The sequence below is a fragment of the Nipponia nippon genome, unplaced genomic scaffold (assembly GCF_047370975.1).
Source record: "Nipponia nippon isolate SJK-2023a ecotype South Korea unplaced genomic scaffold, ASM4737097v1 scaffold_11, whole genome shotgun sequence".
In the NCBI taxonomy this organism is placed as follows: Eukaryota; Metazoa; Chordata; class Aves; order Pelecaniformes; family Threskiornithidae; genus Nipponia; species Nipponia nippon.
The window spans coordinates 13,008,431-13,080,519 of record NW_028262302.1 but is presented as its reverse complement, the minus strand read 5'-3'; the positions used below and the strand labels follow the sequence as shown (position 1 = coordinate 13,080,519).

General features: G+C 39.7%; 1 protein-coding gene and 1 long non-coding RNA gene across 4 annotated transcripts in view; one reads left to right on the top strand and one right to left on the bottom strand.

Annotated features, from left to right (window-relative positions):
* The window catches only part of LOC148056828 (uncharacterized), a 5,023-nt gene extending 16 nt beyond the window's left edge, over window positions 1-5,007 (bottom strand). The window contains exons 1-2 of the long non-coding RNA XR_015702284.1: window positions 4,877-5,007; window positions 1-4,491 (exon numbers count right to left, since the gene is read on the bottom strand). The exon at window positions 1-4,491 is cut by the window's left edge and continues 16 nt beyond it. This is a non-coding gene — a long non-coding RNA (uncharacterized LOC148056828). The remainder of the gene's footprint in view (window positions 4,492-4,876) is intronic.
* Window positions 5,008-34,673: 29,666 nt separating this feature from the next.
* On the top strand, window positions 34,674-70,901 carry NRDE2 (NRDE-2, necessary for RNA interference, domain containing). Of its 3 annotated transcripts, none has more exons than XM_087747497.1 (14): window positions 34,677-34,863; window positions 42,353-42,461; window positions 44,479-44,706; window positions 46,820-46,969; window positions 48,455-48,917; window positions 49,116-49,518; window positions 53,195-53,328; window positions 55,380-55,500; window positions 57,510-57,691; window positions 58,383-58,769; window positions 59,831-60,759; window positions 64,184-64,322; window positions 69,358-69,429; window positions 70,096-70,901. In XM_087747497.1, the coding sequence occupies exons 1-14, from the start codon at window positions 34,785-34,787 to the stop codon at window positions 70,219-70,221; spliced, it is 3,522 nt and encodes a 1,173-aa protein (XP_087603623.1). In that variant the 5' UTR covers window positions 34,677-34,784; the 3' UTR covers window positions 70,222-70,901. The 3 variants fall into 3 exon arrangements, 2 of the variants coding, with proteins under 2 accessions (XP_087603623.1, XP_087603624.1); XM_087747498.1 differs by having other exon boundaries at window positions 34,679-34,863; window positions 44,482-44,706; XR_015702283.1 differs by lacking the exon at window positions 70,096-70,901 and having other exon boundaries at window positions 34,674-34,863; window positions 64,189-64,322; window positions 69,358-69,371.
* Window positions 70,902-72,089: the final 1,188 nt, after the last annotated feature.

The window sequence follows — 72,089 nt, the reverse complement described above, 5'->3', positions numbered from 1 at the left end:
TTTAATGCACAGCTGGGAGGCTGATATTATGGTGATAAGCATAGATAACCAGTATATAATAAGTTAGAAGTATAAGAAGCCAAAATCAAGCATATATGTGTGTGCAACATCTGTGCAACTGGAACAAATTCATAATTAGTTTTCATGGCTATAATATTGCCAGTTATATGTGTGAGCTACCCAAACTGAGTCTGAATTTGTTGTACTGCTTTTCAAGTCAATTGGAATTCTGTTGGTATATCAGAAAATAGTTTTTTACCTTCTCTATAAAATTCTGTTCATATAGGCAATGTTTTTTGGGGAGACTGTTTTCCACAAAATTAATGTTTCTAAATGCCATTGGCAGCTGTGAAAATCTAAGCCAGTATCCTTACAAAAATACTCTATGAGCTTCACTAAGATTGCAAATAAGTGGGTGGAACTCCATTGAAATAAAAAGCTAGAACAGAATTGAATTTGACCACATTTATACAAGATGTGAAAATAAAAATTGCTTTAATCTTAACATTTACATTTCCAGACCTGGTAGCTCTTTTAAATGGGAACATACATGTTCTTGTAGATTACTGTTTCTTTTTTAAAAGAGAGAGAGGGGAAAAAACCAACCCAAACTCCCCAATCTTATACGTGCTCATGATTTCTTTAAATTTGCCTCATTCCCACTGGTGCGTATCAAAATCACATACAATTATGGATTTTCACTGAGCATTAAGTGTTAGAAGGCCATCTATGTAATTGAATAATAGTAGTTGCTACCTACGTTGAGTGTCCATTGTCTTGCAAAGTTTTAGATGGTGATATAAAACTGATTTAGCCATTGGTTGGAACTAAATTGTTTACACATTGCAATTAAATTAGTGAGTCTTCTTCTACATAGCTATGTAAATTGGCATCCTTGAGGCCCAATAATTTGAAAAGTTTCGTGTTTTTAAACTCAGGGCAGTTTGAGTTAGGAACCTTAAAGATCCTATCTTAAGAAGACTTGCACAGGTGGGAATTACAGACCTGCTCCCATACATAAACTCAGTCATTCATCTTGCAGATTAAACATTATAAAATAATTCTTTTAAATCAAAGTACTTTTCCCTACTTTTTTTACACTTGAAATGTAAAATAAATGAAAGAAGAAAAAAATTTTTCACACAGTCTTAAAAACCCAACCTTTCCTCATGTCCTATGAAGAGTTCTTTAGAAACACTGGAGTATGTGAAACGAGGATTTTCCTTCTCAGTTTTTGTAATTGCCAGTTTCATAGGAAGGTAAACATTGGATGATTCATTATATAAACAGAAGTTACTTCTTCCATTTTTCTATTATTTATGTTTTGTTATCGTTAGTGTTTTTACGGATAAAAGCCAAATTGTATCCACTGTATTTCAAGAATCAAATGCAGAAGAGGACAGAATCTTTATGTATGTGTTTGCTAAGTATTTCATATTTTTACATAATGTTGCCAAGCATACCTAGGTCATGCTTCTTCACTGTTGGATACATGCATATGAACTATATTCCTGACGATTAATACGTCTGTCAAAGAAAAGTAATTTATTTTTACGGCAAATATATTTTAAAATATTCTGTATAGAAAGATATGCATGCAAACAGTCATTCTAATGATAGGAAGAGTTCTGTTTCTAGTTTCAGTAGATGGATTCCTCAAAATTTTAAATGATACAATGTAACAAACAATAAAACAATTCTTAGTCAGATTCACCTTATTAGTAATGGCTTGAGTTTGCATTTCATTTCTTAAGAATATGCTGGAAAAGTGAGTGGGCCAAAAACCGGTTTACTTTATAGGTTCAAGTTTCTGTCTTAGAACTAATAGATAAAAGCTGAACAGCTGTTGCTGTTAGCTACAGATTTTGAACCAATATATAGCTTATAATGGTATAATAAACAATGGTAAACAAATATGCTTCAGCATTTAAGTCCTGAAGAAAGGTTGGAAATCAGTTCGTTCAACTCCAGTACCATTGTTTCTCATTTTGGTTTGTCCTATTTAACATAGAAAAAAAAAATCTTCAAAGATTCTTAGGATTGCTTTTTTACATAACAGAAATTATTAAATGAGCCATTTGCATTGTTTTTTACACCTCTCTTTTTTCCATGAATAATTAATTTTCATCTGAATATTCCTGTGGGGCAAACTGGGACATTAATTTTGCAATAAAAGTCCTAGCTAAATTTGATGAATATGAGAATATATGACATAGGCAAACAGGTATGTTAAAATCCACAGATACATCCTCTAATGGCCAAGTCTCCCTTACTTAACCCCAAACTGTAATTTTGTAGTAGGTCTACGTTAAAAAAATTTTCTTCGGGTCAGGTAGGGCTGTCGTAAGTCTTCATGCGACAGCTAGAGGTAAAAAATTCAACAACTCCACATACGCAGTTCAAGGGTGATCATAATTTTAAATCAGAATCATAGTTTCTGGTACAGATTTTCAGCAACTGTAAACATGCCCTGAAGTCAATAAATCCATGTTCATTTGCATCAGTTAGGGATTTATTCTTCCCTTCCTTTCTCTCACACACCCAAAACGAGGAGTTTCTATCAGTTTGTCAGATTCCTTGGGATAAGAAGCTACAAGATCAAAACCACCTGAGTTTAATGGGTGTCAAATACTGCTGTCCAAAAGACATCCAGTATTCTAATCCGCCATACTATGGAGCTGGCCTGAGGTGAGAAGTATTATACATACATCCCAAATTAGAGATGCTGGAAGCCGGAATCATTGCCAGGCCATATTCTTCTTCATTTGTCTTAAGTACATGAAGAAGGCTATGGAATCATTACGCTTCTTCAGACAGCTATTTTATGTTGTTTGTGCCTGCACCAATAAGAAACCCACCTGATAATGAAACAACTTCTCAAACTGCCTGATCACCATTTTTCGGGGGAAAAAAAACCCTAAGTTTTTCAACAACCTTGAAAATGCATTTCTAGTATCAGTTCCAAGAAACCATAAAAATTAATTCCAATCTCCGCAACCTATTGCTGGAGAGCCAACAGACTGCCTCTCCCCTGGGAACCTGGCATGGCAGTACCTAGGAAATCCTCTACTGAGGGCTTGTCTTTTTTAGAAGTCTTTTAGTGAAAAGAATTTTTAAAACAACAGGAACATCTGATGCCTCCAGAATGTAGGTTCTTAAGGTTTCTCTTCGATCCAGTTCTTTGTCTAGAACTTCAGGTTCCTATCTTTGGGGGCACTAGGATGCGTGAAGTCCAGCCTCTAAAAATGTCTGACCCTGAGAGCATGCATGTGCCTCCTAAAGCACCTCACATCATTGTTGAAATTCCAGAAATGGTACTGAGAAAACCTGTCTCTCTTTGTAAACCTGGAAAATGGAGCTGTCCCATGGGGCCTGCTATTCTTCCCAACATTTTTGTGAGGGTACAGTTCACATCAGCTACCTAATTAAATCTCTGCTCTGCCTGCCTTATTCTGAGGCTGTCAGCTTCTGTGAAATAAGAATCTGCCTAAAATCTGGTCTGTCCCAGGCATCTAGCACTTTGTGCACACCTTTCCTGGCAAGCAGCATTGACCTTCCCCACAGTATGGCTATTTGTTATTATTTTTGTGGTAGCAGAAGTATGCTAGATGCTAATGAAGTACTTATATTTAGTAAGTGCACTGTTATGTGCTGGCTGTGAAGCTGTCAGCAGCGTTGTTAAAGAGCACAAGCCTAACACAAAGGTGCGCTGCACTGAGAATGGGATTTTTATGCTATGTAGAAGGGAAGTACATTTAATGAGTTTATTTTGGTTAGCCTTCAGTTTAGTTTTGGGTCTGCCAATACTGACATCATTTTTCCAAGCAGGGAGCACCATCTAAGACTTCTCTGCATCACTATCCTTGGGGTGGGCCTGTGTGTGGGCTGATGCAGTGCTCAGCACTCCAGATCATTTCACTTTGGCATCCATTCTGCTTCTGCTGTCTCTATCTCCATATTCTATTTTAAGTGCTTAAGAGCACCAATCTCCTTAACTAAAATATAACTGAAAAAAGATATTCAGCATCAAATAAGCAAAAAGCAAAAGACTCAAAATAGACTATTTTGTTATTATTATGGGGTTAAATCACTTAAACATAGATATCTTCCTACTCCTCCTCCCACTTCTTTCTTTAGTTTATCTCATCTTGTTCTCTCCTCAGGGACATACTGCTGGCCCACAAGCTTCTGCAAAAAACATGAACTCTGTTCCATGATGGGTCCATGGGTGCCAAGTAGTCATCTAGCTTAATTCTTGCAAAAAATGTTATCGTTACAATTTCAGCTCTCCCAAGATCCTCACATCAATCCCTCAGGCTCCAGCGGGGCCAAGGAGCGTCCTTCAGAGAGCGAACCTCTTTAGGTACCCGTGCCAGGCCCTCGTGCAGGTCGTTCCAGCTGCATGTTCGATAAGGTAGGGGACCTCGCACCGCTGTCCCAGGCCAGCAACCGCAGCGTTGCGTTGCCGTGAAGACGCAGCTACATCTGAACCTGCACTTCAAAGCAAAGTGTATTTATTACTTGGTCTGCTGGTATGGGGAAGGGGGTGGATTTTTAACCAGGCACCCCAAAGGAAGGATATAGAGAAATTATTGTCGATATGCTTCAGTTTGCTACAGGAGACCTAAGTAATTCGGTAAGACACCAGGCTTCCCTTATCACCTGCCCCTTGCTGGAGGACTTCCGTTTCTCCCTGGCGTGTGCGCTCGGCAGCCAGCGCTACGGGCACTGCTCGTCGCTCCCAAAGGTGCTATGGCTGACATTCACAGTTAACTGAAAGCCACTGCAGGGCTTTCAGCTGCGTCTCTAGCAAATGCCATTTGCCGGCTTGGCACAGGCAGCTCTGCAGCTCCTCTGGAGTCACTTTAAAACTTGCCTGAGCTGACGCCTTGGCTCGGCTCGGCTCTGGTGGCTCTCCAGGCTCCCGGTCTCCGCGCAGGGACTGCCGATGGCGATTAACATTATAGCCAACAGCAGGGGCCCGGGCGGCACAGCACAAAACGCCGTGCTTCCCCAGAGCCCCCTGCAGCCTCCCGAGTGAAGCGTTGGTTCCCCCTTCCCGCAGCGGGCCGGGGCGGCGGCCGTTGGCTGCCCGGGGGAGGCGGCCGCCGCGCAGCGGGCCCGCCGGCAGCGCCCCGCCGGGTCCCACAACCCCAGCGGGGGAAAGGCAGCGGCTGAGACGTCGGGATCAACGCCGGGGCAGCCGAGCCTGCCTCCCTCAGTGGGCGGGCGGGCGACCAGCAGCGGCGAGCTACTCGCCTGCGCCTTCACTGGCGACAGGGCCTATATCCTCTCGCGGAAGGTTACGACTCCCTGGCACGGAGGCGCCTGACGGAAGCGGTGCTGAGGCATCTGAGGCAGCAGTTTGTCAAGGAACGTCTGATTGGCTAAAGCGACTCTGCAATGGTTAGCTGGTAAGAGTCAAGCCCTCTGATTGGTTGCGGTGTACCTGCAATGCGTCAAGTGAAGATGCTGGAGTGCGTGTGCTGGCGGACTGCTGTGGGGCCGCCGGCGGCGGCGGGTGGCGGGCATGGCAGCAGCGGCTGCGGCCAGCCGGAGCCCGGCCCGGCCCTGGCCGCGGAGGCTTGCGCGGTCCGTAGCGCTCTCGGCCCTTCCTGGCAGAATCAGCAGCCCTAGCGGTAGATTTCCCGCCTCTTCATGCTGCTGTAGCTTGCAGCAATAGCAATTGCTTGGCTCGTGAGCCAGAACTGGCAGGAAGCAGCTTTTCCTCAGTCAGTTATCTCTTTAGAGCTGGGTTTCTGTATCAAAAAAGCAGCAGAAACGTAAAGCCACTTTTCTCATTCCTTCTCCATAACACAGGGTGCCAGAGGTACAAAATGTGTCAGTACAGATTTGCTTATTCTGCCCTTCCGCTGTCGGTGTGAGAAGCATTTCTGGGACTGCTGCTCGAAGTGACAGTTTGAGTGACAGTTGGAGGAGGATATGCACGATAAAGCGATGAGTGATCTCTTAAATATCTTGCTGAAACGCTGCAAAATCTTTCAACACAGAGATGCTTGTGCAAAATTAGACCCGAACCGCGAAGCTGCGCAGAGGCACGCGAGGTTGGCCTGCCGCCATCGGGGACTTCTGGACACGGTTGGGTGTCTCGGGCCCCTTGGGCCTGGCCAAAACCCGCTGTGGCCCTCTTGCATGAGGAGCTGCAGACGTGCCGTAACCATTCATGTGGGGTTTTTAGATGTCTCTAATTGAAATAAGCATAGATAAACCAGAAGCAAACAAATAACAAAGCCTTCTCTGCGCCAGTAAGAGGCTTACAGGACCGCTTTAAAAACAATGGGAGTTTCAAACCAGCAAAAACTTCCTGACACATCTGCAAAGCTAGGTACAGTAACCGTCTAAATGTAGAAGTAGGTTACAGACACTCATAATACCTAAATTCTTCAGTATTTCTGTTACTGGAGTGTTTTCGTTGCTCTTTTTCAAAATCCCATTCTTGAAGAGTGAGTCAGCAAGAAGCCTGTGAATGTGTCAGGGAGCAGTATTTTAAATAAGGTTTCACTGCTAAGCAATTATTAAAGAGCATGTTTACATATGAAAAAATTGCAAATTTGCATATGAACATAACGGCCCAATTTCTTGACTCTAGTGAAAGTTTGCTTCCTAACTACAGTTTTCAGGATAACATTCCTGATGTGCTCTTGGAAGGATTTTGAGTTAAATTCTATGGTAATTTGTTTCCTTTATTCCGTTTGCTCACTAGGAAGTAGAACATTTTTTATTTTAAAATTATCATGATTTCCTTTTCACAGCCTTACTGAGTACAAACTGCTTTCCTGCTGGCATGAACACTTCTTACTGTCTTTTTTCCAAAGAATTCTTTCAAAATATTAAAAACAATCTAGCCACTTTTCCTTGTAGTCCTAGCCAAGCGGAACAAGTGCAATGAAACCTTTATGGGAAAATTATATGCCTGTGTAATTATAATTATAACATTTATGAGTGAGGGTTTGCTAAAGTGAAACATAAAAGCGAGGTTGCAAGCTCATTCCATTTCTTCCTTGGTCATTTAAAGTATGATAGCGTTTTCGAAAATTTCACGTTTGAAAATCTTAGGTCTAAAACAGCTTGAGGTCTTAACAAACGGAAAGAAAATGGGTATAAAGCACTGGTAAAGGCATCACACAGTATTCTCCAGAACAGCCTTAAACATTGTATATTAGTCATAAAGCCAATTTGTTGTATTAATTTACTATAATGATTGTACAAATAATAGAACTACATTAATTTCAGAGAACCTGAAAAAATCTTTTAGAAGTGACATCATCATTCAATGGGAAATAAATATACCAATTTCAGGGTTAACAAGTAAATCATCGTTGCCCCAAATAGTCTCCTGTAAAGCAGACTGTTTAAAAGATAAACTCAAGAGCTTTAGTATGTTCAGGACAAAAATTACATTCTAAGAATTAGCTTACTTTGAGCACAAGTTGCTAGAATGAATCAATGGGAATAAATACCAATTACATGTTTATTAGAAAGAGTTACATTGATCAAGTTCAGGTAATTCCAAATCAATCAAGTCTGAGTGATAATGCTACATTTTATTTTTTTGTGGGTGCTCTATGTAGGCCATGTCCAAAGCCATCAGTGAGTATGGGAAAGGTAATACAGAGTAGTAAGCAGAGTTCGTTATGGTTCTAAATATATCACATTCAAAACATTTTGACTAAAAATATGCACCATCCATTTAAAGCAACCATTTTAAAAGCAATGTATTTACAGCAATGTCATTACACTAACGTCTGTTAAATATATGCAGGTCTGCCATCTTATGGAGCCTGAATGGTACTACCAAATAACAGAATATGGAACTGCACGTTCATATTAGGAGAATAGTTTGAATTTTTCCTTTTCAGGTAATGTGTTCTTTCTTCTAAGATTTGCACCATTTTGACTCATTGTTTCTATTTGATATGTATATTTATTGCATTTATGTATGCATGCAAGTGTACACATGTAAACACACAGTCAGCTAAAAGCATTACAGTTGCAAGTGCGAGCATGGAAAAGCTGGGAAGCATTAAAGTTGAAGTCGGTTGTTTACATTATATGACAGCCTTGAACAACATCATTGTGCTATTTTTTTCTTTGTGACTGCTGTCTGATTCAGCGTTCAGGTTAGAGGGTGCCGTTTAGTGAATAGCTGTTCAGAATTTTGCTTTAGCCTCTTTGTTTGGAGTGTGACTATGCTGTATTTGCTGCAAGCTAGTCAAGCCCTATTCTAAAGGCAAAATTATTAATTTATATATGGGCTTTTCTGTAGCTGTTATTATTAGACTATTATTGTGAACAATTTTGAATGAAGTTTGTACAGGCCAAAGCAGACAATCATCATGGAAATTTGCAGCCCAAGTGATTAAAGTTTGGCAGAGCTATTAAAGTTGCTAAAATGATGCTCTTTTGTTTGTTTGTTTGTTTTTATTTTCTATTTTAATAAAAGCTTATGTCAGATAAACTTGATAAGTGACTTTTGGGTCAGCCAAGAACAAATGCACAAGAACACAAGAGTGTTATAATTAGTACATCAAGTAGTATTATACATTATTTTCTCTTTAACTGGTGCAAACTTATTTTTAGTTGAAAAGGATTCCTCAGGAAGACCTCATTACTTTGCTTTTGAAAAGTCTGAGGTGAGTTAGGAAAGTGGTTGATCTAAGTGGTTGTGATATCATCAGATATTGTAGTGGAGCAAATTTGCCAGCATTCAGTGAAATTTTGCAGAGTTTTACCAGTTGCTGGAAAATCTGGTAGTGCCTGGAATCTAAACACTTAGGAGGATGTCTGATTTCACTGAGTGGTACCTGTACTAGAAAATACTCTACATTATATTTTCTCCATTTCGTGTCATTTGCAAATATTCACATCTACCCTGATACACTTGCTGGGAAGAAACACCGAGCACAAACTGCCATTTAGATTACTGTCAACTGAATTTGATGATGTGAAATACTACTTAGCGCCACAATAAAAGTCTTAGCATAATTGGTTTTGTGTAACAACAAATGGAGTCTTCACCGTTTCAGTTATTTCCCACTTAGAAGAAGGGTTTTCTCCCTGATTTGACCTTGCTTGATTGTAATATCATGTTTTCATATGTGTTAGAGTCCAGTGCTCTCTGACCAGGTTCTTTCAGATACTCCACGTGAGGGTTTAATGTTTAATATCAAATTTAATTATTTGATATATTCAGTGTTTCATGGGATTTTGATTTAGAGGAGTGATACAGCAATGTACTGAAATCATAACACAAGGATAAAATAGCAATTGCAATATACAGGTGAATCACAATAAAAACATAATTCTTATTATGGGTCTCTATGCTCACCATCACGATGCTGGGCGTCCCCAGTCACGAGGAAGGAGTACGTGGGTTGAAGCCAGCTCAAGCCCATTGCTCTCTCCAAATTGCATCTTGTTGGTTGCTCAGTTTCTATACTCTGTTTTTGGCTGAGCCATGTATACACTCCTCCCCTGCCATGTTGGTCTGGCTAGCTCAGGAAGACATTATTCTCTACTAGTTATCTCCGGGAAGGCTGTTTATACAGCATGAGACCCACTGGTACAGCCATATATCTGAAACAAAGGTTACCCTCCAGTCCCCTTTATGTTGAGATAAGTTCAGCTTTAGGATAATTGGCGATCATTCTTTACAGTCTCCCTTGAGATAATTATTTTTTGCTCATCTCTTCTGAGCCTTGATCCATTGTAGGGGGGTGTAGGTTGGTTGCATTCCACCCCTTGGCTCAGCCCAGCATTCAGCAATTATTGGTGTTGCACAGTGAGCTTAATACATTCGTCATATAAATTACCAGCCCTCCTGCCTGTGCATGTTGAGGGTGAGAGCATATGGGGACTCGATTATTTACAGGTTTAGTATGTGATTTAACTTGAGTTAATATCATGTACTGTTTGATTTCTCAGGTAAGAGGTCAATATCCAGGTTACTACAAATAACAATACAACAATTATTAACAATACAAGCATAGGATATAACATTAGTTTCAGTACATTGGTAGCTTCTGGTGACAAATCTTTAAAGATATCATACCAATGATGTTCAATAAGGCTGGTTTCCACGTTCGCTAATTGAATCAGTTCCAGTATACCATTTTTACTTGTCTTTCATCTAAACTTTTTTCAATTTCAGACAGATGTTGGGTAACCTTGGCATTTTGTTTGAGAAAGTTGTCTTGTGGATCAAAGGTCACTCCACATGTTACTGATACCTTAAATGGTGTGAAATAAGACATCTTTTGTTCAGTCAACAAGAAGTTAACCTGTAAATCTGATTGGTTATTTGGTCAAAAATATATGTCATATTACAGCAGCAAATGTTGCCAGGTCCAAAATTTACATCGTCTTTGAAGTGGATAGTACTGAAGGTGGATACATGCACTCATCCCAAACCATTGCCATGCACTCGTATCTCATTACTGTAGACATGCTGCCAGAGGAGTGTTTCATCCTGCGTAATTCTGGAGCTCTAGGCATGGTAGGGCAGGTCCATCTCAGCTTGATAGCCAATAGGTGTAGTGTTTACTAATTTCATAAATGTCATGTGTATTACAATGCAAACAATCTCCTGCTACTATAGGTATCCACATCTTTTTATTAAAGACTTTAGGAATGACAGCAAATTGGCATAAGGGTGTGATTTTTGTATGAGTGGCACTCATCCCTCCAATTCCTAGCAACTGGAATACTAACTCCTCTGTAGCTGCGTTATCATAAGGGTCCTCAATAGTTTTAAGCCATCCTCCTTTGAATTTGTGTTTCACGAAGTCAGGGAACATTGGTTCTAAGGTTTGTCTTTGACTGCTTTCAGTGGCTACCCAAATCTGATCAACCTGATATATACTAGTTAATCGAAACAGAATACAAGATAAAGCAGAGCTGGCTTCTTGTGGTGTGGTTTTGGTGGTTAGTAATGGGGACCCCAGCGATACATTAGTTTGTCGCTAAAGGTGCCAAGTACCTTGCCAGTCTCGTATGGAAGTTTGTAAACCTGTTGGTAGCCAGCTTGCAGTCATCCTGCTACACCAGCTTTCATTTCTGATAATTTATTGGCTAGAGTTTCAGTATCAAATTAATTCAATATGTGCCTGATCCTGTACCAATTCCACCCAGCAAAGTTTGCATGGTACCTCTTTTAATTCTGTGTCCTATTGGTGTATGATTTTGTAGCCACGCATCATAGAGAGGGGCACTATATTCAGCACAAGTTTTGTTCCATGCACTAGTGCCTATGGGTTAAAGTTCAAATGTATGTTCATTGTCTTTAATTTTGGAGCCGTAATCATGGGCTCTTATCCATCATGCAATTGCATTAAGTAAAGGAGTACCTTTGTTAAGAGGTTGTTTTCGTTGCTTTATAAGATACGCAATCAGGAACAAGTGGTATCTTAATTTTGTCCATTCACATCGACTTTCTATTGATTATTAGCAGTGTTTATGGAAAAATTGCTGTATGTTATTACATTGTTCTTATTGTTTACAATTTGGGCATAATTCTTAGGAGCCATTAAGGTATGATTAGTCTGTAGTACCTACTTCATTTTATTGTTAAAATCATTTGCAGTTTCCCACCCAGTATTACATATAGTTAAAGTCAGGTTAATTTTAGATCTTAGGATTACTGTAACATTATCACCTACTATCAATCCTTGACCTTGTGCTAATGCAGACAGTATTCTTCCTGTAACTAGTTTCAAAGTTGGGTTGCAACTGATGTTCAACACCTGAGCTGTTCCAAAGGCAGTGTGAAAAGGCAGAACCTGTTAGATACAGGTCTCAGGCATACGTTCTCATTGTCAGTATTCCCATGGTGATAAGGTAACCCCGTATTTTCCTGCAAAAGAAGGCATCTAGGTCTCGGACATAATCCAAGCTCCAGTTATTGTTAACTTACTCCCTGTAGTGTCTACAGAATCCCATACTCCTTTTCCTTTGTGAAACCTTATTTTAAAAATGTGATCCATTATCAGATTGTATTTCTCTGGGCAAGGGAAAAGTAGAAAACGACCGTTTTAAACCAGCAATGATTGCTGGACCAGTCACAGCTTGAGTGGGATGCACATTCCCTACACCACTGTTTCTAATCCTGGGAGAATGTATTTCCAGCCTTCAGGTGTTCACTTTAAAGGGCCAATGTAATCTACTTGACGAGTTTCTCAGAGTAATTTACCTTCCCTGTGATTGGCAAACCTTTGCCCTTTTGACAGGTACTGTACCGTTGTTTGAAAAAAATGGCACGCATCTACAATATGTATTGCCAGAGCTTTTGTCACAGGCCATTCTCTGCTTGCAGCTCTTTGAAATAAATCATAATTCACAGCGTGTGCTAGCCATTCCTGTAACCACTTACTGGCCTTTCTGCCTCAAGTTTTGCAATACATTTATTTTAGCCAAACGATCTGATTCCACTTTGCCTCAGGGTTTTTAGTTTTTGGTGGGCAGATACATGTCCTATGGATATGCACTTAGATTGGTCTGTATCATAAATCTTTTTCCAGTGTGTTTTTCCCCATATGTCTCTACCATTTACTTGCTGTTTGTTTTTCACTCAGTTCCCTAGCCACTGTGAACGAAACTTCTTTTGTCTTGCCTTCCCATGGCAGTGCGTCAGTTATTGGCAAGGAGGGCAGATGGGAGTATTCAATAGGCATCCCAATTCGCTCTGCACTCTCTGATCATTTGTTTTCTTTGTTCATCCCATCACTTGTCACCTGGTGAAGCATATACAAAGCCCACTGCTGCACAGCAGTTTCCTGGGCTGCCATTAAGGGTAACAGCTCACCGGTTAAAATTGGTTTTAAAACAGGAATGGGCGCACATAACTTGATTTCCCTTTCTTGAATTAATGGCTTAGTAGTTAGCAGCCCTTCATATGCAGCTAACAGCAGTTTCTCAAATGGAGTGTAGTTGGGAGCCTTGCCACAATTTAGAGCAAAACGTAATAGGTCAGCTTTTTTACCGTGCATATCTTATTGCCACAATCCCCATTGATATCCCTCATAACCTGTGCCTATATGAAGTGTACTTGGGTGTGCGGGGTTAATGGGTCCCATAGATTGGTTAGTAAAATTTCATTTAATTTTTCATGATGATTTTCTTCCCAATTCCATATTACGTTTTTCTTCAGCAAATTGTAGAGATCCCCCTAAAATATTGAATCGAGGAACACGTGACCTCCAGAGCCCAAAAGTTCCTAATAAAGCTTGTAACTCTTTTTTATCAGAAGGTGCTTGAATGCTTTGTATCTCTGCTAATACAGATTCTGGAACAGTTTTCTGTCCCCCTATCCATCATGTACCTAAAAATGTAGCTTCTTGACTTGGTTCTTGCCATTTCAAGTCAGGAACACTAATATTTAGTTCTTGTAAATGCTGGATGATGAAATGCATTCATACTTTGGTGAACCATTTTCTCATCATGTCTTCCAATTAGAGTATCATCTGTATCTTGCAAAATTGTTACTTCAGGTGGGAGGATGATTGATTCTAGCTCTTTAACTAACATGGCATAGGCAATGGGGGGGCCATGTTTAAAACCTTGGGGTAGGCAATAAAACTCTTATTGTCTTCCACCCCAAGTAAATGCAAACTGTGGTTTGTCTTGCTCTTGTATCAGGATCATAAAGACCATACCTTTTGCAGCTAACACTCCCACCCACAGAAGAGCACGTTCATATCTACTATGCTGGGAACAGGGGTTGTTAAAGGGCCAGTTGCTTTATTTAAAGCCCTACAGTCAATAGTCATGTGCCATATCCTGTCTGGTTTCTTAAAAGGCCATACTGGGCTGTTACGTGGTGGGTGTACCCCATTGCTCTGATTGTTTGACTAATTCTGTCACAGGTTTTATGGCAGGAGTTTATGGCTCTGAGCCTTCTTCCATTGTGGGGGTGTGTTGATCGGTCACAAGATGTGATTAACTTCCTAGGTGTAAATTTTAACTTGTTTGTTATCTTTCCTAGCATTGATTCCATGTCAGCAAAGCAGACTGATACAGAGCAGGCGCTCCCAGGCTTAATCCATTGGATAGGGGCAAGCCTTTGGTGCAACTGGTAGCATCAAACTTCTGTCCCCAGCCAGATGTGCAGGAAGATACGTGCTTCCACACCTGCCCTCTTATGCCACTTCTCTACCTGTGTCCATGCATCACATATTGAAGCCCCAAATTTTAATTTGCCTCCCTCATCTCCACAAAAAGAAGCCAGTTCCGTTCCCTCATGCACCTCCACTCCATCCATGTCACATTTCCTACCTTGTCTTGCTCCCAGCATCTTGGAAAAGGTGGCTCTGGCTAGGCTCCTGCAGCAGGGGCAATGACGGTGGAGAGGCAAAAGCTGCTGGCCTGTACAGCCTCAAGTCACTGCCCATCAGATGGTTGCTGTTAGCTGCTGATCATACAGAACTGCGAGTGTAGAGGAGCGTACTGCTGGGTTACACATGCTGTTTCAGGAGTAACTGCTCTATGCCAGAGCACACTGAGACAGGGAGACTTTGCAGTGTGAATGGTTAGTGGCTGCTTGGAACGACTTTTGCCGTGGTGACTGCTCCACTGCTCAGATGAGTATGTATCTGCCACTTGTGTCATTCCTTGCAATTTAAAGAGTGTTAAAAAAGCAAAAATAATGTTGCTAATTAACAGGATTATTGATCTTGTCTGAATCTGAGAGTACTTCTGTGCTTAAACCCTCACTGTGCCCCTGCTTAAATGGATCAGAAGCTGGTCCCAAATAGGAGTGAAAGCAGAATGTGGATCAAGTTTTTGTGCAAAGCTGCATTTTTAAAAAACCTCTGACTGCAGAGATTAAAACATAGTTGAGTTGGTATGTTGAGAAAAAATCTATAAACTGGTGTCATTTTTTATGCACCTCATCCTTAAAATGGTTGTTAGTGATAAAGCAAAATGGCAAAAAAGGAACTGGAATTGGCATCCATCCTGCTTTCTTCAGCTCCCAAACAGCAGGGATGTCACAGGAAGCTCAGAGGTTGATACACAGAAAATACTATTCTTGATCAGACTCGAGATTCACTGGGTCAGTATCTTTCTACAGCTATGGCAAGATCAGGTCCTTGAACGAAGTACTCGCTGCTGATAACAGAAGACAGTCTGTCCCCATAAAAGATTGTATTCTAAATTGTAACAGTAGGAGATTTTCTTAAATTTGAAGTGTGACATGTAATAAGGCTTCCAGAATTATTGTGAACAACCACAGCTCCGGGTAGTTTGTTATTTGTGTACATTTTTAGAATTTACTCGGTTCTTGACCTCAGTGGGTTTCTGTAGCAGTATGTTTCACCATGTAATTACTCATTGATTTAGCAAACAGTAATCAAGTACATCATTACTACTTCTGCAAAAATGATACAAGATTTTATGTAAAAAAAGGAGGCAACAAAGGAGGCAACATTTCAGCTCTCATGTTTTGTCTGAGAAATCAACACACAGTAAACTGCCTTCAGCTGACTGTATCTTTTAGCTTAAGAAATCATATTGGGATTCTGATGTTAATTTGCGGTGTCAACATGTCTTAAGCTGGATGCTTAGTGTTTTACTCAAACATAATGTTTTCTGGGTTTTCTAATAATTCAAAACAGCTTTTTCTAGTTATTTTCAGGTTTTCTAATTCTGTGTATTTTTTCTTACCTAAATGCATACATAAATGAGTATCATTTAGTCCAGAATTTGTTTTACTCGTGTTTAACAATAAAAGCGTGCACAGATGGCTGCAAAACAGAACCTTCAAACACAGCCAGATTTGTACATTTGTGCTGATTTCTTGCTTAAGGGAACTCAGTTCAAAACGCTGTACTGCCAAATCCATCCCTGCAGTAATTCTCTTGGCTTCAGTGGATGGCCACATGGGATTGCCTGTGATATCTGGCTAAGCTAAGAGATTCCGTGCAATTCCAAAGGGATTTGTTTGACAATACAAAAAAATGAAGTCTGAAGAGCATGCTACTGTGTTGGGCGTTGGACAGTTGAACCATTTTGTTCAAAGTAGCGGCCATGAGAGCCACTTTCCATTCAGAAACCACAAGAAACAATTAAAATTTACTTTGATTTAGATAATGGGCAGTAGAAAATGTTGTACTTGCACTGGGTCACATGCAGGTGCAGACAACAGGAGGGTCAAACAGTCCAGCTGGTTTTCTGAGGATTTAGAAATAATTTCAGAACTGAGGAAGTGATGTGGAAGCTGCTGTAATTCTGTCTGTGTGGCATCAGAAATGTTGGAAGGAAGATTTTTAGAATACAGCTGCCTACCGAGAGTCTGGGAACTACAGGTAAATAAATTGCTCCTACTCATCTGAATTTCTTTGTGCTCCATAAATCAGGATGTTATGCCCATTCTTCCTAAATAAAGGGGATCATATCAAATTCATCAATTTCTTTTCCTTATGGAAACAACCTTAAAGATGGGGAAAGCTGTCTGACTCTTCAGGCCAAAAAGAATTGGCATTCCTATAATATCACACAAGATTGCAACATAGGAATAGGCCAACAGCCTGCTTGGCTTTGTCGGTATTTCTTATATGGGGCAGACAAAACACACAAAAATGAAAGTCCTGAAGCTAACTGATTTAATGAAATTGTGCACCTTATCTGAATATTTGCAAAGAATTCAAGTAATTAGGTTTGAATTTTTGATGATTCATTAAAGGCAAAGTGATAGCTATTACATTAGAGTAAAAATACTTGTGTTCACTTGGAAGTTGGCTTGCTTTTCTATGGCAAACTATATTTTTTTAAAATAATCCAAAATGGTAAACACGTTTATGGTGCAATATAAATAATACAGAATAATCAGCTGCAAAGCTACTATCTAGTGCTAAAATGTACTTCCACACCGAGAGGTGATTGTTTTGTAGGAAACTACTGTGCTTGTAAGCTTTGTGTTAGCACTATAACAGACAACCAAGAAATAGCTGCCTTATAACTTCAGCTGGATCCTCTGTGTCATCCAGCTCCGTCGGGCTGGAGCTGAGCCAAAGACGGAACGCTTCTCAACATCCTACTCCTAATTGTAATGTTTCCTGTTTTCTTTTGCAAGTAATACTTTATAGTGTAAATGCCTCACTGGCGGTGTCACCTATGACATTTTGGCCTTTTCATTCTGCTCCCATACTTTCCTCCAGAAACTGGCCCGGCTTCTTGCTGCTGACGTTTCAGTGCTATCTCCTCAGTTCCCCATAGGAGAGTTTGCTGGGTCAGATATCCAAACTGGATCTGTGCGCGTGTATCGTATTCACCTGACCTAAAGGGCCTCCCATAATCCCGCGTGCGGGGGATCATTTCAGCTGTCTCCGCATGAGGTCAGCGGCGGTTGGCCTGAAGCCCAGCGGGGTTTGAGCTGTTTCGGAGGGGAAGCGGCGAGGTGTGACTGCAGCACGCTGTCTGTCACTCCTGGTTCTGGGAACACGGGGAGGAGAAGCCTCAGCCGTTTCTTCAGAGGCAACTTTGGTTCGGCAGAATTTATGATCTCCGGCTCTGCGTGAAGGTGCATGTCTTGTCTCCAGGCCAGGCACAGGCTTGCAAGAGACATTTGTACAGTGGTGGGCCTCAGCTAATAACCATGCTGGATGCAAGGTGGTTTTACATTTGTGGCACGGATAATCTGCAATGTAGATAATCTAATCATAGATAATTGAGAATTGGCTCAATGGGTGTTACAAGCCTGCTCTCAGTTTTGATCTGACATAGGCTGTTATTTTACTGCTGTTCAAGCAGCAGTATCAGCTTGAGGTATTCCCACTTCCCTTTTTTGTTCCCTCTTCTGTCTGTGGCATGCCACCCATTCAGTTGTGCTAGCACAACTTTTCGAGATCAGTAATTATTTTCTTTTAAAATCCAATCAGATCCTTGACTTCGTGCTGACAACCTTTTAATGAGCCTTATTTAAGAAGCCCTACAAGCACTTGTGTTGGCACAGCTGAGGGGCAGAGGGGGTATTAGAAGGCTTTAAGCTACTATTGCCATTTTATCGTGAAATAGTAGCCACAGGGCAGCTATACTCCTCTAATTCCACTAATTTTCATAGCTGTACCACTGTAAATTAGGAGTAATCTCAAGTGAAACCATGCTTCCAATATCACCAAACATGTTTGCTCTGAGAAGGTGAAATATTAAAAAGTGAAAAGTGTTGGCAGGTAGCTGGAGATTTGAGGGAAGACTTTTTCTTCCCTGCAAATAAAATAATTTAGGAATGGCATTAATAAATAGAATTATTTCATTTTAGCACATGAAAACGGTATTCTCTTTGTTTTAGTACTGAACCACCACTTGGAAAACTGCAGGGTTGCAAAATTACAAACCACACACAGAACTCTGTGAAAAACTAGCTGGCTTCACCGAGCCGCGCACCACTGTGCACTTCACGGCTTGTTGGGAATGAAAAACAATAGAGCCTCGGGTTTCCCAGTCATCTTTGTCAGCGCCTTCAATGAGGAAAAGGCTACGAATAAAGTTGCCGCAGGGGGCTCTCTGCCCCACAGGCATGGTGTCACAGGGCCAAAAACTGCGGAGAAATAAATCCTTGCTTGTCCTTGCTGCTGCCTCCTCCTGCTCCACCCCGCTTGTGGGGAAGGAAAATGGTATGGGGTGGGGGGAGACAGATGATCACCAGGCTTCAGAAGTCACTTCTAGGAGTGGCATACGATAGGTCTAACCATGGTTTTCCTTGAGAGGGTGAGAATCCTTGTGTGCAGAAAACTTCATTGAAAAGGAAAAGCAATCCAAACACAGGGAATAAATACAGAGCAGGCACCTTGCCAAAGAGCAAAAAAATCCCCTTGACAAGCAAAAGAACTGATGGCTGTCGAGCTGTTTCCTCGACAGGGAAGAAAGATGTCAGAATCTGCCACTGGAGAAATCTTCCACCCAATCTGGCTATCAAAACACAGCTGGCAACCCCAGGGAAAGAGATCCCTGAACAACAGAGAAAATACTGTATTTCTCTTGACTTGAGAAGAACAAATTCTGCTACCAGGAAACTCTCTGTTTGGCTACAGCTATTAATTTACAAATGGCATTCAGCAGCTCTCATTTTCTAACTCTAGTCTTTCTTATTGCTTTCCTCCCTCACTTTCCTCTTCAGTCCCTCCTTGCACCCCTCCTCAACTTACCCATGTTCCTGACAAGTCACTGAACATACTGCGCTGGTTGTTTGAATGTGCTTATCTCTGGGTTTGTCTGCATGCAACTGCTAGTCCTATTGATTTACCTTTCTCAAATAGTTATTTACTGAATAGCAATAAAAAGTAATTACTTCTAGCAGCCAAAGAAAAACCTCGATCTTAGCATTTTAAAATAGGGTTCTTTCTAGACTAGGTCTTAAAGTCTTCAGGGTTCATATTTCAGTTGTGATACTCTAGTATAGGGCCTCCATTAATGATTATGGCTGTTCAAGCACTTCTATAATGTCAACATTTGAGGTTTTTTTCCTTTCCAGTATATTGTTACTGATTTGTTTGCTAACAAATTTGGGATACCAACTACAAACCCAAGGTACAGTGTTTTATAAATGAACTTGGACGAACCTAGCAGAGCCTGCTTTATGCAGCTCTTCCTAAATGAAGGCTGCTCTGACAGTGTTTAGAGATTCCACAGTTCATACAAGGCTACTGTATGCTTCTGCCAAAGGCCTTAACATAGTTTGGGGTGGAGCGCAGCTTCCCCTTTCAGTGTGTAGGTGCCAGAAGTTTTTGATTGAAGCCTATGGTGTGCTTTCTTCATTAAAACGGCAATATGCTTAGCTGAAAAGAAGTACTTCATTCTAAAACTCACTGGCACCCTTTTGGTAGCAAAGGTGGTAGAATACCATTTCAGTGTTATTTAGATTTTAGGACTTTGAACAGTCCTAAATATCAGGAATCAATGGTTATGATTCCTGGGAAATACAGCTTCAGTGTTTTATCGCCTCCAGTACAAGATTGTCTACCGTGGTTGGCTAGACTTTAAAGATTAATGAAGTTGTTCTGGATATACTGATGAACACTAATAATAATTTCTTAGTCATTAATAAATTGCATAAATATGGTCAGGTATGTATTTCTGTGTTAGCTGTATTTCTGTTTACTTCTACATGGATTTTCTGGGGTTTTTTTATATATGATTTCTAGTTTGGAATAATAACCTAATGCAATTGCTAGGCTAAATTATACAGAGAACAGCTCATCTCTAATGCGGATAATAATGAAAAGAGTAGACAGAAATCAATGGACTTTGTTTATCCAAGTAAAGTGTATGGAAAAATAAACTGTCACTGAAGCATTTTAGAGGTTTTCCATATTTAAATGATACTCTTCCACTTGTATAAGAAATTTTTTACAAATAATACTACATTATACAAATTCAGTAGAGTTTTACATTTTTCTGAATCTTTCACCCTTTTCTGCCACGTTGCTCTAGAGAAAGACTGTATTCATATTTCTACATGCTCTTCACAATTCCTTCTCTGGAGGCTTTTGATCAAGAGGAATAATACACTGGGGGTACTGAGGTTTTATTGAGTAATTTTCCCAATACTTCCCCTCAATAAAGCAAAGCTTTTCGCTTGTTTGAAGAGGAAAGGAGACAATACTAAATAGAACTTTTAATTATTTTTCCAGTCTAGTATTTTAAATCATGAGCAGCCTTGGTCCTATAAAGTTCTGGGATCAAGCCTCAGGTTTCCAGAGGTGTTTAACCTTTAGTAGGATAAAGGTTAATGTTTCCTTCCTTTTGTATTTTACTCTGCCCCCTCACAAGATCTCAGATAGCAAAATGAACTATTTTTCTTCAAATCTGTAGTCAGAACCTACGAAAACAACATCCATCGGGTGCATGTGAGGAATTCGTGTTTGAATGGAGGTATAGAGAAGCTCATATTCATTTCAATGGAAGGGGAACGGTGGCTTCATTTGTTAGAAATACAATCAGAACCTATACCTCACCAATAATCTATCAGATGGCTAAGCACATGTTAAGATATGTTTAGATGAGTGGTAAATGCCATTGCTCTCCTTTTAGTCTAATGGAAGGACTCCCTGTATTCAGGAGTTCAGCAACAAAACGTGTTGAGAGGTATCTACAGTGGTCCTGTATAGATCTGTCTCTGAACTCGTGCTGCAGATCAGACATGCCTAATTTTTGCTTTGAGCTAGACACATTGGCTTACCTGGCCTGATATTTACCCTCTCAGAAACTCTCCAGCTTCTGGCCAATTAGTAGTGTGGTTTGGACTGGCAGATAAGGCTATTTTTTTCCCTCTGCAAATTCCTATTCTTCTAACAATAGACAGTGGAAAAGAATCCAATCCGCAACCTGGCAGTGGTTGAAAGTTGGAAGTGCTTCTTTGGGAAATGGGAAAATCAACAATGCAAGATTGATGGACAACATAATATGGACTGTGTGCCTAAGCTTTGTTATCTAAGTATTGTTTTCCATGAGCAATTAATATTCTAGGGGAAACACTTGTTATGTTCTGTATCAACCTGGACCATAGTTACAGCACTAGTTTGCTAAGACCTTGAGCAATGTCAGAGAGTCTTGCAGGGAATGTGCCGCCTGTAAGCTATATGCAGAGGAAAAACTACAGCAGATCACACTCTATGTGGGATTACATCTTAGAGAAGAAAGATTGTTTCTATATTTTGCTTGTTAATGTGACCTGTGAATGAGAAATGGGGCTTTTTGTTTGCACTCCTTTTCCACCTAAGTGAATAAGAAATGCTTTACGTTGTCTATACCACTTTGTATCCTAAATTTGTTAACAAATAAGACCAGCACAATAAATTGAAGAGGAAAGTTCTATAGTGTTTTAATCTACAGTGGGAAAAGAAATACTAGAACCACTCCAGTTACCTCAAAAAGGTAACTGAGACTGTGTTATTAGAGAAGGGTCAGCAGAATGCTTGGTGTATTGACTTATGTATTGACAATGTATTGACACGTTGACTTAGAAGAATTTGAGGAAGAGTATGCCACATGATTTCAATCATAACGTAAAACATTTTTTAAGGAAACAACACTAGTTATAGAAATCAATCTTCTGGCTTCTTCATTCATGGAGTCACTCATTACAAGCTCTGGAATGCTTTTTTTTGTTGGCTATGGGCTCTGGTTTCCACTGCTTGACCTTTCAAGAATGATTAGATAATTAGAGAGATCTTACCTCTCAAGGCCACTATGGCTACCTCCCACCTTGCTGTTTTGCAGAGATGTTCACAGTATTTGGGAAGCAGAGCATAATCACAGACAAACTGATAGATATGAGTAAAAAAGGAGAAGATAATGTTTCACACTCCATATATTTATCACATTCCCTCACCCATCTGAACCACACATAATGCTTCTTTTGCAAGCTATTGAGGTCTAGCCTGGACTGATGTGGTAGTTGTTGTTCCTTTGTCTTAGTAATGCCTTGGTTCCATCCCAGTGATATGTCCAAGCCTGTACTGCCAAAAGTGAAGTCATGAAAATAAGTAAGAAGTTGTCTGACCAAAAAGGACTTACTTAAAGCCACATGGGTAGAACGTATTTCAGATAATGGCCGCAGTTGTGAAAATGAGCTTAGGGTTCATGAAAGCCTACCAGCTTTGAAATAAATTGATGATCTGAGAGAAAGTGATAAAGAATCTGAGGGGAATTAAAAAGGAAAGTAACATTTATTAAGGGAGCAAAGAGTATTTGGGATGGACAGCGAGATAAATGATTGTTGTACAATGCTGAGTGAGTGGAAAAATAAAAGGAACAATACGTGACTGGCCATTTGTGAGCAAATGGTCATGTGTGGTGATGATCATCCTGAGTTTGGGTACCAAAAAAGGAAAGGAAATATGTATATATGGGAGACAGAGTTAGGCTGTGAGCTATTTGTCAAAGGGTTGTCATCTGGGTTTGTGCATGTCTAGATGTGGAATAGTGGTTGTCAGAGAGAGAATTCTAGAGGGAGGGAGAATTCAAACTGGATCTTAGCACGGGTCAGCTTGGAAGGGCCTTCAGAAGGTCTTCTAGTCCAGCCTCCTGCTTTTGTGGGAAAGAAGATTGTTGCAAACATTTTGGTGAAGTTGTACAAATTCATGTTTGTCGTATAGACTGAGTAGCAGATTTTTGACATACTCAGTTTTCTTGGAAATTTGTAAATTTCAAACTGCCCCACTCCTCTATATGTATATCAAATAAGCTATGGAATATAAAATTGTATAGACATATATATATTTTCACTCATACCCTGATGAAGGTACATGGACATTCAAATTATTCTGGCTTAGGCTATTTTATTGCAGTAAGAACTATGTAGAATTACCATCACCCTTACTTTTCCTCCTGATACATTTAATGCATGTACAGCTGTTTTTTTCCAGCCTTCTGAGCCAAAAGAACTGCTTTTATGCAATTTAATGGATGTAGGAAAACACTGAGGGACAGGTAAGGTGAAAAAGAAGTGAATGGAAGAAGCACGGTCGTAACTTTGAGGAAGGACCATAAAAATAAAATTATTGTCCCTTCTTCTCTACATGAAAATTAAATTTCCTAATGCTATTATAGCTCTTACCAAGTGTACTTGCCCATGCATTCTCCTTTTCTCAAGGTTGTGCAGCATATTGCTCGTCTTCAGGTCAAAAGTAGCAGCACTTCAGTAGAATAATTGCAGTTTGTATAAAAGGACTTTCACTGCTAAGATAAAGGATTTCATTTTAATGAATATATAGTTGATTAGTCCCAGTTAATATATTATTGTGACAGCGATGCCATCCAGAATTTAGGTATGTTAGGTTGGTGTCTTTATAGGCGTAATAATCCTCAGTGTGCTGAAAGAACAGTGTAATCGTTTAGGACAGCAGGATTCCAGTTCATTATGTTACAGATTTTTTTTTTTTTTACTGTGTATATATCAACTTGTTTCAATGCCTGTTGTATTGGTTGTCTAGTGACAGCAATCAGCATTCTGTCAGAGAGGTGGCACTACATACAACTCAAGCATTATACAAATTGTCTGGTAATAAAACTTTTCAATATCAATAATGGATACATATGTGATATTATTGACAAATTGAAATTTTCTAGAAAACTGGAGGAAAGTTTGCGATCTTGATGGCAGCTGATTTAATGGAATTTTGCAGCACAAATGGAGATTGGAGAAAGGAAAATCTCCTGGAAGCATCACAGCTCAGTTGTTGGTGAAACATGGGGATAAGGGAGATTTCTGACAAGGTTGAAGAGAGATTAAAAAATGCAGATGTACAGTGGAAAACATGAGCTACTAATACCAGTAAAGCCCAGATATTTGTGCAAGTGACAACCAAAGCGTTCTTTTTTTACTGGGTACAAGCTAATGCTATTTTAGACTAATTTTAGGTAGGCAGTAATGATGGGGAGAGAGCTGGTTGTGTTTAAAGTAAAAACAGAACAGTCCCCTCTCCATCCCCACCTGGTTGAAAAATCCAGATTAAATGGAAGAATAAACAAAGCTGCTTCAACAATTTTTGGAGGGCTTTTTTAATACCATAAGAACAAATGTTGGTAGATTAGACATAGTAACTGAGGTGTTCGAATGGACTGAATAAATCAGAGGCTTAAACTTGACAGAGATTTGGAATTTATCTAACTCAGAGATGGAAAAACCATCTGGAATTTACATTCCAAGTATGGAAGCGGGATAAGCAAGTGACCTCAGCAGTCAGAGTAAAACCAAGGAAAAGGTCTGTATGGAATGGAGACGGGAAATGAATGAATGAATGAAGAAAGCTGTGACTTGGAGGCTTGGAGGCGCAGGACTCAAGGAAGATTTGCCAAACCTAACCCCGATCTAGACCTTGCAAAAGAGTAAAACAAAAAGCAAAATACTATTCAGTGACATAAGTAGCACATTGCAACTAGCGTAAAAAGAAGGGGGAGCCCCAAAGCACTGAGGTTATATACAATCTAGCTACATTCCCCAGCCTAATGGGTAATTTTTGCAGCTTTCAGAACAGACAAAGATACAAAAAAGTAAGTCAAAGCTAAGTTTGCTGTTAGAAGAGAATATATACAAAGTGAAAAGAACCATGGCATTGAAGCTAAGCTAGGAGAGCTCAACTTGCTCACATGGGGAAGCGTTACATCAACTTACCAGGTGCCTGCTGGAAATAAAATACAGCAGAGAGGAAACGGTCTAGGAGGTTCCTGGAGTGTGTGGAAGATAACTTCCTGACACAGGTGGTGAGGGACCCAACTAGGGAAGGCACCCGCTGGACCTGTTTGTGATCAGAGAAGGACTTGTGGGTGATGTGACAGTTGGAGGCCATCTTGGGCTTAGCAATTACAAAATGATAGAGTTTTTGATTCTTGGAGAAGTAAAGAGGGGGGTCAGCAGAACTGCTGCCTTGGACTTCCTGAGGGCAGACTTTGCCCTGTTTAGGAGCCTGGTTGACAGAGTCCCTTGGGAGGACGTCCTGAAGGGGAAAGGAGTCCAGGAAGGCTGGACATTCTTCAAGAAGGCAATCTTAAAGACACAGGAGCAGGCTGTCCCCGTGTGCCAAAAGACAAGCCGGCAGAGGAGATCGGCCTGGCTGCACAGAGAGCTTTGGCTGGAACTCAGGAGAAAAAGGGGAGTTTATGACCTTTGGAAGAAGGAGCAGGGAACTCAGGAGGACTACAAGGATGTCATGAGGTTATGCAGGGAGAAAATTAGAAGGGCCAAAGCCCAGCTGCAACTTAATCTGGCTACTGCTGTAAAAGACAATAAAAAATGTTTCTATAAATACATTAGCAACAAAAGGAGGGCTAAGGAGAATCTCCATCCTTTATTGGATGTGGGGGGAAACAATAGTGACAAAGGATGAGGAAAAGGCTAGTAGTGAGCCGGTAGTGTGCCCAGGTGGCCAAGAAGGCCAATAGCATCCTGGCTTGTATCAGAAATACAGGACCAGGGAGGTGATAGTGCCCCTGTACGCGGCCCTGGTGAGGCCGCACCTCAAGTACTGTGTTCAGTTTTGGGCCCCTCACTACAAGAAGGACATGGAGGTGCTGGAGCGTGTCCAAAGAAGGGCAACGAAGCCGGTGAAGGGTCTAGAGCACAAGTCTGATGAGGAGCGGCTGAGGGAGCTGGGGTTGTTTAGCCTGGAGAAGAGGAGGCTGAGGGGAGAACTTATCGCTCTCTACAACTACCTGAAAGGAGGCTGTAGCGAGGTGGGGGTCCATCTCTTCTCCCTAGTAACAATAGGACAAGAGGAAATGGCCTCAAGCTGCGCCAGGAGAGGTTTGGGTTGGATATTAGGAAAAACTTCTTCACTGAAAGAGTAGTCAGGCACTGGAACAGGCTGCGCAGGGAAGTGGTCGAGTCCCCCATCCCTGGAGGTATTTGAAAGACGGGTAGACGTTGTGCTTAGGGACATGGTTTAGTGGTGGACTTGGCAGTGCTGGGTTAATGGTTGGACTTGATGATCTTAAGGGTCTTTTCCAACCTAAACAGTTCTATGATTCTACTGACTAATGAGAGAATGAGGGCATGAAGTTTTATGGCTTGTGGTAGAGATTTTAATCTATCTGTTGTATTGGGATGGTGCTATAAAGCAAGCTTCACTTTTCTTTTTATAAACATTTAATATATTTGCAATTATTCTGTTAGTCTACAATAGCACACAAAGCTTTAAAACAAATTTTGAAAATAATGAATGCTATGGATATAAATGGAAGATGGGATAAAATGCAGTGCAAGTTTACTAAGGTAGATCATGAATGTACTTTAATGGCAGCAGAATTTTTATGGATGGAAACCTGGTAGATCCAATTGATTTTTATCTCAGTAAAGCACTTGACAATGTAGTACTTGTGAGATTATTAGTTGAAAAAGGAAATAGCACAAGAAATCTAAGTTAGATTAAAAAATGGCTAAAAGAGGGATGACAATAAGTCTGTGCTGGAAAGGGCACTATGAGACCAGAGAGGGATTTCAAGTGGGACTCCTTATACCAGCATTTAGCCCAATCTTATTGAATAAAGGGATGGCACAAAAATAAGAGCATACTAATTAAACTTGCTGATGGCAAAAACTGAGAGGCCTTGCTCACAACGAGCCATATCAAGAATTTCATTCCTAGAAAACAGGTGACCTAGCAACCTGGAGTAATAGAAGTAAAGTTAAATTTAATACAAAATACAAGGCCATGTCCTTAGGGATTAATAACAAGATATTCTGGTATAATAGGGGGATTCATCCAGAGGAAGCGATATATTGGAAATGCCTGAGTGTAATTATTGATCACGGTCATTATGAGCCACTAGTATGATTCAGCCAACTAAATGATAAATGCAGGGCTGTAGAATATTTTCAGTAGAGAAGGAGAAGCAGGCCATTCTGTAGAGTACCACTGCATCTGGAATACTGTGTACAATTCTAGTTCAGAATATGAACTGAGAAAAGTGCAAAAAATTCAGTGGACAAAATTTTAAAATTGCTTAATGGAAGAAAGGCTGAGTGGCATATGATTATTAGAATTGCTAACTGCAATAGAAAATGGAAAATCTCATCTGTTAGACAGTGTAGCCTATTTACTTTTTAAATACTGGCTATTTAAACATGCTAACTGTGTTTCATAGGCTGCATTTTGAAAGGTTCATCAGGAATATTACCTCTCCCCCAAATTAAAACATCTGATCCTATGGTCCTAAGACACCAAGAAACCACCCCATTACAGTAACTGGAAGCTTCACCTGTGGCTGCACGATGAAGCCACAAAGCCACCTCAAAATGCTGCAATAAGTTAGATGTTAGAATGGCATGTAACACTTACCTGTTTTGGTATGAGAATAAAAGTAGTATGTCAAATGCATTTTTCTTACAGGAAGATCTATTCCTGTGTTGTTTTAAAAAGAAGGATGGTGGGCCTCTAGGGTACGAGATATAGGCCAAAACCAAAGGTGGGGGTGGGGTGGTTTTGTTGATTGGTTGGTTGGTTGGTTTGGTTTGGTTTTTTTCAGGAATCAAACTCCTTGCCTCTGTTTCTCTACAAAAAGAAAGTGGGCAAAATTGCATGGTTTTGGATATATAGGAAGTTCTGATCATTCAGAATTTCTTAAAATTCTCTAGTCTTCATCCTGAAAAAGCTTGTATAAGATGCTAGTGGGCACTTCTGGCAAACAGAATGCTCTGCTCATGTCTGCAAAATACCTCCTTCCTCTTCTGAGTGTAGTTTTGTTCACAGCAAAATTCTCAGTAAATGTACTGGGAACAGTATCAACACCCTCATTTTTTGGAATGTGTGTAGAAATACAGATTTATATTCACATACGCATACATGCATGTACAGCAGAAGTTAAAATACTTTATAAGTCTGAGGTTTATGTCTAAAAACCTAATAGCCCTATCTAGAGTATGGCTTTGAAACAAAGGGTTTTCATATTAATTTGGTTGCCGTTTCTGTTTTGTATTATGGAACAGTGTATACATGTTTCATACATGCATACAGGGTCAGTCTGACCATAGATTTAGTTCAGAGTTCAAGGCCAGCACTGCCATGCAGCTTGAGTAATCAAGTGCAAAAATCTTCTTTAGTTTTTTGAACTGTAGAATCAGAATGTATATCTGAACTGAACCAGTTATCTTTATTACATATGTCCATCACAAACATACCTGTAATAGCTGATCTACCCAGCAAGCATTTGATAACCCAGCAACCTTATTATAACTGAAGATTTTACAGATAGAACTTGCATCAGTAAATAAATCACCAGATTTATGAATGCATTAGAAAGATGGCCTGACAGCCTTTCTAAAAATATTAGCAATAATGCATCTCTGAATAAGATAAACTTATATATGTTTATTTTCTATTTAATTTTATCTGTTGAAGGAAAAATGTTTGCACCACTTCCGTGAAATTTTGTATCCCTGTTTTATTAATAATTTAAACTGCTAAGATTTTATTCAGGTATTATTTATTGTATTGTAAGAAGAAGAAGGCTGTAGAATTGCATATTTTCAATGAGCAATAACGTAATTTTCAAAATCTCTGTGTAAAACACTCTAGCAAGTATATACATACTGACCTGCAAAATAGGTACTTTGAGGGTAAAATATGATACATCAAATTTGATAGCAGTATTATACAATATCCTCACCTAGAATACTTACTGCAGGTGTAATACAATATATAATTAAAAACTGAAGAGAAAGTTAGTAATTGGAATTTGTTGCTAAATATGAGTCAGCTCATTTCCCTTTAAAAATACAATAGAAGTGCTTTTGAAAGACAGATGTGAAATTATTATACCTTTGTATGAAACGATGTTCAGTTTTGATCTGTCAGTTTTGAGGATTGGAATAATATCTAGACATTTAAGAAGAATTTTTTCTTAGAAGATGTCTTCTTGAGCTGCCTCTCTCAAACAACGGCAAAGCGTGAGATGATGGAGAGCTCTACATCGTCTCCTCTGTGAAATGTCCCAGCCATGTCATGCCTGATGCTCATGGCATGAATCTGGTTACCTGGGAAAGCAAGCAGGCAGGGAGGAGAGCCGGTGGCCTGGCAGCCACATCCAGGCTCAGGGGAGGCCAGTCCTCGCCCTCTTCAAGTGAACGGCAGAGGTGAGAAGGGGGAAGGGGTGGGAAGTATAACAGCAGCTTCGAAGGGGAATGGAGTGGGGTGAAGGTGTCACGGCCCTGAGGGCACTGATGGGTCTGACTGCCCCTGCCCAGCTTTCCCCAGGGCCTCCCCCACCCTGCCCACAGGCCAGGACGCCCTGTCAGCCCCCCGGGGCCGTCAGCCCCTGCCCCAGTGACACCACAGCAGGGCCGGTCTCCAGCTCCCCTCAGCCCTGCCCTGCCCAGCCCTGGGCCCTGCCAAGCCAGGCCCACCCATGGGCCCGTGTCCCAGCCCGGCCTTGGCCCGGCCTTGTTCCCAGGGTGGTGCCCGGTTCCAGGGCCGGGGCTGCCCCCAGTGCCCTGCTTCTGGCTGGGGAGCTCCTGTCCTGGCCCCCGCAGCTCCTGGCCCCCCAGGAGCTGCCAGCCCACACAGCACCCTGACAGCAGGGTAGAAAGAGGAAATAAAATAGCTATGGGGACATTATCAGGCATCATTAAAGTCCCAAACACGCGACGCCTCTGCAGGAGATCATCCCTTCTGCGTTGTTCTCCTGGCGAGGCCGGCCATGGGCCGGTGCTGAGGTTACAGCCGGGCGGCAGCGTGCCGCACCTGGCAGCGCTGAAACCGGAGCTCTCGCATTCCTGCCCGCCGAGCGGGTCTCCATAAAAAATTAGCCCTTGGTAAAATTACTCAGTAGGTCTCAATACATCTGAGTAGTGTTGGCATAGACAAAAGGATTTCTTAGTGAAAGAAACCTGAGAAGGGGCTGGGAAAATGTAGAGGAAGGCTGGAAACTTGGCACGCCATCAGAACAGGAACCTGCGTTATTGGAAACCCAGTTGTGCTCCATAGGTCTCACTGCAGGGAGATAAAGCTATAGCACTCCTTTTACATTTGCCCAGTCCTTCCCACTGTTGGAACATGCTAAATGTGTCATATTAAAACCACGTATTTTCTTATTAGAGTAAGCTGCATAAGCATTCTTGTCATGATACTAGTGCGTGCATCATCACGATGCTGGCAGCACTCGGTACGTCAACCAGGTTTGAAAAGGCTGGTGGAGCACAGAGGTGGAAGCCTGCTCATCCACCCCGCAGGGGTCGTTCAGGGGAGCCAAAGAAGGTGCACATAAATACATCCAGTTGTCCCTCCAGCTCTGTGGTCAGAATCCATTTCATGTCCTCCCTAATGCGACCTCTGCTGTTATAGTCTTACAAAATTTTACCATGTTTTAGGGATGCTTATTTCTTTAAATGAGTGCAATGTAGCCCTTACTCAAAATGGTTGCCTTTATTTCTGATGCTTTTATTCAAGGTATCCACTGTGTATGCTTTAAATTACACCGTTTATAAGGCTTGTTCTGTAAATTTTCAAATATGAGAACAAACCCTCCTTTGTAAAGCGGATGGTCTCTTGATACCTTAGAGAGAGATGAACCTACTCCTAGCAGGAGCTCCTCGATCATCAGAGAGGAAGGAAGAACTAACCACAGGATTTACTACAGAGGAAGTAGAAAGTGTGGAGAAGCAACAGAAAATATGAAAGATCTGAGAGGCATGATACCACAGGCTGTAAAGTTACGGTGTGGAGAGCATGACCAAGCAAAATGTGAGCGTGTGAGGCCAAGAACCAAACTGGCCTGCTGTGGCCTTTCAGGCCCTGGTGAGGGGCCCCGAATTACTGCTTCATATGGCACCCTTTTCACAAAAGTCAGATTCACAAATATCTACTACAATTTTGTTGTAATAAGGAAAATGTTTTGGACCTGATGAGAGGGTTTTTTTTGTCCCTAAATATAATGTTATGATTTTTGTCACAATATACAAAAGAACTCAAGTCCCAAATCTACTGAAAACTATCACTCTCACATCTGTTAGGCAGTTCAGTACATTACTCACTGTAAGGCTTTCCAAAGAAGAAAAATCCTTATCAAAGGAGAAAAATCCTTAAAATGGATTATTAATAAAAAATATTAACCATACCAGACTTCAATATGTCAAATAGGTAGATACAAGGTAAAAGTGGACCACACTGTTCTTAAGTAAGGAATTTTTTAGTTCCTCTAGTTACTTAGCTTGTTCCATCTATTAACAAGGAACTCTTTTGTATACAGCTGCTGTGTTTTTGTCTGTATTGTAAAAGGCTTGATGGTTTGCTGTTATTAGGCTAGAACTGAAGAACAACGCTGAGTGTTTCAGGTAACTTTATTCTAGACATCAAGAGGTGTTTTGGTCAGGTTCTTCACTAAATCCTAAGATTTAGTGAATCTTGGCTTGGATCAACTGAGTTGAGGCAAACAATTTATTTATAATAGTACTTTTTGCCTGTAAAGACTTCGTATTCATATAACATCATTAAAATGCATTTTGCAGAGTTTTAAGACAAAAGCTGCAAAATAAAACTTGTTAGACATGGGGCTAAATGCAGTGCAGAAAACTACATTTCATCACAATGGGCATTGCTCACTCAGTAAGTCAAGGAGATGTCAACGTAGATTTTACTACGTAGCCAATTTCTACTAATGATAAATAGGAACTACTTGTACAAATAAATGCAATAATCTAAAAGCAACGTTCACATAAGTTTAACTTCCACTTGTGATAACGGGAAATATTGCCTGCATTTATGTGGTAGTGTTAAATATGGTGGGTTTTTTTTTTTTATATCACAGTAATATATGTACGGCAACAATAATAACACCCTTTGTTAATTTATCCCTCTCTTTATCCATAATTGGCGCTAATTTCCAGGGACACAGGGCATAAATCTATATTTAGGATTCTTATAAACTCTTTGGTCATTTGCTTTACTCTCAAAAAGCCTATTTTCTGTATTCTCTTTGTTGAGAAGTTGTTAGCTACCATCACTGTGAGCAGCTGAGAGACAATGTGAATAATGACATTCAGCAAATAAACTGAATGCTTTTGTTATGAAATCCATTCAGTTTATCCTGCATCCAGAGCATCAGTATCTTGAAAAGGCTTTGAATCTGGTTCGTAAGAGAATAGGGAAATAATTAATTTTCGCTAGGTAGGTGGCAGTTTTCCCAGTGCTGAGACATGCAGAATAAACGCATTTACAAATTTCAGTAACTATCCAAATAAGATTGTAATAAATATTTCCACGAGCAGGGGAGTTCTGACTCAACTTTCCCCATAGGTTAGACTTCCAGTATGAACTGTGTGCACACTGGAGTTTTCCTCCCACTGAAAACCCTGCTCTGCCTTGCCACCTGTTTTCATGTAATTTGCAGTAATGTAATCACCTGTAACCTCCTGTTAAATGTGGTTGAAATTGGTCACGAGTTCTAAAACTACTTGGAGAAATTATGCCAGGCAGACAAATGCTTGTTCAGGTAGCATTATTACATAGGTTTTTCTCTTCTCAGGAAAAAGGCTAAAAAGTGCATGTGACAAGATAATATTTTTTTTTTAAATTGTCTTTTCAGAATTTGATCACAAATTGGTAATGTGCTGCTTTTAGATTTTTTTTCCCCTATCTTATGTATCAGCTCTAGGCAGATATATATTACTATATTTTATGTACTGCATTTTCCACATTCTAATGTTTTGCTACAAAACTTGATAGATGTTAACAGACTTGAACAAAAACATTGCTCCACTTCAGTATGTGAGCGTACTTTTTAAAGCCTGTTCTTTCCAAGCTGGCAATCAGGCCCCACTCATTTGATGACTTCCAGACTATCAGTGTCCATGACCACTATTTTGTTCTGAATCCTGTTCTCTCTGTACTTATAGTCTTCTTTCCTGTTCATAAAAATGAATAGCATTTCATAGATTAATAATAAATTAAAGGTAGGAAATAAGGATTAAGAAACAGTTTTATAGTTTTCTAAAGAAAGAAGTCACCAGCAGGATTTCTTGGGATCTGACTGTTCAACATCTACAAAAAGGCTGCAAATGGCAGTGAACATAGAGTTGACAAAATCTGCAGATGGTGCAAAACTAGTCAGGATAACCAACTGGAAAGCTGACTGAGAAAGGTCACTGAAGTATTTCAGAAATAAATTATGACTGAAAAAATCAGCTTGGTTAAGTGTGAAGCAGTGTGTATAGGGAAACTAATCCTAACATCTATACACAGTAGTTACCTATCATCTTTTGCTGCTCAGGAATGGGGTCTTAAGAGATGCTGTAGCTCAGGAGAGGCCAAAAGCCAAACAGAATGATCAGAAGGTATTGGGAAAGGAGCAGAAAACAAACCAGTCATTATAATTCCATATAATCCCTAAACCCATTGTACACCTATAACTTAATCACTACATAAAATTCTGGTCGTGCAGTAGTATTAGTGTAGGAGTTAGAAAAACTAAAGAAATTCAACGAGAACATTATGGAGTGGCTTTAATAAGTAAAGAAAAAAGGCAGACTTTTCAGTCCAGAAAGACTACTGAAGTATCTTAACAGCGTATAAAATTTGGCAGAGAAAGTGAATAGGGACGCTTATTTTTCCTCACAATGCAACAATCGGGCACTGGGCTTGAGACAAAAAGGAAATACTGTTTCAGACAATACGTAATTAAAAAGTGGAACATCCTGCCCAAGAAGGTGCGAAGTGTGAAAGCATAAAAAATTATTTTTCCAGTTCCTTTATGGAGGGCTGGCTCTTGGATGCTGTTAAACATGATGGGTGACTCCCTGGCCAGGAGGCTTATAAAGGACTGACTGACTGCAGGAGGTTATTTCTTCCCTAAGCCCTCACTACTGGTGTTTGAGACAGGCTGTCTGGCTAGACGGGCCTTCAAACACACAGTTCGTACGGACAGAAAGGAAGCATGGCTTCTTACAACATTCTCTTTTACACAGCTGAGCATTCCAGTCTCGAGGAGATGTCGCTAGGGTGTTCCCTCCCAGGGAACCCTATGAGAGCAGCCAGGGTGGCGGGGAAGGAAAGGCTGGCTTTGGAAACCCCATCCCTCCCTCTTCCCCCAGCAGTTCCCTCCTCCAGTCCGCTCAGGGACGGCGGCGGAAGGCGCAAGACACGCGGAGGCCTGGAGAAGGCAGGGCGCCCGCAGCAGCCCCGGCACTGAGCCTTCCTACCCTCAGCAGCCACCGGGCCCCGCCGCCATTTTGGGCGGTCGGGCGGACGAACTACGTCTCCCAGTATGCTCGGCGCCGCGGCGCCATCTTGCCCCGCCGCTCCGCGGGGCAGTTCGGGCAGATAGTAGTGGCGGTAAGCTGAGACATGGCTCTGTTCCCGGCTTTTGCCGGTGCCGCCGAGCCCGGGGAGCCCCCAACCGGCAGCAGCGAGGGCTCCAGGAAAGGTAAAGTCCTGGGAGAACCCTCTTTCCCCCAAGAGCCCTCCGCGGCCCCAGCCCTCGGGAAGTCCTTCCGCTTCCATTCGCCGCCACACGGAGCCTCCTGCACCGTGCCGGCCCTTCCGCGCACCCCGTCGGGCCTGCTCCGGCCGCCAGCCCGCCCTCCCTCCCTCCCTCCGACCGGATAGCCGGCCCGGCCGTGCGTGCCCGCGTTGCGGACCGGGCGCGCTCCGCCCCCGCCATGGAGTTGTGGCGTGGGCGGTGCTGCCGCTGGGGCCCGGGAGCCCGGCGGCGGTCTCTGCGCAGCGCCTCTGGAGGCTCGGGAGCGCGGCGGAGGGGCCGGTGGCCGGGCGGCCCCGCGCGGAGTGCGCCGTGCGCGCGCTGTTCCAGAGGGCGGCGCGCCCGCGGCCCCGGCTCCTCCCTCCCCCGCGGGGTGCGGGCCCGCCGGCGGCGCGCGCAGGCGCGCTCTGCGCAAGGCGCGTCGCGGCCCGTTTGAATAACGCTCTCGTACCTGGGAATAAAGTTGTTGAGGTGACTTTGGGGAGAACCCGACATAGGGGCGTTCCCCTAAAAACGGTGCTGGCTTCTCCTTGGTGGGTTCTCAGGTGTGTTCAGATTTGCTTCCAGCTCTCCGCTGGTAGGTGCTGGAGGCCTGGGGTGGAAATACCCATCTTCGAAAAACAGGTGGATGTTGACTTTGTGTGGGTGGTGGAGAAGGTTTGCTTTATGCAGAAAACGAGGGTTTCTTTTCTCTTTTTTCCCACTAGCCTTGGATAACTTAAAAAGTGTTTTCTCATTTCCTTACTTATTAAACCAAATTTTAGTTGCAAAGGATATCTTTTGGAAGGTCGTGCGTGAGGTTATGATTCAGTTTATCATTTTGACTGTCATGGTTGCTGTCTAGCAAGTTATACTTTTATTAAACGAGTAAAGAATCCTATCTGGTCTATTGCCAAACTCAGAAGTATGCGCAGCATTTATGAATTCTGCTGGGAGATGTTTTGAACTATGCCTTTTCTTGCCACCACCCTTGAGTCTGCCCATCCTGTAGACACCACAGCAAGGGGAAACTCTAATAAAATTGTTTGCCTAGGCTAACTTTCGTGTATATTTGGTCCAGTCAGTATGGTGAGTTTTTGAAGCTTTTAGCAGTACAGGCTGGGGTTAGCTTCTTGTTCTGACCAGTTGTGCATTACCCCCTGATGGCGTTGCAGCTGTTGATACTCACTCTGCCAGTACAGAGATGTTCTAGCCACATTCAGGAGCCTTTCTGGTAATGACACTTGGTGCAGGGAATAGTGGATGTAATAAGATCCCAAATTATAGCTTCTAGGAAGAGAGAAGCTGCTCTTCCAGCAGAGGTACGGTAGAATTCTCTAGTAGTAAGACCTTGCTTATATTTTAAAACTCTGGGAATTTAGCTTTTAGGTTTGTTATGTGTAGTCTGTGTCACCGTAGGCCACCTGTCTAGAAGATAAAATTACACAGAAAAAGATGTTAAGACTGACTTTGGGATCTAGATTTCAGGTATTAGCGCTGTTTATGAGTTACATTTTGGTCTACTGGAAGTTTTTTCTATGAGACTTATTGACAAAACTTTAAGGAACAGCATTTGTTTGTTTTGTGTTTTAGCCAATATTGTACTTTGTTTTTAACAACCACATTTCAGTATAAGTTATAAAAATTAAGTGTTAACTCAGAACCACATTTATGGTGGCATATATCAAATTACACACTTTCAGCTTCTGAGAACTTGAGAACTTGACAGGCAACTTTGGTATCTGTCTGATAGATGACTCTTTCCTCAGAGCTGATATGAAGCCAAAGTCCATCATAATACAGAGATCACGGGATATGTTGTATTTAACATGACTGCAAAACTGAGGTGTCTTTTGCAGTCATTTAGGACTGCTTCATAGTTTTATTATGAAAGTTGAGGTAATAATGTAAATATGCTGGCCATGTTTCATTCCTCCGGGCACCTCTGTCTTGTACTCTTACAAACCTTCCTAAACCATTTATAAATATAAGTGCTGTCTGAAACTGAAGTATTGCTGTACACTCTTCCTATCCTGCTAAGATTGCTGAGTTGCAGCAACCTCTAGAGTGCAAAGTAATTTTGTATATGGTTTCTTACAATTATGTTGTCAAGCTTAATTAGTTTTTGGTAGAAGATAAATTACAAATTTATCAGTAGCCGTACTGAACAGAGCAGTGGTAATAATTAACCCCACTTGCAGCAGTAAGCATATGCACAGCATTATTTACAGTCTGAACTATTCTATAGGTAAGACGATGCAGTGATTTTTGCTGAAAGCAGATTTTCAGGATTCTGAGAGACAACAAAAGGCTTTGCATGACTTAAAAATTGTTTCTGTAGACATGCACTGTAAATTTTTAATTTTTTCTTTTTCCTGGGAAGGTATAAAAAGAATGCCATTGGATTGCTTCTACTGTTGTGCTCATGAGTGTGGATGGTAGAGTAGAACAATAACAAGTACGTGCATATTATCACAAAAGAAGTCTTTTATATCTTTTATTCTTTATGTTCTTTAAGAAGTAAATCTGGTCTGCAAAAATGATAAACTTTTTAGACGTCTGACAAGAAAAAAATAGCAAAAAAAAATGAAAAGGCAGAGTTTTAAAGTTTGAAATACATTTTGATGTTTGAAATGTTTGTATCCAGCTAACTGATTCACTGGAGATTATTTACAAGGAGGTTTGGACTTGCATGTTGTGTAATGGAAAAAATTGTTCAGTTCTTTCCAGAGTATTAGGTCAGTTTGATTAAATTGTTCAGAAAATACTGTAGTTGGATTCTAAACGTTTCCCTTGTGTATCCACAGAGGCATATTAACTGTGCTACAGGGGTTGGTGATTCTTCAGTGTTTTAAAAAAGCAATTTGATCTCATCTGTTCAGGTAGAACCAAGCTACAGGCACAGTCAGGGGATTAATGTTTATGACTATTTCTCAAGGTGAGTTTTCCTTGGGGGCCCTAAAACAATAATTTAAAATATAAAAAATAAACCTTATTCTGCTTGTGCTCACTGTTGTAATCATATTGCACCAAGTTAGTGAGTGGCTTCACATCTGTAAGGGAATAACGGATGCTTTCAGGTAAAGTTAAGTCAAAATGACATCTTGGAAGTTAGTTGCTAATAGTTAATGGTGATAATAGACATTATTTTGCTATATTTAAGGCAGATTTCCTATGGAAATGGATCTCTTGCATGCTTGCTCTGCATCTGTCTGCCAGCCTACTTGCTCAATATCTCTCTCTTCCTCCTCAGGAGTTTTAACCCTTTCAGTCAAATTTGTTGTGGTGGGAGAGAGAAATGGCAAAAGTAGAGGAGGTCTGTGAAAATCTACATTTGCTTAGACAAGATAAATCTAGATAAAGTGCCACTGCTGAGAGAGAGGCTGTAACATGAATTGAACTGTTACCAGGATAGATGGGCTTGGCAACGAGCATATGTACATTAGCCAACTAATAAACATCTTCGGAGATCACAATCTGACACAGCCCAGGCTGCCTTTTGCCCAGCCAGTAATTAAGGGATATGGCAAAGTACTGTAGAAAGGTCTAGAGAACCCAGATAATTCCTGAAGCTGTGGCAGCGGTGGGGAGTGTAAAGGATGGAGGACACAACTCAGAAATCCAGGCTTCATCCTTTTGTGAGCTGTAGGATTAATTTCCTGGGAGGAGGAGGGGAATGAAAATTTTGCCAACTCACTCTTTTTATTTAAGAATGTGGTTCTGGTCTTAGAACAGCCTTTTAAACAGAGAACTATAAAGATAACTGCTTTCTACTCTTCTGCCAGTTCAGGTGCAGCCTCTTTTGTTTAAAATGTGTTTTGTGCCTCAGGGAAGTTTTTATGGTTGGTCAGCTCCATGTTTTATTGTGTCTTTTAAAACAGCTGGAGCTTTACTGCTGTCTTTGTTTATTTTCTTCTCTGTTCATTTTGTCAATGTGATCAATAATGCCATTTTAAAAAGAAATGTATCAGTTGCTTTATATTTTTCAGTTTTTAAGACTGAAGCTCTTAGTGCTGCTAAGGATCCGTGTCTCCATTTGGGAGTCATTTGGCACTGTAGTGCCATAAGGCTCAAGGTTATAAAATTTAGCATACTTGTTGTATGCAAACATTTTTTTCCTAGTTTAGGCTGGTCTGTATCTAAAGTGTTTACACTAATGAATAATATTAAAAAAATGCATTATCTGCATTAATCTTTGGAGAACCTGATAATATGCTCTTCAAATCAATGAGAAGCCCGTTTTGATGCATACAGCATTTTAAAAGACCTTAGGTCAAGGTCTTAAAAGTTAAACATCTTAGACTTTTTTCCTAATGGTCTGAATGTTTTAAGTCTTGAATTCTGAATTTTGTCATCAACAACTCTGTATGACTGAACGCAAATTACTTAACATCATTCTGCCTTCGAGCTTACTTTTTATAAAAAAGTAACCCAGGGTTAAGTGTCAGGAGTATTAGTATTAATATATTTCAAGTCATCTTTGAACCATAATTCTTCATTAAAATCAATACAGAACTACCTTACAATAAATTTATTTCTACCAAAAAATAATACTAGTAAATGATTTATTACACATTACAAAGGGTAATTTATAATATTTTATAGTAAAAATAATTTATTAAAAAGAGAAGCTCAAAGGCTACAGAGGATATCTTCGCGCCTGCAATATGTTATTGGAGATCGGGCCAAAGACAAATTAGATACGTTTTGTATATCTTTGGAGCAGATATAATAATTTTAAGGAGATATGTCTGGCTAATAAGTTACAGTTTTGTGCTGTTATATGATACACCTTTACACCAGAGACTCTGCCAAACAGTAAATTTTTCTGTTTTCTTAGGTGGATCTGGGTAATACAACGCAAATCAATACAAAGATTTTCTTTTTTTAAGGGAATTAAATGTCCCCTTTAATTCTGTAGATAAAGAAAAGGCTTTATGCACAGAATAGTTGCATTTACTGAAATCTGGAGTGCTCTGGACTATTTTACTTTCTCTGAATTCTTCTATGTTTAAGGAAGACCAGAGTGTGACCGGTGGAAAAACATTGTAGGGTTGCAGTTTGCTCCTGCATTCCTTTGCACCCCATCTTCATTACCAAAATGAGCACAAATAATCAAATATAGGGAAGATAATTTTTAAAATCAATATCACATTTAATAAATATACCAATATTTACCAATATATCAAAAATCTCAGGTATGAAGTGGCACTTGGTATACTGCGTGACATATATTGAATTATTCGATCCAATTTGATTATGCAGTTATCAAGTGTATGAATTTATTTATCTCCGGTGTGTTTTAAATACGTAATGGTTACAGAATTATCCATGAGAAACATTTTGGTATTTCATGGAAAATACTAAATGCAATTCTTGTAAGAAGTGATTCTGATTTTAGGTTGGTTCTTAATACATCTTTTTCAGGATTGAAATAAGAAATTAACTTATTGTTGCATAACACTTTATTCCCCAGCAGGGGAATAATTATTTTGATAGGCAAGTGAAATGTTGCTTGCATATTATCCAGCATAAATCTTTCTCCTTTAAGCTCGCCAAAAGTTTTGGAAGAATGCTTTGTGGTAGATTTACAGTTTTAGAATCATAGACGCATACTTAAAATGAAGGCGTTTGTGCCAGGGTGAATTAATTTAAAATAAATAGTAGATTTTTATCATATTTTAAATAGGCAAGTAAGGTTTTAAGGTTTCAATTTTTATTCTAATTTTACGTTAATATATCTTAAGTCTTTTCCTGGAAGGGAAAAAAAACCCTCATGTTGATTTGCAACAAAATAGGGTAGGGTATTTGCCTTAGGTTTGGTGATTCTGATTGCCAGGCAGAAGGTTACAATAATACGCATATGTATTATACAGCTGAATTTTTATTTTTCAGTCTACATCCTACATTTTGGTGAACTGGGAAATGGTGTGTGGTAGTGTTCCGCAGCATGTTGGCTGGGGCGCTCCTGGGAAGTGTGTTTTGGTCCTGCCAGGGCCACGAATTGTGGTTTCTCCTCTGCGTGGAGGTTCAAGAGGAACCAGGGAAGGTGGCCCTCCCCGCGTGGCCTTTGGTAGCAGGGCCACCTGTTTCTCTTGGGAAACACGAACTGGAGCTTTGCTTGGTTGTGCCTACTTCTTGATGAGTTTAACTTTGGTTAACAAACTGTTTTGCTCCATTTTAAATCCTTTTGTGGACAACAATTCAGGGATATGAGACGGAAGAAAGAACTTTGGTATGAAGAGCTATTTCTGAAAGAAATACTTTAGAAGGAGGAGAGATGTATGGCTTGGCAGACAATGAGTTCATGCTATTTAAAGATTAGAGGTCAGTGTAGTCAAAAGCACAAAGACAAGAGTGTGACAGGAAGAACACCGAGGCAAAAGTGGTTGTAAAGAGCATGGAGAACAAGCAGGGAGACCAAATTTGTTCCTTTTGTTGTTACCTCCTCTGGTCTGGCACCAGAGAGGCTGATGTTAAATTCTGTGCTTATGTGAAATAACATTTATTGTTTAATACGTTAGAAAATTTCACAAGAATTCTAGAAATGAAATCTCTATGAAAATTGTTGTAGAAGTTTTAATATCAGTAAAATCATGGCAAAAAAATTCCCCCTCCACATCCTGTCAGTATCTGATCTTATCCGATGACTGAAATGGCTGAGGTCTAGATGCAGAATACTTAATGCTGACTAATATATCAAAATTAGCATCAATTAGCCTTTTTCACACTATTTAAAAGTCTAATGATTTTGGTGGTTACAAAACTGAGAATCCAGTGACACGTTTTGACCTTGTGTAAAACACTTTAATGTTCTTATCAGTAATGGATGTCCCTATCAATAGAAGCGCATTAAAGATATTTTCCATACAGTGAATAAAGTAAATTTTTGTAAGTTTGCATGAGTTGTATTGAATTCATTAACTACGCCTTTCAAGTAATTATGTCCTGTAATTTTTTCAATTTTACTCTTTAAAGTCAAATATGTAAATATCTATATTATACACTATATGTAATAATTATAATATAAAATATATTAATATATGATCTTATATAATTATACATATATAACATTAAATATATAAATATATAAAGTTAGAAATTTTGCATGGTAAAAATTAATATTGGACAGGTTTGGGTTTTTTAAGTATATAGCAGTGTATAAAACATATTACCTGCTTTGAGTATGAACTTCAAAGTATTATTATATAGTGGGGTTTTTAAAGCTTAGATTGATGTCAGGGGAAGATTCCAGCTCCTAAATATTTTACCTCATTAAAACCTCGTCTTCGCCTAAATGGAAATTTCATGGACTGCCTTCCTATATGCTCAATTATTACACATGACTTAGTGACATTTGCTGTGAATTTAGCTGTCTGCTGACTAGATTGACTCCCAATTTTAAAAAGCACAGCAAGCGAATTGGTATTGATCTCACACTTTCCTTTACCTGCAGGATTGGACTGGCTTAGTAACCCAAGCTTCTCTACGGAAGATGCACTATTACTGCATCAGCGCACTACAGAAGTTGCAAATCTCATCCCTGAAAAATCACCACTAATAAGGTAGAATATACTTCAATATCTTTTAAAATAGCCTCTTTCTTATGTCCTGGTTATCTTTTGTTATGTGAGACCAAAATCAGGAGCTTTTAGGGGTGCTTTTTATTCCACTGTTCAGTATTTAAAAAGGCCTGAACTGAGTCATATATAAAAGTATGAATAATGCTTCCATGTCCTTTAACTTAAAATAATGAGAAATTATACTTATGCAATTACATTCCCATTTTCTTTTTCTCACAGCTGCATTTAAATCATTGTTATTTCAGAATGGAAAGGGAACTGAGTGATCATGATTCTTCATTAGCTTTTGAATGTCCTAAGTGACCCTTGAAATAATGTAAAGATTAAGCATCATCTTTGTGATTTCTCTGTGAAAACCGGTTCAATCAGCCATTTCACAGTCAAGTTTTTTACTTTTTAAAAACTAGTTGAAGATGTGAATTAATGAAATATTACATGTATCAAGTTGCGCGGCTGTGTAGAACATACTGATCACTGAAGTGGGTGATTATATTCTTTTACAAAAATGAGCTTTAAGCAGCCATGTTTGCTGAAGAACTACTTTTAATACCTTCACTAGAATAGTTGCTATACCTGGCACGTCTACACTATAACTAACACTTAATAATTAATGAAATCAAGTTGCAGTTGCCAAGTTCAAAAACTTATTCACTTTTCATTTGATACAGGCTCCTGTGTTTACGATGACTGTTGGTAGTCATGATAGAGAATGTCTTTATAATAACAATCACAGCTGAATACATCTTTTTGTATACTTACTCTTACATTTACATGTATTGTGTGACTGAAATGCAGTCACTGTTCTGTTTATCAGTCATATTCTGCTTATATTTCTTCAAATCTTTTCCGGACTTTAATGTCATGAAACTAAGGAATTTACAGATTACCATTCAGATAGAATGACATAGTAAACCCACCATATTTCATTAATCTTTGAAAAAGAATTTGTCAAAAAATAGTGTACTGAGAAACGTTTGATCTTTTTGCCTATTACTAGGGTACATTCTCAGGTCAATAAAAACCAATTACTCCAACATAGCTGGTGGGTTTTTTGGGTTTTTGGTTTGGGGGAGTGTGTGTTTGTTTTAAAAGCCTGCTAATAGTTCTCTTATACCTTCTTTTGTCTTAGTGCCCTTAAATAAATTGTGTAAGATTGTTTTCTGAGGTGCCTTGCTTCTGAAACACTACATTTTCTTTTGTTGACATATTAGGAATACTGTGACTTGTCGCTCCTTTCTTTTATTGAAAGATTCCAGAAAAACTGTTTAAAAAGAGCTTGTGCTTTAATTAAGGGTTGAGAAGACCTCCATTATTTCAGTTGATCATTAAGTATGGGAGTGTATGTAGTATGTACAATCATATACGTGTGTTTTGTCAAAGCTATCTGTCCTTTTTGTGATCTCTCAGTAAGTCAATTGTCTGTTGCATGCGTAGTGTTTGTTATTACATTATGTTATATGATAACATTAATTCAGTAGTCATCAAAAATTGTTCTTTGAGAGGTGAGATTTGAATTTCTAATCTGGAAATGATTTTAAAAGTATGTTTTTGATATTTCTTGTGTAAATCATAAAGAAACAAGGAAAAAAAAGTGCAGACTTTTTTTTTTTTGCACATCACCCTGAAAGATTTCTCATCCTTTTAGCTTGACCTAAGTTGTCTTAGCAAAGTTAGGAAATTTTATCAGCTCAGTCATCTTCTTTAATTTGGCGATGATAACAAATGGATATTTATACAGATCACACATCAAAATGCTTTTGGCAATTAAAAGTTTAAGACTGGTTGTCAGTAATTCCAGAAGCTGAAAAAATATAGGTAGTTGTTATTTAATGCAAATTTCTATCACTTTCATTGTATGTGTTGCTGCTAACTCTCTTCTCCAAAAATACAGGGAGAATAATGGTAAAGGGTAAAATTATTCTGAACTTTCTTATGGTGATACTTTAGAGTTTTACTACTTAGATATATAGATGTGTATAGATATACACTTGTTTCCAAGCAGGACTACTTCAAGATCAGACTTGTCAGGCGAAAGTGATACAGATGAGAGTCTGAAACAGTCAAGTAAGAAAAGGAAAAAGAAAAAGAAAAAGCATCACCACTATAAGAAGACAAAAAAGAAAACCAAAGGGGACTCCAGTAGCAGCGAATCAGACCTGGACACTAAGCACGTCAAGGACAAAGCCACAAGAAGTGACAGAAATCACGAAAAGGAAGCAGCAGCAAAGTATGTATTTATTAATACTATGCAAGACGTAAATTCATTGTGTTCTTGTGCTTGTCTCTTCAACTTTATGAATTAAATTCTTGCCACTGGTGGGTAATTTTTTCTAAGCTGTATATGACTAAACCTGTATTCAAAGCAATGAGAACAGAATTAGAAACACTTGTTTAATTATATCCGAAAAACTGTGACTAAAATATTCTGTGAATAGTACATTCTGCAGAACAAAGCATGGTATGGCAGTAATGAAATGTATTTTTAAAGACATGTAGAGGCTTATGTTGAGTTTTTGTAAGCATCTTGTTTCCTTTCACAGATCTTTGATTTACTGGGAGAGTTTGGAGATGGTTTGCATTAAATGTTATTCTTAATTAGTGCAAAAGTCTTAACATACAGTTGTGTTTGCCTTGTGATATAACTTCCTTCTCACAGAGTTAACATTTCCTTTTTTTTTCAAATTAAGACAAGGTTTGTTGTATGATATAACATTTATGTCCAGCCATTTGTTGCTCTGTGCTGTGTGTTTCGTACTTCTTGTTCATGGTACATTTAGATGAGTATTTGAACAACTGAAATTGTTTTGCTAGATATTTTTTCTTAATTCTAGGAGCTCTAAAGTACTGTGTAATTAGTGGAGGTGTCATTTTACAGACTGAGAAAATGGATATCTAGTGACTAGCATGATCTTTGAGCAGTAAAAGAGGTTCTGTGAACACATTGAGCATTCAGGTTTGGCATACCTAGCTGAGCTTTTCTCAGTCTGTTGGGTTTTGATCATTTCATTCAAAGTGGCCCAATCTAACTGGCTGTATAAGTCACCTTTCCTGATTTCTCATCACATTTGCTAGTTTGAGCAGCCATTTTACCTCTCTGATTTCCTCGTTCCTGTTTTTTCTTTAGCATCAGCAGCTCTGGCTCCAGTTCACAGCGCTGCAGATGCTCCTGGGGACAGAATGAGGATTTGGTGACATTGAGGAATTGTTGTTACAGCTGGGTGTAGTCCAAGCAGTCCTTGACTTTCCCCCAGTTTACTACTTTTCCCAAGGCAGATTTACCAGGAGGTGAGAGCATAGGCTTGTGAGCATGTGTCTATGCCAAGGGCTCTTAACGTTGTTTCCCTGTGGAAAAATAGCCGTGGTACCAGAGGAGTTGTCTGCTGCCTCTAGCCACCCTCACCACCTCCCATATGAAGACTCTCTTGTTGGCTTGTGGCAGCGAAGGATTACTTGGCTGTGAGGAAGCACAGTAAAAATCATTGCGATGCTAAGACCATTCTGCTCTGCCCAGTCACTCTTGTCTTTGCTGGAGGGGTGTCTGGGCTGGGTGGAATGGACTTACGTGCTGAACCTGGTTCATCAGCTGTTTGTTAGACTGGGCCAACCAGCCAGTGCTTTGCCCAAATGAAAGGGCTGAAGTCCTTTCAGTGTGTCTGTTTTCACTTCTTTGCGTATATTGTTGATACTGAGAGAATATTGAGTTTTCAGGAGGCTGTTTTTGAAACCTGAACCACAAAATTGCTCTAAATGCAATAGGTCTTGTGAAATTTTAGAAACTTCTCAAGACTACAAAACTCATTTACTAAGTTACATATTTGTAACATGAATTCAGATTGGAAGTTCAGTTTGGAGGCAGGTGGCAATTTCCACTTAAGTTCATTTGTAGAACTGTAATCCATAAAGCACTTTGCACGCTATTTTATCAAATGCATGGGTATAATTACAGCTAATCAACATAATCCTCTTACAGATTATCCTCTTTTAGTAAGATGCTACAATTAAGGAAGACAAACGTAAATTTTAAAAGTAGTAATATATGGCTTTCAGATTATAGTTTACTAAGCAATTAATTGGTTAAATCTGGTTATTACCTTTCATAATCCTAAATCCAACTTTTGGAAGTGCAAGGAGTGTTTGTGGTTTTTTTTGTTTTGATGGTCCTATTAGTGTATTTCTGGTTGTCTCTTTCCCAATGTGTGACTGACTTGCAGTGATGGATCATGTACCATGACTTTGAGTAAATTAAATTATTATGAACTACAGAAATGCAATGTTTCCTGGGTTTTGTAAATGCTGAATATATTCACCAGTGTTTAGAATATACTTCTCGTTTTATTCAGTCTAGATAAGAAAACGTCAAATCTTACCAGCAATCGCTTTGTTTGGCTTGATGATATCCAGGCTTTCTCAGCAGAAACCTTCAGAATAGACAAGAAACCAGACCCTGCAAACTGGGCCTACAAATCCCTGTATCGAGGGGACATAGCAAGGTACAATATGTTGGTTTCTATAGTATTAAAATTATCACAGAGTCACTATCTCAAGATTCATTAGCTTGAGTCTGGCTGTGAAATTTCTATGTAGAAGATGAGAAAATAACTGAATCGTTTATTTCAAAACTCGACTTTGCATTGGGCAGGAATATTTTAAAAGGCAAAAGATGCTGTGAAATAATGGGAATAAAGTGCATGGTTTTAATTTTTTCTAAAAACATTCTCTGTGTAGTAGACTGCAGGCATGTGAGCTTGTAGAACTGCCATCTGGAGGTGGCAGCATGGGGCAGATGCAAAAGCATGGTTTTGAGGTCAGAAATCCCGGGTTGTGTTATAGATCATCTTTGGGGAGTGCCGCTTTTGATCTCTGTTGTTCTGTTTCTGTGTCTGAAAGGGAAATGAAGGTACTGATTATTTCATACTAGATTTGGCTACTTGAGTAGTTTGATATCCTTGCAAAAAAAAAAAAAAAAAAAAAAAGGTACAGATACTTTCTTAGCAAACAGATTCTGTGTTAGATCACCCAGACATTGTACCAAAGGGTATCTATCTTATGCATTGGTACATTTCAAATGACTATAGATGAAATTGCATATTCAACATCCTTCATGGGTTACTGGTACTATGATGACCCTTCGGAACATTTCCCCGCATTGACGGAGAAGCCTATCTAAAGGAGCCTATGTTGGGCTTGTGCATTGTGTATGTACAATTACTTCTTGATGTTCTCAAGGAAAATTGTTTACTATATATAAAAAGTAATTATTTGTGGAGGAGGGAGTATTTATGGGTTTTATTTTCGTAGTGTATATACCTTTGCAGTAAAATTGCCTGGTTACAATCCGTTCCAATTTTCTGCCACCTTTGGGTTGTCAGCTATTGTTTCAGATGAAAAGTGTTATTTTAGCATTGCACATCACTATGTCTGCCACTGAAATTACATTCTTGGTAATATTTTAGGATGGTATTTTCCTGTCTTAATCCATAGGATTATTGTGGCCTTCATGAACCTGGTCTCTCTTTCCTTTCCACCCCTCCGCCACTTCTTGGCATATGAAACGGATAGAGGGTTAGGGATACAGAAAGATATTACTGGACTGAACTACTGGTGTCTGATTTTTCAGTTTAAAATAATCTAATCTAAATAGCCTTAAATAATGCTGTCTATTGTTCTTTCCCCACTTTTGTCTACATGGCTTAAAATGATAGGAGGAAAAAATATTTTTTTTTTCTGCTGAGTATGACCAACATTGTTGAACTCAGAGGAAGCTTAGTATGATAATAAAAGTTGTGATGCTACTGAAAAAATATATAAATTGGGATCTTAAGGAGAAAGCTATCAAGTTCTTACACTTTTAAAAGTCCATGCATACATTATTTTCATCAATTTGAGTTAAAGTACTTTCCTGCTTTCTTTCAAAAAGGAGGTATCTTTTGTAATGTGTGTTTTAGAGGATGTTTAATTGTATTTCTGCTTCTAAGATATAAAAGGAGAGGAGAGTCCTGTCTTGGCATAGATGCAAAGAAACAGTGTATAACTTGGGACAGTTCTGCATCAAAAAGGAAGCAATTACAGAGGCGACCTGAGCGCTACTTCACAAAGAACAATGTGAACCTGCTGAACACAGATGGGATTCCTGTTTGCAATAAAAGCTCTCCACCTGACCCAACTGCTTTTATACCAGTTTTCCAAATGGAAACTGACGATCCTTCCAACACAACGGAGGTAAATCCTCTTGGGATTTACGATCCATCAACTACAGTGTGGCTACAAGGAAAAGGGTGCAAGAGTACAGACCATGAGCCTGCAAATACGCAGCAAACAAGTCAAGAGCCTGGGATAAACATTAACTCCGTTCTAATGACAAAAGTGGAAGAACATAACAAGAAAGTCAGAGAAAACCCAAGAGATATTAATGCTTGGATGGAATTTGTTTCTTTTCAGGTATGTGTTCTGACAGACCTGGTTGCTTATTATAAGTAATACATGAACATTATATTGTAGTTTCATTTGTTTAGGACTGTATATCTTCTATTGGTGAAGAGTGAGCTGTTAATTCATCTTCACAAATGTCAGCATTCTTCTCCTGATTCTTGTGATGATTCTTCCTAATGTTGTAATGATTTTTCTTTTTGTTTTAAGGATGAATTAATGAGAGGACCCAGCCCTTATGCCAGTAAGGGAGAGCAAGAAGTAAGAAGAAAATCACTGAAGTTAATCTTAGAAAAGAAACTGGCTATTTTAGAGAGGGCAATTGAAAGCAATCCAAGTAATGTTGATCTGAAACTGGCCAGGCTGAAGCTTTGCACAGAATTCTGGGAACCACCAGCTTTGATCAAAGAATGGCAGAAGCTAATTTTCTTACATCCCAATAATCCGGAGCTGTGGAAGAAATATCTCTTGTTCTGTCAAAGTCAGTTCACTACCTTTTCTGTTTCAAAAATCAATAGTCTCTATGGAAAATGTTTAACTACATTGGCAGCTGTTCAGGATGGCAGCATGGTATCACATCCTCTACTGCCTGGCACAGAAGAAGCTATGCTAGGTAAGGTTCTTTCTCTTTCATGTTGTGGTCAGAATGGTCTTCATAGGAGTTAACTACATTCTCTATAAGAATAGACTTTCCTGTGTACTACAGGAAGTTTTTATTATCTTAAAATGCCTGGCATCCTGATTTCTTAGCTGAGAATTAAAGCAGATATTCCAAGCAAATATGGATATAGCAGATGCTTTTCTTCCCCAGGAGAGTTGTGATATAACATCCAGTAGTCTAATGTGCTGAGTGGTTTACAGTACAAATGTCAAGGCTGGAGAATTGCAGCCAACAACCAAAGAAGTGCTTTTATGTTTGAAAAATGTTTATTAAAAAAAAAAAAGTTGGCTTGTGAAAGAAACAATTATCTCTTGTTCAAAAGTTTTATATTTAATTACTTTAATCCAGAAAAGAGAAGGAATGAGGGAAGTCTGATATGAAATTTTCTTGAGCATCCCATTTTGTAGATGGAGAATTCTAAACTGTAACACCATGTGATCATGCCTTTTGTATTTATTGTGTACATGTATCTACTACTTAATAAATTATTATATAATTATCCCTGGAAGGAAAATTAGTCAGATGGTTAGGATGCTGGATTGGATCCAAGGAAGAAACGAGTTCATGTTCATTTCTGGCATGGGCTTAAATTTATTTGGAGCTAAATGACTTAACCTATCCCATTTTCATTTTGCTTCTCTACCTCGGGTGGTCATTGTGATTGTTAATCTATGAATACACTGAGAAGGGGGAAATATTAGTGTTACCATGAATAAGTTTCGGGGTTTTTTTTCCTTTTAAAATTTGTTTTAAATCTAGAGGAGACTATTATGAAGCAGTCCACATTTCTTCATGTGTGGCATAGTCCAAGGAACCTCTATTTTTATCCAAGTCCTGTAACTGCTGTTAGTGCCATTGCTCAATCTGTTATGCAATACCCAGTCTGGATTTACAGATTGAGATGCCGGATTACAAATTAGTTTCAGGTGTTCAGATCTCTTATGGTCTTCGGTTGATTCATCTTGGATCAAGCACTTGGAAGAAATGCTGTGAATGAAAAGTCCTGTGCTGGCAGGTGGATATTTTACTGCCTGATAGCTTTTAATTGCTTCTACTGTCTCTGATATCCAACACTTCAGTCACTTTGTACACTAACCACAATGAGTGAGTCTCGGGACAAACGTTTTATTCGGCATCTTTTTTTTTCAAACAGGAAGGTTTTTCTTTCATTTTGTTCCCCTGCACATAGCATATTTGACTCATTAAATACTGTTTGTCAGCTGCTATGAAATTTTTTTTAATGGAGTTCCTTTAACTACTTAACTATACTAGATTGATTGACATTTTTCAAAATACTTGTTTGCTGCCAATGTCTATAGATAGATTAAAATGAAAATGAACTCAACTTTATTTGTGTTTCTGTTCTACTCTTAATGTCTTGTTCTGTATTACGACTACAGTGATTTGTTTGTGAACACTGTTGAGGGGTTTGGTTCTTGGTTTGTTGTGGGTTTTTTGGTTTTGGTTTTGGTTTTTTTTTTTCCCTCCTCTTTGGAATTCAAATGATAGGAGTGGAGAAATTTCCCGTGGGGAGACCTCTTCATCTGAGATTTTTTTTTTTTTTAGTGACTGTCTAATTCTTTGGCTGAATTTGAACTGTCAGTGTACTTAGGAAGATTACCAGATTGGTTGTTAAGATAAATATACAAAGAGTTTCACAAATTAATTATGAACTGAGCAGCAGTGTAGATGTATGGTAGGCTTGCATCTTCAACCTTTGACGTTTGTAATTACAAAGTGTAAGGGCTAATTTTAAATAGTGGTGGGCTATGCCATCTAGTGTTCAATTCAGTACACAGTACTTTCTGCTTGTAAATAGGTGCGTGTTTTTTTTAAAACATGAAATTTAAGAAAGCAGGTAATTAATTTAAAAGTATAGATCAGTTTTTACTTAAATTTTGAGATAACAATTCGTCATATTTAAAATTTATTAAGATCTGTTAATATAAGGCAGATGAAGGTAAGCATTCTCAAATTTTGCTGTGGAAAGGGAGTCCTGTTTTTCAAATTATACCTACTGGTTGGGGAGAAACATCCTTATCTTTTAAGTCAGTTCAGCTGCAGAAGTGTCTTAGCATCATGGACTGAATTAAGTGTGTATTTTCAAGCTGTTTTCAGCTTTTACCACAAAGAAAATGCTGATCTTGGCATTTCTTCAAATATCTTTTTCTTTTTTATCATGCAGAAAATCTTATGCTGTAATTTATTTTTGGCTCCAGCTTGGCAGCAAGTCCTGATGAGATATTCTCTACATTCAGACTATTTTAATCAAAGTTCATCTGTTTGAAGCTGAGAAGCTAGGAAAGGACAACTTTTTCAGTGTCAGTTGGACACAGTGCCTAAATTGGTTAAAAAACTTTGGAAGAGTCTATTATATACTTAAACGTACTTTTTGCTGTATAAATATCTTCAGAAATCTTGGAGTCTTTGTTATCAGAAACAATCATTGACTTCGCAGGAAAATCTAGCTTGTATATTCTAGCTGAATTCAAATTTTTATGTGCACACATCTGATATAAGTCTGAATACAGGTAAAAGGAGTAACTCTTCTGCCACTTCTTAGTATTAAAAAATAAGATGTTCATTAGAGGCACTTGATGCCAACCTGTGTTGTTACATTTGTGTATCTAGATACTTAAATATTTTGATTGTTTAAAACCTTCCAAAGCCAATGCATTTAGTGAAGAAACAATAGGTTTTGAAGAACTGTTTTCAAAACTACCAATGAATTATTTAAGTCTTGATTTATGGGGTCTGGGGTTTTTTTTGCAAGCCAATTAAGATTATGATTAAAAGCAATTTGGTTTCTGAACAGCCACTGTTTTGTTAAGACTTGAGTGTAATCTGGAGCAATGGAATATCTCTGAAATGTCCTTGAACTGCCTAATAATAGAGGTGTTTATAATACTTGTTATTTCTCCAGCTCTTGCATTTAAGACTCTCATGCAAATATATGAATAGAAGAACTGGGGCTTTGCTTCGCTTTTTAAGCTGAGACTTGAGGCCCAGTGTGTAGTAGGGATATGGCAGTGAGTACAGAAATATTTTGTTGAAGAGCAACAGATAGGACTCTTCTCTACTTTTAAGCAGTAATACTTTGACCAAAAGACTGCATTTCTCTTAACTAAGTTCTTATGTAAAGGAAAAGAAAATGGGAATGACAGTTGAAATGAAAATGGTATATTACGAACATATTACCAATGTAACTATCTCGTGCAAAAGTGAAGCAAAAAGGACTTTTGTTGTAATCACTTACTGTGTAAATTGTAATAACGCCCAGCATCTTCAAAGAGGGCTATGACCCACTCTGACAGATGTTGGATAAACTGAAGTTGGGACCATTGTGTATAACTTTTATTCATCAACAAGGACAGTGCGTGTATGGCATGAATAAAAAGTCATCTCTTTAGCGCATTTAAAGTGGGAGGTCTTAAAGTTAATTAAACTACAACGATTTTGACGTGCATTTATGCTAGTTATTCCCTGTGGTTTGGATTTGGGTACTGTTCCAAAACAATTACGCTCTACAGCACTTCACATATGTCTTTCATATATTTGTGGGCTGTAATAAAATACTTGCAACAAAATTTGTTTGAAATATTAAAATTTTATCTTCTTTACTTTACAGCTATATTTATTCAGGAGTGCCACTTCTTGAGACAGGCTGGTCATTCTGAGAAAGCAGTGTCTTTGTTTCAGGCTCTGATTGACTTCACCTTCTTTAAACCTGACAGCGTAAAAGATCTGCCAACAAGGGGACAGGTAGCAATTTCCATTTAAATGGGTGTATGTCCTTGTGCCTTACAGAGGATGCTGTAACAGAAAAATGTTGATGAATTTTTAAGGACATAGGGAAATATTTTGAATCACAACTTACTTTGCGGTTCTTCAAGGTGATGCTTGTGTTGGAAAAATGCTTGTGAGTCCTCTGGAACTACATGCCAAATGGCTGCTTCTACTGTATATAATAGAAGTGTGATAACCAGTCATTTCATGTCTTATTTTTTACTAATTAAAGACAGAAAAAAATGAGTTGGCTGACCAATGTCTGTGTCTAGTTAGCACTTCCCCTGTTTCTTTTCCCCAAAACTGCTGTTGTTTTGTTACTGTTGATGGAGAAAGCTGATAGGACCCATAATCTTTTTCTGTTCTAGACAATTCTTGCAAACAGTTCTCAGGCTCTCTGTTATCTGTTGTTTTCAGTAATTCTTTGATGGCTACATTAGGAACACCTTCATGCTTTAAAGTATCTTTTATTTGACCCATGAGATTCCATTCAGCTTATTCTGTGAAAGTACTAAATTGCTTTTTCTCTTAAATTGCTCAGGAGAATGTTGGGTGTGCACCCCAGTAATAATCAGTGAGCTGATATTTAGAGGGGGCTGTTGCCAGTGTAGCATCATCCCACTGAATTGTCGGGAGCTGCTTACTTTTTAGTGAGTGGTAGGGAGGGCCACCAGTTAGGCAGCTGGTCTACCATAGAGGACAGAAATTGAATTTCCTTCTATTACCTCACCACCTTCCCCAGCAACCACTACTGAGACTCCATTTTTTGGCTTTCTAGATTAATGCTGTTACCCACCAATGGAGCAGTCTTGGAGTTTAAATAATAGTGGTGTCCTCTTAAAGAGCCACAAGTTTAGAGTTCAATCATAATTATCACGCAGGATGGGAGATTTGGTACAGTTACACAGATAAAGCTCGAGTTATACTTCCAATCATTTGAAAAACTGCGAGATTATCTGTAGTGTTTAAAAACTCTTAAGAAAGCAGGATGGAAAGGAACCTCAATTTAAAAGGACAGTGTTTAGGTTGGAAAGTGCAGTTCTCGATAATAGGAAAATGCCAGATGTACAGCTGATCGCACATTCTGCCCTCTTATAAGAAGCGTTATGACTCAACCTTGGATTACTTGTTTCCGTACTGTTTTCACAGTTCACTTTCTCACTTGGAGCAAAGAATAAATCCATGAGGAGCAGAATTAGATTTTGCTGTTGCTGTAAGCCCTGCATTTTCTGATACATTGATGCTTGATTTTTTCTTAGAGTAAATTTCATTGTTAATATTTGTATTAACAGTCACATCTCAGTGTCCAAGCCAAGGTTTGATACACAGCAGCAGCATATAATAGGAGAGAGACACTCATTAGAGCTTAGTATACACAAAGCAGGGGAGTAATTGATGACTCTAAAGATGACAGGTTGCATGCAGGCAGTGACAAAGTCAGGACCAGAACCCTGGACTTCTAATTCATTGGAACGTGCCCTGAAGTTGTTGACCACCCTGAAACCTGAGAGGTGAAAGGCCTTACTGATCTTTTCCTCTTGTCCTCAGTCTAGTCACATTTACATCCGACTAACATTTTGGTTTGAGCATAGGTGTATGATTGTCTGAATTATCATTCCATTAGCCAAATTCTTTGTGGTCCCATGGAAGATAGGGAGGAGGGGAGATTTGGTTCCTGAAAGCCACATCTTGGGGACTTCGGATCCTTATCCTTGAAGGAGCTGTATAGAGCATTTGGCACAAAAGTATTTCGCTTTTTTTAAAGCCTAATACCTTTTAAAAACAATGTTTATGTTCATGAGAAGAGCTGATGACAGTCGTGCTGTGCCACAGGCATCATTGAAGTACTCAGTTGTTCCTGCTGATTCTTAAGCAGCATCTGACAAAGTCTTCAGATACAGAAGTTGCACCCAGAGAAGTGGTTGTAGGGTCTGGAAAACCTAAGTTGACCCAGGTGGTGTCTGTACAACAGCAAAAGTCATTTTTTTTATATGTTTTGTTTTGGTTCCCCCTGCCCAAAACAACAGGTGGAATTCTTTGAACCTTTTTGGGATAGTGGAGAACCACGAATTGGAGAAAAAGGAGCAAGAGGCTGGAAAGCATGGATGCACCAACAAGAAAAGGGTGGCTGGATTGCTCTTAAGCCTGGTATGCCTATGTCAATATGTTTAGTTGTATGTCCATGTGTTCCTCTGAACATTTTTATTAAATAATAATGTTTCTTCTCATGTTTTTGCATACAAGTTTTAAAAAATGTTTACCAGGATTAAGATAAAGTCTATCACATTTCACAGGGAAAAGCGTGTGTTGAGTGTTCTATGTACGATATTGTTTATGGAATATTGTACTCCTAGGGATGAGAATTAAGGGCGAGGATAGCATATCCTGCACTCTGTGCTGAAAAGGCCAAAGGTGTGAGTACTTGGTTGAGACCCATGCCCATCTCAAGTGGAAGGAAGCTACTTCCCTTAAGACCCTTTCGTCATATTGGTAGACCAGGTGGGATTATAGTGTTAGATGATAGTTGCCTCAAGGATTCCTAGCTTAATGATTCTATTTCTAGAATCAGATTTCAGTTTCTTATAGCAAATATATAGTAGAAATAGGAGGAAAGCCTTTCCTTTCTCTTTGTGATGCAGAAAACGAAGGAATTGCATCTTCACTTGGCTGGAAAGCTTCTGAGTGAGCAGGGATGCAGAAAACACCTCCCTGCTGCTTAGTCCCACCTTGTCTTCTGGTCTACAGTGCTTCCCTTAATGTCAAGGACTATTTCTCAAACAGATACATCTTGAAGGGAAACAGGGGGCTGGAGTGTGTCTGACCAAAGATGAGCTGTCTCTGCTTTTGCTGCTCCTGCAGCAACTAATGACACAAGTTTGGCTCTGCTTTTAGTAAACAAAGGAACTGAAAAATGATCCTGTGCTTCCCTTGTCCTTGGATTAAGATGGAATCTCTTTCCCCTTAACTGAGGTGATCAGTTCCACTGCTGATGGCCATAGACTTTTTGCCCACAAATTGAGAAGGCTCAGTATAGAGAAGAGGACCACTGCCAGTCTTGGGCAGGTCCAACGTATACCGATGCTTTTCCGTATGCTGTCAAGCCCAAAAGTTCAGGTGCAATCTGTCATTGAGTATAATATCTAAAACTGTCAATTTTTTCAAACTTTGGTTAGATTGTGGAAATGCTGTCATTTTTTCATAGAGTTGTTGACTAAAGGAGAGGCCTTAGCTCACAAAAAATAGAGAGTAAAAATCTTGCCACCACCTCTTTGTTTTACCTGAAATGTAAGAACTGGGAGTGGAGTGTTTCACCTAGTTAATGGCAAACGTCAGGATCAAGAATTTGGAGGTGGCGTAGAAATGGCCTGATTTTTGTACCAAAAAAAAAAGTAAAGGTAACCATAAATTTTAAGGACATCTTTTTTCTTTCTTGTTGTTGAGGAAAAAATATTTGAAAAATCTCTACAAGCTTTCCCTTAGCCTACAGGTGCTCATCAGTTTCAGCACAGAATTAATATATTGCTGTCGCAGGAAAAATATGATAATTGTATCTAATAGTCCAGAAAGATCGTCGTAAAAGTGGGATGTAGTTAAACGCTTCCTTTTGTGTGTGTTTAACTACATTGGTTGTTTCAATTGCACATTAATGGAAATGCTGAAAATACCAGCTATTTTAAAGCAACATTGCCAAGCTTGGTTTGCAGTGTTTAACATTATAGCGCTACTTTTTAGTTACAGTAGTTTTCTCAAAATGTTTTCTGCGCATGAGTATTCATAGAGCACGTTTGGGATTGTATGCCCAGGTATGAAGTGAAGAACTGAAGCTGCACAAAAAGATGACTGACTCTTGGCTGTTGCTTGCAAGCTGCTGTGGATAAGAGTGGTCCACAGCTTGTCAGTGTTTTCTCTTTCATGAGAAAGTTTGAGTGCTGACACTGATTCACCAGTTCAAAGAAACCTCCTACTCTTACAGAGTTGGTGTCAAAACCTAGAACTGCGATGTGGAAGTTTTCAGTTCTGTCTTGTGTCTGTTTTATTAACACTGTATTTGTTTACATTTTTAAAGTAGTTAAATTGTATGTCAAGTCTGGCCTTTGGATTTGGTGGATTAATTTTTCTTTAATAATTTGTGTGTGGGTGTCTTGATTTGATTTTAGACGATGATGATGATGATGAAGAGATAGATGAGGATCAAGAAATAAAGGACAAAACTCTCCCCAAGTGGCATATTTGGTTGGATATTGAATATTCTCGTGAAGCAAGGCATTGGTTACCTTGGAGGCCAGACAAAACCAAAAAAGAAACTGAAGATGATGATTGTGAAGACCCAGAAAGACAGGTCACTCTGATATAATAGAACAAGGGGAGATGATAAGATGAATTATCCTTTCATTTGAATTCATTGCCAATGTGTATTTCAGAGGAGTAATCCTTTTCTTCATTTGGAAAAAAATTCTTCTCTTTGTTTGGAATTCAAAATTTACGTGAGGTTTCATGCTGATGGTAAACTTTGGAAAAGGCTGTAGGCAAATAGTCTGTCTTTGCTGTTCTGTGGTTTCTCTCATCTGTATGTGGAAATGTCACAGAAATTTGTGTGTAAGAAGATATATGCATTAAATAAACAAAGGTTTTGTTGCCTTCAAGTCAGGTAGTCGGATTTTTTCGTTTTTGTTTTTGTTTTTGTTTTTTTTTTTAAGTCTTGGGAGATAGGTCAAGTCAGACATTGATTTTCAAGTAAAAATGTGTTAAATGGCACAAGCAATAATATCTTTTAGACCTTCATTGTGTAACTTTTCTGTGGAGGTCTGCTACTCAAGGGCAAAGAAATCTCTCGATAGCAAATTTACAGTCTGACTGGAAGAACACATTGCCTGTTTAACTTGTCTGGTTTTAATTTGAATGACATTCTGTTACCATTTAATAGTAATTACAAATCTTTATTGACTTGAAAAGGTTCTTTAATTACAGGTTTGCTAATTTTATTTGATTGCATAAATTAATGGTGTTTGTTTTAATTGGGTTTTTTTTAGGTATTATTTGATGATCTTGGACCATCTTTAATCCGGCTTTCTAATCCAGATCTTCAACATCAACTAGTGTACTCATTTTTGCAATTCCTGGGAGTTCCATGTACAAGTAAACTCTTTCCTTCCAACCTCTATATTGCCATGGATGAAAATAACATCTTCGACAGTGTGCTTTCTGATGAAAAGCCACTGACTTCTGTTGATTTTCCACTTTCTGGATTCAACAGTATTGGTCATATGGACACAATGCTACGAGGGAGACATCACATAGGCCACTATAAAGAAGGAGAGGAGTTCATACAGAATGTTTTTCATGTTCTCTTCCTGCTATTTTCAGGAAAGGAAAAATCTAACCTGTCCATTTGTTGGTTACAGTATGAAATATCCAAGGTAATGAGGAATCTGCATATAATAACTCTTGTGATGTGTGGCTTTCTTGTGTATCAGTGTTTATATTGAATTAAAATAAATATTGATGAAAATTAAGCCTTATAGGACTAAGTATTCGTATCAGGAAATGCCAGTTAAGATTGCACCGAGAGTAAAAAAAAAAACAAAACCAAACCAACCCTTTTCTTCAGTTCATGTTACACAGTGGAATACATGTAACAAAATATTTTTTTGCAGTTTTGGATAAGTGTTATCATATTATTATGATACGTTGTATGCTAGACAGGAATGGATGCAAGTGATTTTTTCACAAGGCAAAGTGGGTCAGCCAAGTACTTTTACCAAACTATTCGAAGTGCATAATTCTCTATACCATGATAAGAGCACCTTATCAAGTAACTTACTACTTCCTATACAAGTTACATTTGTAGTGTTACTGAAGGCAGTAACACCTTATCACTTGAGTGTGGATTTATTTAAGTAAAACCGCTCTAATAGATGCCCACAGAAGGATGAGAGTCCAGGTTGTCTTCGTGACACTTCAGAAAGTTTAGCATTGTGTTTCCTTAGGGAGAAGTTCCCTGTCTCTTACCCAAACACTACCTGACCAGAAGATCTCCTGTAATCTTCCCATCCCATCTCCAGATTTGTCTGTCAGCACATTCTCCACTGTGAAAAGCTACTTGGAGGTTTAATTGTGCTAGTCATAAGCTGCATCTGGCCAGACAGGATCATTTATTTTCCTTTTCTCAACCATTGCAGGTTAGCAGCTCTTTATTTAAGCAGTTGGCCTCTTAAAAGAGTGAAGTTTGATATTACTTAATGGCAAGGGCAGGAGTAAGAATGATAAGCCTGTGTAATTTGGCTATGTTGGAGGGAGCTGACAACAGGCAGTTGTGACAACTTACAGTACTCAATAGCAACAGATCTGGCTGGTAGTGAAATGTGGAACGATATGAAAACAAACACAGTAATGAAATTAAAAAATTCTGTGAGCTTTTTTTTTTTTCCTTTCTTCTCCCACCCCTCTAAAATTTTGTTCTGTTTATTCTCCCCTGCAGGTAGTTCAGTGTCTCCAAGCAAAAAAAAAGAAGCAGCTGAAGGCACAAGGGAGAAAGAGTAAAAAGTTGGCCAAGAATCTCCTTAAAGCACCTGACAACCGAAACAATCTTTCTCTCTGGAAACTGTATGCCTACCTAGAATGGCTGCTTGGTAACATTGATGATGCCAGGAAGGTATTTGACACAGCTCTTTGCACGGCAGGGACAGGAGGATTGAAGAGTCCCCAGCTCTGCAGCCTCAGTCTGCTTTATGCTCAGCTGGAAGTGGAACTACTAGAAAGTATAGAAGGAGCTGTTATGTCACGTGCTGTTCATATATTGACCAAATTGGCTGAAAGTGAACCGTACGTGCCCTATAGCGGACAAGTGTTATCTGTGAATGTCTTGAAAGCTCGTAAAACATATGAGCACGCACTGGAAGCTTATTTAAGTAAAATGCCAGTTTCTGATCAGGATCAGGTCAGTGATGCTAATCAGCTGGTTAACTTGGTTGGTTGTTATGCACTGTTCCAGTATTTGACTGTTGGGATTGATGCTGCAGTATTAATATATGCACAGACTTCAGAAAAACTTGAAGCTTCTGGTCCACAGACATGTGAAAATACTGGAGAGAATTTTGGCATTCAAAACTTTCCCACTGCTCTTGAAGCTGTCACACTGCTGCATACAAATTTACTCAGATTCCACATGAAAATTAGTGTTTATCCTTTGAATCCTCTGCGAGAGGCACTAACGGAGGCTCTGAAACGGTATCCTAGCAACCAGTCTCTTTGGCGGTCATATATCCACATCCAAAGGAAGTCGCACAGTGCTAGCAAAGCACGAAGATTTTTTGATGGTGTCACAAGGTCTACTAACTCTTTAGAGCCATGGCTGTTTGCAATCCAAGCAGAGCAGATGAGAAAAAAACTCATTGAGAATGTCCAGAGGTAATACCTTGCAGCTCCTTACAATTATGCTTTTTTTGATCTGTTGTTGTGGTTTAACCCGAGCCGGCGACTAAGCACCGTGCAGCCACTCGCTCACTCCCCCACCGGTGGGACGGGGGAGAGGATCAGAAGAGCAAAAGGGGAAAACTCGTGGGTTGAGATAAGAACAGTTTAATAACTAAAGTAAAATAAAAATAGAACAGTAATAATAACAATAATAACAAGTAATAATAGTACAATAGTAATACAAAGCAAGCGATACACTCTACAATTGCTCACCACCTGCCGACTGATGCCCAGCCTGTCCCCCAAGCAGTGATCGTTGCCCCTCGCCCGGCTAACTCCCCCAGTTTATATACTGAGCATGATGTCACATGGTATGGAATAGCCCCTTGGCCAGCCTGGGTCAGCTGTCCTGGCTGTGCCCCCTCCCAGCTTCTTGTGCACCCGGCAGAGCATGGGCAGCTGAAAAGTCCTTGACCAGTGTGAGCGCCACTTAGCAACTACTTAACAAGAACAAAACATCAGTGTATCATCGACATTGTTCTCATCCTAAACCCAAAACACAGCCCCATACCGGCTACCAAGAAGAAAATTAACACTATCCCAGCTGAAACCAGGACATCTGTCTAATCACTTAACAGAGGAGAGAAAATATTATCATAGTTCTCATTTTGCAGATGAAGAAGCTGTAGCTAGGGAAGGTTATTTGTGCAAGACTGAACAGTGAGTCAGTGGCAGAATCCTGAACAGAAATAAAGACCTAGGTGATAGTGTCACGTCCTTTCTACTGGATCAGATTGCGTGTTGCTTTGTGTTTGATTACTTGCTACTGACATCAAGATGGTACGCATTTATTTAAGTAATTTTTAAACAACTAAGACTGCTTAGATGGCCAAGGTAGGCACTGTGAGCTTAGAAACTGCTGCGTTTTAGTACTGCAGCAGTGAGGAGTGTAATACAACTACGTTGCAGTTTCTGACTGAGCTCGCTGCCCTACTTTGCTCCTGGATCTCAGAATACAGTTGTGGCAGATCTGTTTCCATAGTGAGTACTTAGAATGTCCTGAGTTGGAAGGGACCCACAAGGATCACCGAGTCCAACTCCTGTCCCTGCATAGGACAACCCCAAAATTCACACCATATGTCCGAGGGCATTGTCCAAATGCTTCTTGAATATTGTCAGGCTTGGCGCCGTGACTACCTCCCTGGGGAGCCTGTTCCAGTGCTCCACCACCCTTTGGGTGAAGAACCTTTTCCTAATGTCCAACCTACACCTCCCCTGGCCTATCTTCCTGCCGTTCCCTCAGGTCCTATCGTTGGTCGCCAGGGAGAAGAGATCAGTGCCTGCCCCTCCTCTTCCTCTCATGAGGAAGCTGTAGACCGCAATGAGGTCTCCCCTCAGTCTCCTCTTCTCCAGGCTGAACAGACCAAGTGACTTCAGCCGCTCCTCATACGGCTTGCCCTCTAAACCCTTCACCATCTTTGTGGCTCTCCTCTGGACACTCTCTAGTAGCTTCATATCCTTTTTATACTGTGGCGCCCAAAACTGCACACAGCACTCAAGATGAGGCCGCACCACTGCAGAGTAGTGCGGGACAATCACCAACCTCGACTGGCTAGCCATACAGTGCTACTTGAGAGTTTAATTTTCATATGGGGCTGTTGCTAGGTAGAAGAGGCTGGAAATTTCCTGAGTTTGCGGTGTGATGTGGGCTCAGATTTTTTGCTCCTGGGAAAGGAGGAAAGGTAGGAGATACAGGGAACAGAGGTATGTGTTCATTCTTAAAGCTTAGTCTCTAATTGTTGTCTGCCCGTTGCTTGGAGCTACGTATCCACTGCTCCCTACGTATCTCTAATAACATTGGCAGCTTCGTTCTTTGTGTCTGCACATAGCAACAGAGATTTCTAGGAAAATGTTATCTGGAAGCTTTACATAGCTGTAAGCTTAGAATATTCACACTTGATGAAATTACAGAATTATCAGTGTACTTTATAAATGACGGCGCACCCACTGCTTTGATTGCCAAAGTCTCACAGCAGGCATGCATACGTGATAGTGACATTCCTGAGCTGTCAGTGTATGTCATCCTAAATTGTAATAAGAATTCTACAGCCACCAAATGTAAAGGAGGATTGTTATTTGATTTACTGTTAATTACTGTTAATTATAGACTGACACTATGATAGGTTTTCATTATTGTTACTGGAAACTGATGTTAAAATTCCAGAATAATTATTTTCTCTGTGACATGTAGTTTCTTTCCAGATTGTTCTCTGCTATCATAGCCTTTCCTATAGGTTATATTTGTATAGGGACAAGTTGGATGTTGCAAGAGCAGAGCTGAACAGAGAGATAAATGGCCTGTCAGTCATGCATAAAACTGATGTCTTATGATGTTGTGACAAACCAAGAAAATGTCTGTACTATGTGTGACTATTTCCTATTCTGTTTTGTATTTCTGCTTGTTTTAGTGCATGGAATTCATTTAAAGAAATGAACACGAAGGGTAGAACAGTAGCGTACATAAGTCAGCGTGAGGTACAATGCTTCAAATGTCTCACCCCATGAGGAGCAGATTACATCCCTTTCCCTCATGGCTAAGGTTAAGATGAGAGGAAGCATGACCTCAAAGACCCTTAAAGAGGCAAGTTAGGAGCAAGTGTTAAGGGCAAGTGGAACAAGCTGGCAGGCTAAGAGAACGCACACAGACAGAAGTGGTGTTGCCATGAGTGCTCCAGGCTGTTTCTTCAAGCTCAAGCATCAAAAAAAGCTGGTCTGTATCAGCTGTAGCTAGAAATCAATGCTTTGGTGAAAAATACATACCTGCTTTTGTGTTATGCCTGGAACTTAGGGGATTTGAATCTCTGGGTAAGAAAGAAAATTATTGTAATCATGGTTGAAATCCAGAGCTGTAATCTAGGCCTTGATCCAAGACCAACATATGGTCTTACAAAGGTGGCAGGGGTAAATTTGAACAGGCTTGCCTGGGCACCAGAAGAAGGCTTGCTGACCTAGACTTGAATTTGGTTTGAGTGCTATGCCAAGCTTGGAATGATAAATGGTCTTGAATGAAGACTAAGATAAGTGTTCTAAGATCATATGATAGTGGATAATTGTACTCAAAGAGAAATTATCCAGTTGGACAGGGTTAATTTTTCAACATGCTAAAAATTTTCACAAAAATACCTCATTTATCTTTTTTTCTAACTGATTTTCCTATTTAGAAATGTATCAATTAGATTAGCAACTGCTAAAAATCCAGTTTATAACGTTCAGAGTTTGTAGCATGAAATGCAAAAACCTGGCTATATACAGTACTATGTGAACAGAGACAGTACATTGATCTTTACCCTCTCTTACCTGGATGTGGTCCTTTAGCTTGGGTTTAAGGGACTGTGGTTTCTTTTCCTCTGTGTTTCAGGGCAGATGTTGGTGAAATACATTCTACTATTCCTGAAACTGGGTTAACAAATCGGATTGTAGCTCTATTTGAACATGCAGTTCAGAGTGAAAATGGGACCCATTGTCCACTGCTGTGGAGAATGTATTTGAACTTTCTGGTAAGAAGAGTATCAGTTTTGTTTTGGTTTTTTACCATATTTGGAATTTCTCATGAACACAGCTACAATACTGTATAAAAAAAGAATACTAAGTGCTGCCATACCTATATGATTTGCAAGGTGAATGGTAATGCTCCGTATTGGGAAGCTGGGAATATTAAGGAAAATGTAGTTCACGTGGATTAGAAGGAGTAATAGCTTCTGACAGTGTAGTTTTAATACAGATGCAGGCAAGTTATTGTGGCTGCCATCTTACATAGATAAAAAATATGTCATAAGATGTCAATAGATGGATTCCATCCAGTCTTACAATATAAAGGTAAGTGGGCAGGGGAGCAAAATGTAAAAGAAACAGCAAATTGTAGGGACTTGGATTTTATTATTTTTATGTAAGTAAAATCAGCAAAGATGACTTGTATTTATGTTTTAGACCTACTTTAGGGTTCTGTAAGGAAATTATAAGGACTTCAATATTTCAGTCAAATCTAGATCCTGATTTTATATAACTTCACAGAATCACAGAATGGTTGAGGTTGGAAGCGACGTCTGGAGATCATCTTGTGCAACTCCACTGTTCAAGCAGGGCCACCTAGAACCAGTTGTCCATGACAATGTCTAGATAGCTTTTGACTATCTCCAAGGATGGAGACTCCACAACTTTCTGGGCAACCCGTGCTAGTGCTCAGTAACGCTCACAGTAAAAAAGTGTTTCCTGATGTTCAGACAGAGCCTCCCGTGTCCACCAGGACCCCCAGGTCCTTTTCTCCCAAGCTGCTTTCCAGCTGGGTGGCCCCCAGCATATATTGGTGCATGGGGTTGTTCCTCCCCAGGTGCAGGACTTTGCACTTTTCCTCATTGAACTTGATGAGATTCCTGTCAGCTCATTTCTCCAGCCTGTTGTGGTCCCTCTGGATGGCAGCACGACCCGCAGGTGTCACCACTCCTCTCAGTTTTGTGTCATCTGCAAACTTGCTGAGGGTATACTCTGCCCCATCAGCCAGATGGTTAACGAAGATGTTAAGTGGGATTGGACCCAATATTAACCCCAGGGGTATACTGCTAGTTACTGGCTTTCAACTAGACTTTTACTACTGATCACCAGCCTCTGGGCCCAGAATTTGAACCAGTTTTCAGTCCACCTCACTGTCTGCTCATCCAGTTCTTACATAAACCACTTGTCTAGGAGGATCTTATGGGAGATAGTGTCAAAGGCCTTACTGAAGTCCAGATAGACAATGTCCACTGTGCACCCCTCATCCACCAGGCCAGTCATTTCATCATAGCAGTTTATCAAGCTGGTCAAGCATGACTTTTCCTGAATTCATGCTGACTACTTCTGATGATTTTATTTTCATTCATGTGCCTGGAAATGGTTTCCAGGATTAGCTGCTCCATCACCTTCCCAGGGACCGAGGTGAGGCTGACTGGCCTGTAGTTCCCTGGGTCCTCCTTCTTGAAGATAAGAGTGACATTTGACTTTCTGCAGTCTTTGGGCACTTCTCCCAGTTGCTGTGATCAATCAAAGATTGCCAAGAGTGACCTCGCAATGGCATCTGCCAGCTCCCTCAGCACTTGCGGGTGCATCCCATCAGGGCCCATGGACTTATGCGTGTCCCGTTTGTTTAAGTATTCCCTGACCTGATCCTCTTCCCCTAAGGGAACATCTTCCTTGCCTCACGTTTTCCCCCTGGTCTCTGGGACCTGGGATTCCTGAAGCCGGTCTTGCTACTAAAGACTGAGGCAAAGAAAGCCTTCCATACGTCAGCCTTTTCCATGTTCTGTGTAATCAGGTCCCCTTTCTCATTCAGCAGGGGGCCCACATTTTCCCTACTCTTTGTTTTGTTACCTGTGTACTTACAGAAGCCCTTTTTGTTGTTTTTGACATCCCTTGCCAGGTTCAATTCCAGTTGGTCTTTAGCTTTCCTAACTTCATCCCTGGAACAACTTCCAGATCTGAATTAGAAAAAAATAATGCATTAACATGTGTATGGTTTTGATTTATGGTAGAATAAAGAATATGGTAAAAAGACTATTTCATGTGGGCCCCTCAAATACTTTCTTCTCTCTGTTTTCTCCATACTATAAAAACTTTCCCAGACCAAGATTTTTTGACTGACATTGGAGCAAGCGAGGTGCAGTCCACATGCAAAAGAAATGCATGGTAGGGAAAACATAGCTGTAGCTTTTACAACTTGCCTTGAATTTTCACAATCTTTTTGAATCTTAAAAGCTGCCTATACAGATTATGCTGACTGTCATTGCAGAATAACACCAAAAAGCAATAATGTTTGTTTCTTTTGTAGTTCACCATGGAAGTACATAAATAAAATCAGCTTCACATAGGCAGTTTTGTCATCCTGGTTCTTTTCTTGCTTCTCCAAAGTACACTGTGGAAGATGAAAACACAAAAGAAATGCTTGGAAGTCATGTAAGGGGAATTTCATTCCACATTGTTACTCCTCGGTTCACGTCCTCTGGTGTCGTAAGTTGTCAGAGGGGAACAGCAGTTAGCAGGCTGTGAAATACAGAGGAGGCAGGGGAAGGAGAGACTCTTGTTTTGTGTTTGAGAAGATCTCTTGTGTGGGACTGTTACTGTGACCGTTTCTACACAAATACGTGCTTGTGAATATTTTATACAACTTTGCATATAGGAATGTACGATTGAATTACTGCTATTCTTTACAAACTGCTAATGAGACTCCAGTATGCACAAATGCTAAAGTCAAGTCACCCAGTGTGATTTATCACTAACGATTCATTTGTGGAAGAGATACCGTTTTCACAAGAACAAGAAGGAATATTTATTAGATGCTAATAAGATGGAGGAAAATAATACTTTGAATAACATTGTTCAGAGAAGCAAAATCAATTAGAAACATTAAAATTTTCAGATACAGTCATAGAAGAGGAAGAAGTTGTGATTGTCCAGTATTGCTCTAAGTTTTGTAGATCTCTCTTTTCTCTTTGGGTGTGTCTAGATATTCAGTCTTCGCTCTTTTGGGCAAAAGCTTCTCACTGTTTAAAAGCACATAGCTTTTATATAGATTTTGAAACAAACTATTTCTCTTAAATTCCTATTTATTTTTTTATGAAATCACGCTTGACCAATCTGGTAGCCTTCTGTGATGAGATGACTAGCTCAGTGGATGAGGGGGCAGCAGCGGGTATTGTTTATCTCAACTTTAGCCGGCCTTTTCCACTGCCTCCTACAAGATCCTCATAGACAAGCTAATGAAGCATGGATTAGGTGAGGTGGACTGAAATCTGGCAGAACTGCCAGGCTCAGAGGGCTGTGATCAGCAGCGTGAACTCCTGCTGCAGGCCAGCCACTGGTGCTGTACCCCTGGGACTGATACTGGAACCAGTGCCCTTTAATATCTTCATTAACGATCTGGATGATGAGAGAGTGTACCGTCAGCAAGTTTGCAGATGGTATCTGCAAAATCGAGAGGAGTGGCTGATGCACCATATTCTGCTGTTGGCCTGTCCAGGTCCCTTTGAATAGCCAAGAGCCTTGAAGGTGAATAAGGGTTTGGAGCATGTGTTGTACAGGGAGAGGCTGGGAGACTTGCGGTTGTTGAGCCTGGAGAAGTGAAGGCTCCTGGAAGATACTGTCAGTGTATATAAATACCTCATGTGAGGGTGTGAAGACAGAGCCAGACTCTTCTCAGTGCTGCCTAGTTGAGCATGGCAATGCTCAAAGTTGACAAGAGGCAATGGCCACAAACTGAAATATAGAAATTTCCATTTAAACATAAGAAAAAGCTTTTTTTGCTGTGAGGTAATGAAACACCGGAATGGGTTGTCCAGAGGTGATGGAGTTTCCATCTGTGGAGATATTCAAAACCCAACTGGACATGGTTCTGAGCAGCCTGCTTTTGCTGTCCCTGCTTTGAGCAGAGGGGCTGGAGCAGATGGTCTCCAGAGGTCCCTCCCAGCCTCTGTGATTCTGTGAAGAACTCCGAGGCAGAGTGCTACTGAAAGCTCTTTGCAGAGCTGCAAAAGATGTGTATGCAGCTTAGTGCACAGCTCTGACAGCAGGGTTTCCAGTAAGTTTCTACAACCAATGTATCAATAATACGAAAAAGAATTTCTAGATTTTAAGAATTGACAAGGGAACCTGCTGATTTTTAGCAGCAGTACTGATGTAGTCAGAACAAGAGAAAATGTGAGCCCATGATTCATGATCTCCTCTTCTCCAAAGATCTCAAAACATTTAATGTATTTTCAGTATTTTGGAATTACTGCTTTTTTTGGATTTGCTGTAAAAACCCCTGTTTGTTAAGTGTTTTTTAAAGTAGCCCAATTCAAAAGATTTCTTCACAAGAAATTGTAATTATTTCTACCTGTAACTGGGATGACTGAAGCTAAGGAGACTGTTCAGCACTCTGACTTCTGCTACCCTTCTCTTTTTAAACTTCATGATAGCTGTGTGCTCTGTACTTGTATCACATAGTTGAACGGGTACTTTGAGGAAGAAGTTCTAACTCCTTCCAGATAGGTGCTAATTTGACATAGCCATTTTTGTACGTAAGGGGATTCAGCCTTAACAAGCTTCTGCTGAGTAAAAAAATGTACGTGCATGATCTCTTCAGTGCACAAAAATAAGGTATTATCACCTTGACTCTACCAAAGATGCTCTTGTGTAGTATATGTGTAGCATATCAGGTGTTAGTTTTGGATAATGATTTGCGTTCTTGCCCATTGCAGTATTATTGTCAAATGTAGGCGAAGGCACTGACTTTCACTGGAATACGCAGCAGAGGCTCTTTCTGCCAGTCTTTGTTCTGTTACTTGCCTTACAAGTAAAGGCCTCAAACTCCTTAAAGACGTCTCTTCCGTGACATTGCAGAGTGTAACCAGTGTCACCGGTGTAACCCGTCAAATTGCATAGCTACCACAATATATAGTAATAAGGATACCTCAGCAGAAGAACACTGAGCTTTTCAGCAGTAATTTCTTTGTCTCAGAGATACTTGTTTTATTATTTCAGCTATTACTGCATTGAAGTATGAATATTTTTTTTCTCGCGCAGGCTTCACTAGGAGAAAAAGAAAAAAGTAAAGGATTGTTTTATAAAGCCCTTCAAAACTGTCCTTGGGCAAAGGTAAGCATAGAAAAAATACAAACCTGTCATCATACTTTAATTTTTGAAGTTCTGTATTTGAAAAAAAAGTTAGACTTTAGTAGTTGCTGTAATGAGTTATACGCAAGTGAAAGGAAAGATGTCTGAAGGAGAAGATTTTCTGGAAATAAGAGGTGCATCTGAAATGGAAACAGACACGGTGGTCAGTGCTGTTGGCGTTTCAGGACAGAAAGGTGTTGCATTGCGTGGGGCAAGGAGAGAATAAATTCCTCTCTGTGTGACCTAGCAGTGATCACGTCTTTCAGACCCTGTTTTATCATGAGCATGGTAGTAGCAGAAATATATAGGCAAATAAAAATGTATTTAGTTAATAGTATAAGAAATTATTCAGGAGCACCTGCAGATCTTCACGTGGTGTCTGTATATGCTGCAAATGCTCCAGCGCCTCTTGACCTATGTTGTATCTTTTTGAATAAAATTATTTAGTAAGAGCTGGAAAAGACTTGATTAAACATCTACATTGTTGTCACAGTAGAAGTACTAATTCTGTTTGTGTTATTTAAAGAAGTATATGATATTTCTTATGTTCTTGCTACAGAGTTGTTTGCCTATCTACGTACTTCTTTATACTGTGGTTCTTGCGATGATAGAAAGATGGCGCAGAAAACGTTCTCCTTGTCTTTCTAGGTGCTCTATATGGATGCAGCAGAGTACTTCCCTGATCATCTGCAAGAGACGCTTGATCTAATGACTGAGAAAGAACTGAGAGTGCGGGTGCCTATGGAAGAGCTGGATCTACTCTTAGAGGTTTAAAAGAAGACTGTAGATGAGTGGAGAAAGTACAGAAGCTAGTTCCAAAACGAACAGTTAGACCTGTCTCTTTTCAAAGAGGAACTCTGTTGGGACTTGGGTACTATGTACTTTTATTTTTTAAGCTGGGGTGTGGGTTTTTTTGGGGGTTTTTTTGTTTGTTTTTTTTTTAAAGCTTATATATAAATGGCTATCAAAATGGAGTTCTAGCTGGAAGTATTCTGGAATCAAGTACTGCATTTTGCCCACAAAAATGCATCCATTTCCCTGAAGTATTGCTGGCTCCCACCGAAGGCTGCCCTCTTATAAATAGCCTCCTGTTGAACGTTGCCCACATTTCTTCTTCTATTGTTTGAAATTACATTCCCTAGAGTTCAGTAGAGATTCAGTACATGCCAACTATGGTTTGGTGAGCAGCACAGGAAATAAACATCTGCCAAATGGACGCTCCACTGTCCTCCAGTTGGCAGACTTCAGTAATTTCCTTCAGCTTGGTATGCCTGCGTGTGTGTATAGAACTACCAAGTCAAACAGCCGTTACGTCTGTACATACACTGCTAGTAACAGCGAAATCTTTGGTTGAGCAGGCACCTATTTTGGACTTGTACTTGTATGTTTTGACAGATGACCATTTTAATACAAATATTTATGAAAAATATACCTGAATATTTGAAAATTCAAAAGGAACTTGAATGATTTTTTATTTCTTAATTTAATAGAACTGAATGTATTAAAAAGGAAAGTGTATCCATAATGCATCTCTAAGCAGCTCACTGTTAAACAAGTTTTTGTAATTGATTACTCGCTTTTGAGCCAAATACAGGCAATCATCACGAGAGAAGTAGAGGTCTGGTCTGTATTTAATCCTCACCAAAGAAGGCAGAGTAGTCAAAACGTGATTGTTTAATCAGAAGTTCTATTCCAAGAGTCTTTAGGCAAGCTCCTAGAGAAGTAATATGAAATATGGTAACAATTTAAAGATACAGTTATGTTATATATTTATTTTTTGAGACAAAATATGCTGAAATAGGTAAAAGGCTGTTTAGCATCCCTACTCATGAGACCCGAGTACTCAGAACCTGGATCTTCATCTGAACAGAGGGCACCTGCAGGCACTGGATACCCAAAACTGTTTCAGAGGTTTTTCAGGAGAAAACTGTTGCTGACAGCACTAAAACAGTCGGGGTCAGCCAGCTGGGGAGATCCGATCACGCTGAAAACTACGGCTGGGCAAAGCCGTACAAGCTGTGGTGCAGTTTTGCCTGTAGCGCCACGTACAAGATAGAATACATTTTAGTTTAGGCTGTGCTTCATTTATTCCTTTCTAAAAGTATTTTAAATATTACAGGGAATATACAGGATTTCAAATGGCATTACAGCGCTTCTTAAGAGCCTTATAATACTGCTGTGGTGGCAAGTGATGCTGGTTTTGCTGTAACTGATTAGTCTTTGTAAAAAATACTTTTTTTTTTTTTTTTAAAAAAAATCCATGCTTTTTTCAGAAATGACAGAGCTCCTGAATTGGAGGTAGGAGTTACTCTGTGCACTGAGCAGCAACATCACAAATGGGGGTGGGGTGGGGGGGTGGGGTGTGCGCCTGTGTGTGTGTGTGCGCGCCTGTGTGTGTGTGCGCGCCTGTGTGTGTGTGTGCGCCTGTGTGTGTGTGTGCGCCTGTGTGCCTGTGTGTGTGCCTGTGTGTGTGTGCCTGTGTGTGTGTGCCTGTGTGTGTGTGCGTCTGTGTGTGTGTGTGTGTCTGTGTGTGTGTGTGTGTGTCGTGTGTGTGTCTGTGTGTTTTTGCTTTGCCATCGAAGCAGAATGCCCTTTCCTCTGAAGGCCTGGAAGGGCCGTGGAGAGGGGGAGGGCAGATTGTG

Coding starts and splice junctions, on each gene's coding strand:
- NRDE2 (XM_087747497.1), top strand. CDS start 34,785: ATGGCTCTGTTCCCGGCTTTTGCCGGTGCCGCCGAGCCCGGGGAGCCC. Junction 42,462..44,478: donor GAAAAATCACCACTAATAAG/GTAGAATATACT, acceptor CTTGTTTCCAAG/CAGGACTACTTCAAGATCAG. Junction 57,692..58,382: donor GTGAAGACCCAGAAAGACAG/GTCACTCTGATA, acceptor GGTTTTTTTTAG/GTATTATTTGATGATCTTGG.